The sequence below is a fragment of the Mustela lutreola genome, chromosome 6 (assembly GCF_030435805.1).
Source record: "Mustela lutreola isolate mMusLut2 chromosome 6, mMusLut2.pri, whole genome shotgun sequence".
Classification (NCBI taxonomy): Eukaryota; Metazoa; Chordata; class Mammalia; order Carnivora; family Mustelidae; genus Mustela; species Mustela lutreola.
The window spans coordinates 122,022,004-122,094,092 of NC_081295.1; the positions used below are offsets into that span (position 1 = coordinate 122,022,004).

The 72,089-nt window shown below is 41.5% G+C and overlaps 2 pseudogenes; one reads left to right on the top strand and one right to left on the bottom strand.

Moving 5' to 3' along the window:
• The first annotated feature begins 29,103 nt into the window (after window positions 1-29,103).
• On the top strand, window positions 29,104-29,931 carry LOC131834683 (CREB-regulated transcription coactivator 2-like; annotated as a pseudogene).
• A 20,315-nt stretch (window positions 29,932-50,246) lies between these two features.
• On the bottom strand, window positions 50,247-50,812 carry LOC131834685 (large ribosomal subunit protein eL22-like; annotated as a pseudogene).
• Between the last annotated feature and the right edge of the window lie 21,277 nt (window positions 50,813-72,089).

Here is a 72,089-nt window from a genome sequence, read left to right on the forward strand (position 1 = left end):
TGTCCCCTTCCTCCCTCACCACTCTATAAACATCCCTCCCAAAGCAGTGCACTCAGTCAAAGAGGATGACCTTCCCCGATAGAGGAGAGGATCGGTCTTGGGCCAAGGGTATACGAGTAGCTACGCTCCCCTGCTAGAACCTCCAAACAGGCTCTCTAGGTCCATTTGTAGGAGGACGTAGGGTAGTCAAGCTTCCAAGACCCTAGACACACACAAATGAAGCTCTTCACGTGGCAGTCTGCCTAAAAAAAAAAAAAAAAAAAAAAAAAAAGACAAAAACAAAAGTCAATAAAGTAAGAAACGAATTGAAAAAGGAAATAACAGAAAAAAGAAAAGGGAAAATTTTAAATGAAAGATAAATCATGAAAAAAAAAAACCACGTTAAATTCTCTATATTATTTTCCTCTAGTCCTAGAGTTTTGCAGTCCTGTGTGCTCTGTAAACTTGGTGTTCCCAGTTGTTTCATCTAGTCTTCTGGGGAAGGGGCCTGCTGCACTGAATCTCAGGTGCCTTTGCCTGGGCAGAGTTGCACAGCCCCTTGCCAGGGGGCTGGACTTGGGCTGAGCTGCTACTGATTGATCTATGTGGCTTTTGTTCCCCATAGGTGTTCCACATCTCTCTAGAGGATGAAAACAAATAAGGCCTTGCCCAATCTTGAGTACCGGTGCCGAGAGATGGCAGTCCCCTCTCTTCACTAAACCCTCAGGGATAAGTGGTCTTCACTTTTGTGTGTGCCAAAGTCTAAAGACTCCTGTGGTGTGTGCTTGCACGGATCCTCCCAGCAGAATGCAAAAGCTCCCTGAATTTCTATCCTTTGTAGGGTCCCCACACAGAGAGTGGTCACCCAGTCAGGCACTCCTCCATGCTGTCCTTCCTGAGGAAGTCATATGGCTACAAGTTTTCTGTCCTTTGCAGTACCCCTACACTCTGAGGGGGTTGCCCAATTGTGCACACTCCCGTGCCATCCCTGCTGGAGGAAGTCACAGGGCTGCCACTTATCTCTCCTTTGCAGGATGCATGCAGAAGTGCTGTCACCGGATCATGCTGCAGTTCATGGTTTATGGTGAACCAAGTTGAGGGTCCTCTCCCAGGTTTGCTGCCCCTCGCTGCTTTCTTCTTTCCAATGCTTAGGAACTCTGTCTGCTCATGCACCCCTGTTCTTTCTGTGACCCTGGAGATTCTAAGACGACACTGTCAGACCTAGAATCCTGCTCTGCTTCCGACCAGAGCACCTTTCAGGCATAGATGTCTCTCATTGGAGCAGATTTATAAAGGTTCTAATATTGGGCTCTGGAGCTATATCACTTCCTAGTAGCCAGTTTACAGAGACTCCCCGCCTCCACTGATTATCTTCTGAGATAACCCCTCAGATTCTTCAGACCTCCTCCTTTGTAAAAAGTGGTCACTTATTGGTTTGTAGAATTCCCGCAATTCTTTCCTTACATCTCGGTTTGAATTCATAGGTGTTCAGAATGATTTGATAGTTATCTACCTAAAGTCAGGGGACCAGATAAAACGAGGTCCCCTACTCTTCTGCCATCTTGCCTCCCTCCCCAAAATGTAAATTCTATAATCCATACAAGAAGAGGAGTTGACTTATATCATACTAATGAATTTAACAGATCTTGCTCAATATGTTTGGTGTCAACAGTGGAGGGACTCCATATACTCTAAATCCTTGGGTCACACATTGTGCAACACAGCTTTCCCTTCCCTGTATTTACATAAACTAAGTCACCATCCACTGCACACACATCCACCATCTTAGTGCTCATAAACACAAGTTTCCAATTTCACATCAGGTATTGGCAGTCCAACCAATCCAAATCTCCTTCAGCAACAAATAATGGTTAAGCATCTGACTCTTGATTTCAACCCAGGTCATGATGTTCCAGGCTGTGAGATGGAGGCCTGTAGTGGTTCCATGGTGGGTGTGGAGCCAGCTTAGGATTCTCTCTCTCCCTCTGTCTCTCACTGCCTCCATGTTCCCTCTCTCTCAAAACACCAAACCAAAACAAACAAACAAAAAAACCATCACTGTTTTCAGCAGCTAACTATTATAGACACCCAAAGCACCTTCACACTACTGTATGGATGGATCCTCTAGCACGGGGATTTTCCTCAGCTCTAATGATACAGAAAAGCTCTAGAGATGCAGAGCATCACTACTAGGAGAAAGGTAGTTGCTGGAACTGACACTTCTATAGAGTCACCGATGGATGAGATGTGGAGGGAGCAGCTTCCTGGTGAGACTGGATTCACGTTTGCACCTGGGAAACCAAGGGTACTGAGAAGAGATGAGGGGGATACCTTAAAAGGAAGGCAGGTCAAAGGACTGTAAGCTTGCATTACTGCCATGATGTTGCTATAGACTTACCGGTAAACATCATTCTTTTGACTCTCTGTATGTAATTCTGTGTAAAGCCACAACATTATTTTCCATACATGTCCACTCCCTCACTGCATACTACAACAAAGGACCCTTCTGTTCAAAGACCCAACGGAGTAGTGTGTAAGCATTTTGAGGCATAATTTGAAAACACCATAAAGGCTAACTCATCTCAACAAAGTATTCTGTCTCTCTGAAAATATAAGGACTATTTTCAGCCCCTTACAGGTCTGGCATCTTGCAGTGGGCCCAGGGTGTGTGGACACCAGATCACAGAAGAGTGGCAGCTCTCTTCCTATCCATTCAACACCTCCAAGTTCAAGCTTGGAAAGGAGGAAGACATACATTTCCTTTGTCTCTCATCCACAGTAGAGCAGGTGTCAAAGGTAACAATTCTCCAGGATGGTTAGCATCCTCTTAGAGCACCCAATAACTCATTATTTGCAGTTAAAACTTGGATGTAATAATACCTTGCTTTACAAACTACCCCTCGTCACTTGAAAAAAAGAAGCAAAATTGAAATAAAACAAAAGCACTTATTTGGGGTCTTAGAATTGCAATTCAGGAACATCAATTCAGGTAGTAACCCAAATTGTGTCCCACTAGGGAACAAAAAAATTGAGGGTTTTTACAACAACAGGGAATGCTTATATATGTTTTTAAAAATAGTTATGATTGGTGTTGGTGGTAGAAAACTAATCTCAGCTAGACAGAATTGGTTCTCTGATGGCTAGAGCCATCATTGAGCAAAAGTCCATTATTGCTGCAAGTTGCAGATGTTCCTACAGAGCCCCTGGAATATTCCTGGTTTGGCCTTCTTCAAAAGTTCATTTTTCCACCCAGTGAGGACATGTGTAAGACCCACCTCCTTAATGGCCTTGGGCTCCATTTTTAAACCTCTCAACATAAGTGACCCCATTTCTTTTCACCTCTCACACATTTCAAAGAAGTCATATTTTAAGCATACTTATATTCTTAATATAAAAAAGACCTGGGACGCTTCCAGCTACTAAAATGATATCATACAGCTATCAAGTCATAAGCCATACTTATTTGTTTCTTCCCTAATGGTCCCTTAATGATAAATTTTATTAGCATCAGGTTATTATTTATAATGCAAAAACAGGAATGAACACTGTAGTAACATTTTCTATTTCCTGTATCTTTTTCTGTAAAATGTCTATTTAGAAGTTCAGGGTTACTGTATTATCATTGCTATTTTGAAATCAGCTGGACAAAAATAGAAATTGATGTTCTACCAACACAAGTTCTATAAAAAAAAAAATCAGTCTAGCTTCACAACTGATTCAGTCACATTTTAATTAAATTAACTAATTTGACCTAACCAAAAATGTTAGTAATTTTCTAGCTCAAATTCAATTAGTTTTAGTTACTGGTAGAAAGCCTAGATGCCCAATTTGGCTGTTAAAAAAAAAATGGTAAACAGGTATTCCTAGAGGTCAGTATGCTCAGTGCATGTCATGCTGACTGCACACAACAGGCACGGAGCAGATGTGTGTGGAGGGGATGATGGAAGAGTAGATGAGGAGTGGACAGAACCAACTGAACAGGCAAGGAGGAAGGAAAAGTAGGAGGTGAGAAGGAAGACCCAGGGAGTCCCTGAATCCAAGCTGTACACATAATATGATACAGAGAACAAGTACGGAGACATGCAGATGATGGCCATTTAGGTCCATCTGGTAAAGATAGGAGAGGATTATGCTAAGTGAAGTAAGACAAACAGAGAAAGTCAATTATCATATGATTTCACTTATTTGTGAAGCATACAAAGAATAGCATGGAGGACATTAGGAGAAGGGAAAAATGAAGGGGGAGAAATTGGAGTGGGAGACGAGCCATGAGAGACTATGGATTCCGCGAAACACACTGAGGATTTTAGAGGGGCGGGGGGAGGGGGATGGGTGAGTCTGGTGATGGGTGTTAAGGAGGGCAAGGATTGCATGGAGCACCGGGTGTAGCATCCAAACAATGAATCTTGGAACACTACATCAAAAACTAATGGTGCCCTGTATGGTGACTACCATAACACACTAGGAGAGAAAATGGGAGTTCAGTCAGCCCTTCAGATGCTAAAGCAGGAGAGACAAGCAGTGTGTTCTGCACTGTGTCAGCCAGCAACATTGGGCTGCTAGGACCTCCATGCCTGCTGGGCCCTGGCTGATTCCCAAACCTGCAGAGCCACCAGTGTGGACAAGGCTGACGCCCAGAAAATCTTTCTGGGGTGGCAGCTTTCAGCCAGCACACGTACTGCCAACTTGGACTGGCTCCATGATAAAGTTCTGGGCATTCTGTAATCAAGACTCATGGGTGTCTCCTACTGGAGAATATCTCAAACCGTCCTGCACTGCCCTGCTCTGACAAGGCAGTCCAGAGCCCTCCAGGTGTGTCTTCAGGAGCAAGAATATCCACATTTGTGCAGATTAGCTCTTGGAATGAGGCCGTGGCCAGGAATACCCAAGAGACCACTACTGGAACCCAGCCTCTCCCTACAGATGCCCTGGTTCAGATTCCAGACTCTTTTGAACTGTGTCACCCATGGATGTGTGGTCTGTACTCTGTCAGTTGGCCTTTGGCTCTGGGGCCCCCAGGCCTGTTGGGCTCAGGTTGGGCCCCCAAAATGCACAGCTTCCAAGGTAGACAGAGCCTACCCCCACCCCCCAAATCTTCCTGAGGTGACAATTTTAAACTGAGGACGGTCAGTCCCCATTGGGACTGACTGCCTGATGGTGTCCTGGGCTCACCAGTAATCAAGTTTCTTGTGAAGGATACTCTAGCCAGTTGGCTGGGCTGATGCTGGGATGGCAGGACAGCTTCCTCCATCTCTTCCTTCAGGGGGACCATGCACATTTGTGCAGAGTAGAGCTTGCAATTAGGCACACACTGGGTCCTGCAAGAGCCGAATCCTGTGACCTGGGCTCTGCAGACCCTTGTCTTTCTGCATCCCTGACAGCACCAATCTGAACAACAGCACATGCCCAGCACACATACCTTCAGCACACCATGGGTGTGAGGGCCCTCCAGGCCTGGGGAGTTAGTGCCTGTCCCCAAATGATGGTAGAGTCTAGAGGATAGTGGAAGCCCACCCCCATAAATCATTCTGAAGCAGCAGTTACAAACTGGCGGGTCAGTCCTCATTTGAAAATCTGTTGCCTGTTTTGGATCCAGGGCTTTGGGTCTCTCTTACTGGAGGAGTCACTGGCCAGTGGTCCTTCCCCTTGTTGACTAGAAAGTTCACTATCCTCCATATTTGCCTGCAGGGGTATTGGGCACACTCTTTATTATGTTAAGACTTGGTGCTTGCAAATAAGCATACCAGCTAGCCACCCAGTCCTGAGCTGGCTAGTCATAGCTGAGGTGGGAGATCCTGAACTTCCAGGTTAGAAAAATGTTTCATGAGTTCACACAGGCCCATATTTGTGCCTCACTCACATAGGAATCATGAGTCCTGCCTCCAAAAAATAAAAGTGACCACTCAGTTCCGGCAATGTCCATGGGTACCTTCATCTTCTCCTAGGCCATGGGAGAGAGCCGGAGACCTCGGTTCTAATCCTGGGCTTGCCACAAAGCAGCCATATGACTCTGGTTGGACCCCAGTCTCTGCAAGGCCGTCCCCCTCATTTGTAAGAGGTGGTACTAGACTTAGGGGGTCTCCAAGCTCCATGGTGATGTGTCCCCTCCCTCTCCTCACTAAGTAAAAGGGACATGGCTGAACAGGGGACTTTCTTGCGTGATGTTCCCTCCTTCCTACAACAAGCTGTTTCTACATGTGCATGTTTCATATTAAGTTTTCGGTTCCTGGGAGGGCACAGAAGTCATCATTTTGCTCCAGAGTGAACTGGGGAGAGCACTGGTCCCTGAACAGAAAGTGGTGGGATCTGGCTGCCTCATGTGCAACAGCTCTGAGCAGGGCCATCACCAGCCCTGCTGGTGGGGAACATTTGCCTCTAACTTGGTGGCACCAGTGGCTCCTCAGGACAGCAGTGCCTCCCCTCAGCTCATCCTCCTGACAGGCTCTTCCTGCGCCCTTGGCTCTGCCACAGCCCAGTGCTCAGTGAAGCTCAGGGAGCCCCCGGCAAGGCCGCATAATGGACTCTCACCTTATAGTTTTGTCTCCCGGTGAAGTCAGTAAGGGCTCTGCTGTGCACCCTAATCTTGTGACCCTTGGCTACCAAGAGCCACATGAAAAGTGGAGTCACCAGAGCTGCTTGAAGCAGAAGAATGGGCTTTCTTCCATTTGTGCAGCTCCCAATCTGCTGCATAGATGTGAGCCCATTTCTCCACACCTGCTAGAGGGTCAAGGGACACCAGAGACATTGCCCCATGAGGACGGTTAAAATCAGAAAGCCTTTCCTGCAGTTAAGAGACATCATTGGCCAAGGACAGCTTGGCCAGGCACTGAGCTAAACATGCAGGGTTTGTAGAGGACCTCCTGACACCGCTTCCACATGGCCAGTGGCCTGGGGACTAACACCAACCTTTTCTTTCCTCAGCATCTATCCTCAGCTGGTCAACCCAGGTTGAAAAAGCACACTGCTTCCTACAATTAGGGCACATGGTCCCAACACGGGAGTTCCTTGGCAGTTCTAACGCACATGATGATGGAGAGTGGTGCCCCGAGGGACAGTGGGGCTCAGCCAGTCCTACTGCCAGATCCCCCACCTGCCCTGGGCCAGCTCAGCTGGGCCCCTATCATGCTGGCTGTCAGTCTACACTGCAGCATCTGAGTGCTCTGAAGTCACATGGCTTCCCAGATACCATCTCATGTTTAACCTACCACCTCCTATTTTGATTCTTTTATGATCTACAAAGTGTGGTGATCTCACTCTAAATATGCTATTGCATTTTGTCATCCTCAGTCTTCTCTGGAGAACTGAAACCAGTGGCCAGACCCAGAACATTGAAAGTCTTGTGAATCCAAACTAATGATCACTCTCAAGTGGCACCTGAGAGGCTTAGCCTGTGTCTCATGGCACTGTAGAAAGTGTGTGTATATAAATGCATGACCTGTATTCATTTGTGTTGCTATAGTGATGATGTATTGAAGCCAGCATAACTGGTGGACACGGTCAGTGAGAGGAAGTGAAGCATCTTGGTGGTGGCTATTGAAGCAAATGTGAATAAAGAGAGGCTCTTAGATGTGGGGACCTTAGGATCAGCAGCGGGGATCACAAAAGCTGCTTCCTGGGCCCCGCTCCCAAGCTATTTGTTGACGTGGGGCCCTGGGCTCTGCACTTTTTACAGAAACACCCCAAGTGATACTAATGTAGGTGGGCTACGGACCACAGATTCCTAAATATGCTTATATAACATTGAGTTACTCTTATAAATAAAGTTGTTTTACTTGAAGAAACTTTAACAGGAAAGTGTATAAGTCATTTCATTAATGTTGATGTAGAGATCTTAATATATTCATTAGGAACTGTCCTCAGTTACGTTCCTTTGCCTTCCAGAGTTAAATAAAGCTGCTACTCCACACTTATTTCCTAGAAACAGTTTAAAAATTAAAGCAAATAACAAGAAGAAAAAAGCCCACCACTGTCATCACCATCACCACCACCAGCAAAAAGAATCCATCAACAAACTCATGTCTGAAGTGGAGACATACCCCTCTTTCCCGGTAGATGGGGTAGCCTCAGTGTTTGCTTTCACACTTGGTTAAATATTTCCATGAGTGCCTTTGGCTGTCAATACACAGAAGCTCGCTGGCAGAATCAGCAGAATGCATAAGTCCTCAAACTTGTAACATAGAGAAAGTAGCAAAACGTGAGACTCTCTTGCCCCGTGGCTGTTCTAGCATCCTTGTGATTCTTCCTTCATCTTTATGCTGCCAAGACTGGTGCATTGAGAAGATAATCAGTAATCAATGAAAGCTCAGATATTGCTCCTAAGAATACATAACATTTATGAAAGTAACAGCATGTGATCTCTTAAATCTCAGATCTGCTCTTTATGAACCATTGAAAATAGCTCTGTGCTTTAACAAAACTGTTTTAAAAACAAATGTACGTTTGAGCAAAGGATTTGACAATATTTAATTTTTTGTAAGTTATGTTCTTTCCCTCAATGGTACAGAAACAGAGCCCATTGCTTAAAAAAAAAAAAAAAAAAATCCATCCTTGTGACCGCCAATGTCTTCCAATTTGCATAATTCACATAAGGACTATGATGAGCTCTGTGCAGAGGATGGTGTATACATCGTACAGAAGAGAATGAGAAGGAAAATGATGGCAGAGACCTAATGTAACACTGAAACATGTAAAGCTAGCTCTTGACCTGACTACCTAAGACAGACAAACTACAGAGTTTATCCAGGGTTTATTGTCTCCCACAGATCTTATCACTGTTGAAGTGAGTGAGAGAGATAGGTGTATAGGTTTCTACTGCTGCTATGACAGGTCACCACAAACACAGTGGCTTCAAAGGACACACTTTATTATCTCACAGTTCTATGGGCTAGGAGTCCAACAAGGATCTCCCTGGATGAAAATCAAGGTGTCAACGGGGCTGCCTTCCTTCTGGGGGCTCTAGGGGACTATCTGTTTCATTGACTTTTCTAGCTTTTATAGGTTCCCCGTATTCCTTGGTCATTAGACACTTCCCTCCGTCTTCAGCACTAGAAACAGCAGGTAGAGTTCTTTCACTCTGACCTCCTTTTCTCCCTCTTCCAGTGTGAAGGCCCCCGTGTAATTCCATGGGGTCATCTGGACAATCCAGGGTAATGTCCCCATCTCCAGGTCCTTAACATAAGCACATTGGCAAAGTCCCTTTTACTCTGTGATGTAACATATTCACAGTTCCAGGGATTAGAATGGGGACCTGCTAGGGAGGGGGCATTATTTTTCCCACCACCACAGTATTGAGTCAGGAGTCAACTCGTATTGGAACCAAATACATACAAATAAGTATATGTATATTTACTTCCTAAATACATATTTTTTTTTCCGATGTATATGTTCTAATTTCAACATTTTGTAAAGTAAGACACTACCTCAAGCCATAATAAAGACAAAGGCTAATCAGAATTCTAGAAGTGTTTCATTGATGACCATAAAATTCCCTAAGCACTAGTCTCATTGGAGTAATTGTTTTGCTTTGTTTTCCAGACATGGCTTTTTTCTCTCCAAGTGCTGACGTTACAGAAATTTCACCCAAGGCGCACTGGTAGAGGAAGAGAATGAAAGGTCATTGCAGAGCTGATGCACCTAGGACCCACTCACATTCCGCTGTGAACCCTCAGCTGGGTCTATATAGGGCAGGTGGGATGGATAGATTGTTAGACACAAGATCTAACAATAGTAAATATCTATGCCCCCAATATGGGAACAGCCAACTGCCTAAGCCAACTGTTAATCAAAATAAAGAGACATATTGATAAAAATACATTAATTGTAGGGGATCATCACATGGCACTCTCAGCAATAGACATATCATCTAAGCATAAAATCAACAAAGAAGAGCTTTGAATGACACATTGGACCAGATGGACCTCATAGATATATACAGAACATTCCACCCTAAAACAGCAGAATACTCATTCTTCTCAAGCTCACATGGAACTTTCTCCAGAATAGACCACATACTGGGTGACAAATCAGGGCTTCACTGATACCAAAAGACCGAGATTATTCCTTGCATATTCTCAGACCAAGACGCTTTGAAACTGGAACTCAGCCACAAGAAAAAGTTTGGAAGGATTTCAAACACTTGGAAGCTAAAAACTATCCTGCTCAAGAATGTTTGGGTCAACCAGGAAATCAAATAAAAACTTAAAAAATTCATGGAAACCAATGAGAATGAAGACACATCGGTCCAACATCTATGGGATATAGCAAAGGCAGTCCTAAGGGGGAAATACATAGCCATCCAAGCCTCCCTCAAAAAAATTGAAAAATTCAGAATTCACCAGCTCTCTTTACACCTTAAAGAACGGGAAAATCAACAAAAAATTAAGCCAACCCCATGCACAGAGAGGGGAAATAATCAGGATTAGAGCAGAGATCATGAGTTAGGAAATAGAGGTATAGTAGAACACATCAATGAAACTAGAAGCTGGTTCTTTGAAAGAATTGATAAGATCAATAAACCACTGGACAAACTAATCCAAAAGAAAAGAGAGAGGGCCCAAATTAATAAAATTCTGAATGAAAGGGGAGAGATCATGACTAACACCGGGGAAATAGATACAAACATGAGAAATTATTATCAACAGCTGTATGCCAAAGAGTTATGCAACCTAGAAGAAATGGATGCATTGCTAGAAACCTATTAACTTTCAAGTCTGAAACAGGAAGAAATTGACAACCTGAATAGACCAATGTCTAGCAATGAGATTGAAGCAGTGATCAAAAGCCTCCCAAAAAACAAAAGTCCAGAATCTGATGGATTCCCTGGGGAATTTCAAAGAAGAAATAATACCTATTCTCTTGAAGCTGTTTCAAAAAATAGAAACAGACGGCAAACTTCCAGACTCATTCTGTGAGGCCAGCATCACCTTGACCCCCAAGCCAGGCAAAGACTCTATCAAGAAGGAGAACTTCAGACCCATATCCTTGATGAATATGGATGCCAAGATTCTCAACAAGATCCTAGATAGTTAGGATCCAACAGCACATTAAAAAGATTATCCACCAGGACGAGGTGGAATTTATCCCTGGGATGCAAGTGTCGTTCAACATTCACATATCAATCAATTTGATAGAACAACCAACACGAAAAGAGATGAATCCCATGGTCCTCTCAATTGATGCAGAAAAAGAATTTGACAAAATAACAGCATCCTTCCTGATTAAAGCTCTTCAGGGTATGGTGATAGAGGGAAAATTCCTCAACTTCATAAAATCTGTCTATGAAAAACCCACAGTGAATATCATTCTCAATGGGAAAAAACTGACAGCCTTCCCATTGAGATCAGGAACACAACAAGGATGTCCACTCTCGTCACTACTTTTCCATATAGTACTAGAAGTCCTAGCAACTGCAATCAGACAACAAAAAGAAATAAAAGTTATTCAAATTGGCAAAGAAGAAGTCAAACTCTCTCTCTTTGCAGATGACATGATAACTTTACATGGGAACCCCAAAAGACTCCACCCCCAAACTACTAGAACTCATACAGCAATTCATGAATGTAGAAGGATACAAAATCAGTGCACAGAAATCAGTTGCTTTCTTATATACTAACAATGAAAATATAGAAATGGAATTTAGAGAATTGATTCCATTTACTACAGCACCAAGAACCAAAAGATACCTTGGAATAAACCTAAACAAAGAGGCAAAGGATCTATACTTGAGGAACTATAGAATAGTCATGAAGGAAATTGAAGAAGACACAAAAAGATGGAAAAGCATTTCATGATCATGGATTGGAAAAATAAACATTGTTAACATGTCTATACTTCCCAGAGCAATCTAAACTTTAAATGCCATCCCAATCGAAATTCCAATGCCATTTTTCAAAGTGCTGGAACAAACAATCCAAAAGTTTGTATGGAAGCAGAAAAGACCTTGGGTTGCTGAGGAAATGTTGCAAAAGAAAAACAAAGCTGGGGGCATCACGTCATGGGATTTCAAGCTTTACTACAAAGCTGTGATCACCAAGAGAGCATGGTACTGGCACAAAACCAGACACATAGACTAGTGGAACAGAGTAGACAGCCCAGATATGGATCCGCAACTCTATGGTAAACTAATTCTCGACAAAGCAGGAAGAAATATCCAGTGGAAAAAAGACAGTTTCTTCAATAAATGGTGCTGAGAAAATTGGACAGCTATGTATAGAAGAATGAAACTCGACCATTCTCTTACACCATACACAAAGATAAATTTTAAATGGATAAAAGACCTCAACGTGAAGCAGGAATCTATCAAAACTGTAGAGGAGATCATAAGCAATAACCTCTTTGACACCGGCCACAACAACCTCTTTCAAGACATGTCTCCAAAGGCATGGAAACAGAAGTGAAAATGAACTTTTGGGTCTCCCTCAAGATTAAAAGCTTCTGCAGAGCAAAGGAAACAGTCAACAAAACAAAGAGGCAGCTCACGGAGTGGGAGAAGATATTCGCAAATGACACTCCAGACCAAGGGCTGATATCCAGGGTCCATAAAGAACCCCTCAAGCTCAACCCCTAGAAAAGAGATAGTCATGTCAAAAATTGTGCAGAAGACATGAACAGACACTTCTCCAAAGAAGACATACATGGCTAACAGACACATGAAAAAAAAAAAATTCATCACTAGCCATCAGGGAGATTCAAATCAAAACCACATTCAGATACCATATTACACCAGTTAAAATGGCCAAAATTAACAAGATAGGAAACAACAAGTGTTGGAGAGGGTGTGGAGAAAGGGGAACCCTCTTACACTGTTGGTGGGAATGCAAGTTGGTGCATCCAGGTTGGTAAACAGTGTGGAGATTCTTTAAAAAATTAAAAATAGAGCTGCCCTATGACCATGCAATTGCACTACTGGGTATTTACCCCAAAGATACAGATGTAATGAAAGAAGGGCCATATGTACCTCAATGTTCATAGCAGCCATGGCCACAGTCACCAAACTGTGGAAAGAGAAAAGATGCCCTTCAGTAGATGAATGGTTTAAGAAGATATAGCCCATATATACAATGGAGTATTATGCCTCCATCAGAAAGGACGAATACCCATCCTTTGTATCAACATGGATGGGACTGGAGGAGATTATGCTGAGTGAAATAAGTCAAGCAGGAAAGTCACTTATCATATGGTTCCACTCACTTGTGGAGCATAAGGAATAATATGGAGAACATTAGGAGAAGGAAAGAAAAAGTGAGTTGGGATAAATCAGAGGGGGAGATGAAGCATGAGGGACTGTGGACTCTGAGAATTAAACTGAGGGTATTGGAGGGGAGGGGGTTGGGGAGGTGGGTGGGTGTTAAGGAGGGCACATATTGCATGGAGCACTGGGTGTGGTGCATAAACAATGAATCTTCCCGGGAGCCTGGAAAAAAAAAATAAAAGGCATTTTCTCCAAATTTACAATTTGCAAACCTTACTATCACATGCCTGGAGGTCTTTCTACTCTCATTGATCTGGAGGGTATCCTCTCTGCCTCTAGGACATGAACACTTGTTCCATTCCCCAAGTAGGGAGATTCTCTGCTAGGATTTGCTCAACCTTGTCTTCTAGTCCTCTGTCCACCTGCTCAGGGATCCCACCAATTCTGACATTGGAATATTTCATGGCATTATTTATTCCCCTAATTCTGTTTTCATGGCTTCTAAGGTGTTTGTTCCAGGCCTCCTGATCCCTCTTTCCTAACACTTTGTCTTCTAGGTCACTAATTTGATCTTCTGCCTCATGTACCCTAGCTGTTAGAGTATTTAAATTAGGTTGGATCCCGTTGATAGCATTTTTATGTTCTGTCAGATTAGCTCTCACTTCTGCCCTCAGAGATTCTATGTTGCCACTAATGGTTTTCTCCACCCTAGCCATTGTCTGACTAACTGTTGCCCTGAATTCTATTTCTACCATCTTGCTTATGTCCATATCCAATAGTTCTGTGGCAGAGGTCACAGTCTCTGAATTTTTCCTCTGTTGGGGCTTCCTCGTCCGAGTCATTTTGGTGAGAGATTGTTGAGGGGATGCATAGCTGTAGATATCAACCATGAACCAGGCAAGGTACACCCTGGCAAGTTTCAGAATAATCAGAAATCACCACCAAAAAGAAAGAAAAATAAAAAGAACAACAACAACAAAAAAGAGCAAAGAGAAAAAAAGAAACCCAGACAAATGAGCCCCAAGAATAAGATTTATAACATACAAAAACAAAAATGAACAAAAGACTGATAATAGAAAAAGAAAAAGAATAGGAAAGAAAAACCCTGCAAACTGAACTCCAAGAATAAGATTTATGAAGTACAAAAACAACACACTGAAACATCAACAAAAGTAGAAAACGAGAAGTTGGTTACAAGCTATTGAAGTGGGGGAGGAAGGGTATTTCAGTTCTTCCTGGGTATATCTTGTTAGTTTTGATAGAGATCTCACCATTCCAGAGATATAAGGAAATTGAAACTGGTGTATAGATAGATAGACAGATAGCATTGAATAGGGAAAAAGGATTACCTTGAAGCTTATATATATAGAAAAAAGGAAACAAAAGTATATGTATAAAAAAAGTTTAGTTAAAAAGTTACTATGGAATATGGTGTATTAGACATCTACTTGAAACATCTAGTTGAAATGGTAAGTTGGTAAAAAAAAATAAAACAACATGAATCATGATAAGGAATTTTAAAAAAGTTGTATCTATGAAATACAAAGGCTGTGAGGCAATACTGGCAGCTTACTATATTTTTGCCCATGATGTTGGGGTTTTACAGTTTCACGGGTACCCTGTGGTTGCTGTTGTTCTCTTGTTCTTTCATCTTGTCATCTGCGGAGGGGTCGGCTGCATTGTTTTTTAATTTGGCGCTCCTTGGATTAAATTTAATATGTTGAATTTAATATGCTGAATGTTTTCAATTTGATTCTATGCAAATTTATTAAATCAGAATTGTTTGCATGTTTTTCTGCCTTCATGGAAGACAAAGTTTCTTTTCCTTTTCGTTTCTTTATTTTCTTTCCTATTCTTTTTTTTATAACAAAGTAGACATTCAATTATTTATTTCATCTCCTCCGTACTAGATGTAGGCAATGTTCTTGTATTACTCATTCATCATTATATTCCCAGCATTAGATCAGTGTCTGGCTTATAATCACCACTCAAGTATATCTGTTGATTGAAAGATAAACAGACTTCATAGGCATGGAGGAAAATTTGGTGGTTGTCAGAAGGGAGAAGGTGGGAGGAATGTGTAAAATAGGAGAAGGGGATTAACATTTTAGGATAGAAGCAGATTTTAAACAGGACACAAAAAGCATCAACCATAAAAAAAGATTGATGAGGTGAACAACATTGAAATTAAAAACTTCTGTTCATAAAACAGCACATTAAGACAATGAGAAGGCCAGGCCCAGAGTGGGAGATGATGGTTATAATACATATTACTGGCAAAGGACTCATATCCAGATATATAAAGAATGATCCAAATCAGCGAGAAATAAAGATTGGCAACCCAAACTTTAAAAAATGGCCAAGGGGCTACAAAGTACTAATGAGGGCAGTAGAAAGGACTACTAACAGATGGACAGATGCTCCACCTCCTTTTTAGGGAAACATACTGAAAGCATGAGGAGATGGCCCTGAGCACCACCAGAGTGGTCAAAACTACAAAGCTGACCAGGATGTGAAGTAGCTTTCTGAAGCCTTGATGGGGTGTGAATGGAAGACCATTTCTGAGCACTGTCCACATTTGCTGCACAGCTAAACACTGGCATACCCAGCGATTCCAGAACTAGGCATGCCCCCAGAAAATGCATTTGCATGTGCACCAGAAGACACATACATGAATGCCTGCAATAACATTATTCATAATTGTCTCAAACTGGACACACTCCAAATTCCAAAAACAGTAGGACAAAGAAAGGTGGTATATTCAAACAATGAACTACCATAAAGCAAGCATGACACATAATATTACATAATTCCACTTGTATGAAACTTCAAAATCAAGAAATACTAATCAGGACAGTGATGACTTTGGGGAGAAGGAGTGTACTTCAAAGGTACTTGTTCTAGATGGTGGTCACCAAGGTGTGTATTTATTTTGTGATAATTCAGTGAGTTGTAAAAACTCATGACTTGTATACATTTATATATATATGTGTTATATTTCAATAAAAAGTTTAGAAAAGTTTTAAAAATACTAATTGACTAATGAATGGATTAACAAAAGAATATTAAGAAAGCTTTCTTTCTGATTTAACTGGGACATCAGCTGGACTTTGGCACTGTCCCTTACCATGATTAGTGAGTTTGTTAGTAAATGTGTGACCTGGGTTCGTAAACTGTACTTGCTTGTTGCATTGATGTTTGTCTGTAGTGATTCTTAGTTTGTAAAATATTAACCTTGGGCTGAAATTAGCAGATACATTGTTTGCAAACTACTCCCAGATTTTAAAGCTTATAATAACATTGAAAAGTATGGGTTTTTTTTAAAGATTTTATTTATTTATTTGACAGAGATCACAAGTAGGCAGAGAGGCAGGCAGAGAGAAGAAGGGAAGCAGGCTCCCCAGGCTGAGCAGAGAGCCAGACGCGGGGCTCGATCCCAAGACCCTGGGACCATGACCTGAGCTGAAGGTAAAGGCTTTAACCCACTGAGCCACCCAGGCACCCCGAAAAGTATGGGTTTTTAATGTTTTTTTGAGCTCTCATAATTGAGTTTTGATCACACTCTATAGTAGAGTGGCTAACAAATGGTAAAAAAAAAAAAAAAAAGGACAAAAGAAAGAGGACTCCCATTCTTAAAGCTCATCAGCTCAGATAGAGGAGCAGATGGTTTTTTTTTTTTTTGTCCCCCCACCAACACAGAGTGAAATTAGGGAGTCCACTTCAGTCCAGAGAAGACAGGGAGCGTCCTTGACACAAAAGGAGTTTTGGCACCTGCGTGGGAATATTCCTTCAGGGCCGTGTTCTGAGGTAGACTAACCGATAATTGGCTCCAATGATCATAAACATTAACCAGTAAATGAATGAGGAAGAAGGCCCCATATAGAAGAAGAATAACCTGGGTCTATTAAGAGGAAGAACAGTGAAAGAGTCAGTGTCTCCTTCTTTAGCTTCCTCTGGCAAGCTGTGTTTGTTAGAAGGAGTAGGCTTATTTAGATATCATCATCCAACATGTCAGAAGGGGGACTATTAACCTGGTGAGTGGCCAAATGTATTCTGTCAAGGTCAGGATCCTGATTTAGGGTCATGAAGGCCTGGGAATAGCATGCCTCAGTCCATTTGCCCTTTTTCCTGCAGAAGATATCTAAATGGTAGATCGTATTGAAACTCAGCATCTCAGCATCGTATTTTCCCTCATCTAATAAGGAGTACTGAGGCCATGAACAGTTACAGAGAAAATCGGTCTTGTCTTTCTTAAATCTTGTGACCTGAATTGATGCTAGTGCATTAAAAGACACCCCAAAGGAGAGTCCTTGGGGACTGAAAAAGGAGATACCATGTTCCTACAGAAGCAGAGCAGGCCCATTAGCAAGAAAATCCCCCATACTCCCCTGTGGCGTCCTATGCAGGATATGTCAGAGGATCCCAGTGTCAAACTGACTGGAGGTGTGTCTAGAACAAAACTGCTGTGAACACTTCCAGCCTTGCAGGAGCGATGTAGGAGGGATGCTCTTGCCCCCCACCTCCCCATAGCATTCTAGACTACATACTGGTGCTGGTGAATTGGCTGAAATAATGTGACATGCCATGAAAACCTGCCATTTTTAGCCTATAGAAAACACTAGAAAAGTTTTATGAGGAGAAATTACCCAACATTGTAATTCAAGCTGTGATTAGAGGACACTGATGAAAAATTGTAAAGATAGAAATCCATCATGGTCTAAGTAACATCCCAATGCAGGTAGTCTTTACAGCCAACTTCCCTTGTAAATAGCCCTTTGCTGGGTTCTTATTCAGTTTTGGATGGCTCTCAGTGGAGGTCTTTTGGCCAGAAGTGGCTGGATAAGTGATGTGGAAGAGACCACATTGGACCAATGAGGAGGAAACCTAGAGGAGAGTCTTAAGGTTGGCAGGCATCGTAGTGACTTAGGTGGCTGTCCTGTGCCCCAAAAAGACAGCTTTGTATTAAGATTGGAATAAAGAGAATGCATCAAGTTTCTGGGTCTTATTACCACTTTGTCTAGGGTACTAGCTTCCAGTCAAAATGCCAGCTTTTTTCCCTACCCTGAGAGCAGCCATGGGCTAGAGGGTTGCAGCTTAAGCAATCTACAAGAAAGGGCCATCTGCACCCCAATGTTTATAGTAGCAATGGCCACGGTTGCCAAACAGTGGAAAGAACCAAGATGCCCTTCAACGGACGAATGGATAAGGAAAATGTGGTGCATATACACTGCATATTCATCAGAAAGGATGAATACTCAGCTTTTGTATCAACATGGACGGGACTGGAAGAGATTATTCTGAGTGAAATAAGTCAAGCAGAGAGAGTCAATTATCATATGGTTTCACTTATTTGTGGACCATAACAAATAGCATGGAGGACATGGGGAGTTAGAGAGGAGAAGGGAGTTGGGGGAAATTGGAAGGGGAGGTGATCCATGAGAGACTATGGACTCTGAAAAATAATCTGAGGGTTTTGAAGGGGCGGGGGGTAAGAGGTGGGGGTACCAGGTGATGGGTATTATAGAGGGCATGTATTGCATGGAACACTTGGTGTGGTGCAAAAATAATGAATACTGTTATGCTGAAAATAAATAAAAAAATAATTTTTTAAAGTGTCCTTTTTTTTTTTTTTAATTTTTTTATTTTTATAAACATATATTTTTATCCCCAGGGGTACAGGTCTGTGAATCACCAGGTTTATTAAAGTGTCCTTTTTAAAAAAAAATTTTTTAATTTTTTTTTTCAGTGTAACAGTGTAACAAAAACATTGTTTTTGCATCACACCCAGTGCTCCATGCAATATGTACCCTCCTTAACACCCACCACCTGGCTCCCCCAACCTGACATGAAAGTGTTCTGATAAAGCCTTACTCCTGGGATAGCCCCTGAAATGGAAGCACAGGAAGAGAACTCTGCACTGAGGTTGAAGTCCAGATAAGAAGAAAGGCCCCGTGTTGGACACCAAATGATGTGAGGCTGGTGAGGTACTGGTCAGGATATCATTTTTGAGACTTTTCCATGCAAAAGGTGGTTTTATTATAGCACAGAGACAGGATCCATGGGCAGAACGAGTTGCACAGAGACTGTGAGCTGTGACTGATCTTATACTTTTTAGTTAGTGGGGATAAGGGATAGTGCAAGTCTCAAAAGAATTTGGAAGCAAGGCTTCCAGGATTTTGAGGAGACAGCTGCTGTTAAGATAAAGTTATTTACTACTTTCTAGTAAAACATTAACCCTGAGACCCTTCAGATGTATATAGGTGGCGCAATGTTCCTAAGGTAATTGCAATCATATTTTGGGTGGGGCTGTTTATGGTTCTCACAGGGATGTAAAATTACAAAGAACAAAGCTATAGTGGTCAAACATGAAAGGAAGTCCTTGAGGGAGCTGCAAAAGTGTTGTAATCTGTAAGCCTGTAACCTATGAGCCACAGCAAATTCTAGGCTTTGTTCTGTTTTCTCTCATTAAATATTTACCCAAAGATAATGAAAATATGAATTTGATAAGGCATAAACACCCCCATATTTATTGTAATATTATTTATAATAGCTAAGATACGGAAGCAATCTACCAGTCCATTGACAGATGGACAAGGGGGAGGTAGTATGTATAAACACAATAGAATTGTATGCAGCCAGCTCAAAGGATGAGATTGTGCTATTTGTGAAAACATGGATGGATCTAGAAAGTTTTATACTAAGTGAAAGAAGTCAGACTGGGAAAGCAAAAACTGCGTGATTTTACTCATAAGCAAACAAACGAAAGGCAGAACCAGACCTGTGAACACAGAGCACAAACCCATGCTTGCCAGAGGGGAGATGGAGTGCAGTGTGGGCCAAAGTGGGTGAAGAGAATGGGAGATAGGCTCCCAGATAGATGATAGGTACACCTGCAGAGAGCATAGAATAATGTTTAACTTTTTGAATCAGCGTGTTCTCATCTGAAAAAAAAATTGTCAATTACACTCAGATGGAAATGAGCCATAAAAAATTAAAATGAATTAAGCTTTACTGTATTAGAGATTTTTTAAAAGTGGGTTTTTTACTTCCTACAAATTTTCTACAAACTGCCACATTAGAAATTCATAATAATTATTATTTTTTAAAATTAATTTATTTATTTTTATTTTTAAAAATTTATTATTTATTTATTTTCAGCATAATGGTACTCATTATTTTTGCACCACACCAATGCTCCATGCAATCCGTGCCCTCTATAATACCCACCACCTGGTACCCTGACCTCCCACCCCTCTGCCACTTAAACCCCTCAGATTACTTTTCAGTGTCCATAGTCTCTCATGATTCACCTCCCCTTCCAATTTCCCCCAACTCCCTTCTCCTCTCTAACTCCCCATGTCCTTCATGCTATTTGTTATGCTCCACAAATAAGTGAAACCATATGATAATTGACTCTCTCTGCTTGACTTATTTCATAATTATTTTTAAATTAGCCATTGTTTTAAAGCCTAGGTGTTTCTCTGGAAGTGTTTCAAAAGCACTTGAAGCTATTATATGCTATTATATTATATGCTAACAGCTATTATATGGCTGTTCAAGTAGAAAGTGCAATCTTAATACCCCACTAGATAATTTGTTTTTTTATTATTTTTTTTAATTTTTTATTTTTATAAACATATTTTTTTTTGCTTTTAAAGTTTTTATTCTGTTTAAGGTATTGCTCTTTTATTTTTTTATTTTATATTTTTTTTTATAAACATATATTTTTATCCCCAGGGGTACAGGTCTGTGAATCACCAGGTTTACACACTTCACAGCACTCACCCAAGCACATACCCTCCCCAATGTCCATAATCCCACCCCCTTCTCCCAATCCCCCTCCCCCCAGCAACCCTCAGTTTGTTTTGTGAGATTAAGAGTCACTTATGGTTTGTCACCCTCCCAATCCCATCTTGTTTCATTGATTCTTCTCCTACCCACTTAAGCCCCCATGTTGCATCACCACTTCTTCATATCAGGGAGATCATATGATAGTTGTCTTTCTCTGCTTGACTTATTTCGCTAAGCATGATACGCTCTAGTTCCATCCATGTTGTCGCAAATGGCAAGATTTCATTTCTTTTGATGGCTGCATAGTATTCCATTGTGTATATATAACACATCTTCTTGATCCATTCATCTGTTGATAATTTATTTTGAGCAAGAAAAATCATTCATGGCCAGTGAATAGTGTTTATTAACAAATAGCTGGACCGTGAATCTGATGAAATGGCAGTGTGTGGGTGGGGGGAGTGAAGTTTGTTGTTTGGTGTCTTTCCTGCAATGTGTCCGGGTGTCTTTCCAGGGTCCTTCAGCAAAATCTTCCCTGTGCTTTGTCATTCCTTCTCTTCCTCTTCCAACATGGGATCCACGGGCCAGCATTCAAGGGAGATAAGCTTTCTGGCCCAATCATGCTGGACCATTGTTGAATCCAAGGTTCCCTTCCTTCTCTTCTTTCATCCTGAGTTGTGTGGAGCTGGGGTCTGGGCTGGGCTTGAGGACTGGGGTGTGTGTGGGGGGCAGTGTTGGTGCAGCTCCAGTACTCCTTCTTCTAGAAAGTTCCTGTATAAAGGCTTATTAGATGTTAGGGCTCATGTCTTCCTTCATCTCTGTTGCATGTATGAGAATGAAGTGTCATAAGAACAACTGGTGTAGCCTAGGTCCTGGCACTTACTAGGTACTCAATAAGTTTGTACTCCCCCTCTCTGTTCTTGTATAAAATTCCCCTAATGTCTCTCAGCCCTTAAGAAGTCTCCCTGTTGGGCAGGGAAATTTGGTGGGAGTGGGGATGGAATTGGAGATTAATATTGATCCTTTTTCATTAATTAATCTTCAGTAAGATGGGTTTTCCCAGTACTCCTGACTCTAAGTGGATATTGGCAGAAATGCACATTAGGGGATAACAGCATCAGATGTGCTCAGGTATATCCAGAAGTCCTGGGTTTGCCTGGAGTTTTAATATGTCTGACCAGACATTTGGGCAGAAACTCCCATGCATTGATGGGTCAGTCTTTGTTTCATTAAAACAAATGCATCAGAACATTCAGAACAATTGAGAGTGAACATAGGCTGAGAGAGGCTTTGCTGGGAGCAAGGCCAGGTCATTGGTCCCAAGCAGGAAAACGCTGGGGAACAGCAGGACAGGGTGTGTGGTGGGAGCCACAGTGTCCTTTAGGAGAATGTAATCTGACTCTTATACTTCTCAGTGATTCCCTGGGATCAGGAGAAGAAAAGCATGCAGAAGCTGGCATATCATTCATGGGTAGGGGCCTGAGATGGGTTCTGTGTCCCTGGGCCACAGTGGTGGCCTGTGACTCATGCAGACATGGAGGAGGCCCATGTGCTGAGGTGGGAAGGGTCTCGTCCTATAGGCAGAGCAGGCTGGGAAAGTTTCAAAAGGGCTGGGAGCACTTTCCTGGCATCAGCATTGTGGGGGCCCCATCTCATCAGCAAACTGAGCAGTAGGAAAGGCTGTGCTCCTGCTGGGGACTGTTGCCAGTCCTGAACCCTGCTGTCTGCTCTGAGGTCCAGAGCTGTGGCTGGCCCTGCCTTCTCTCTGGAGGTGTTCTTCAGCTTCCTGCTCTGTGTCCCCCCAACTCTGAGGAAATGGAGGATTGCTTCAGGGACTCTTTGTTCTCCCATCTCCCCTCCCTGCTTCTCCTCTTCCAGCTACATGCTGGGGCTCTGCAGGTGAGTGTGTCCCTAGACCCTCCATGTGTCTCCCTTGGGTGGGTGAGAGCACCAGGGAACTCTGCAGGCGTCTCCATCATGACAGATGGCTATTGGTGGAAGGCCTGGCTCTACAAAGATTCTCGAGAACTTCAAACTGCTAGTATCTAAATTTTAAGAAGATTCCTAAATGTAAACAAGGACCAGGAACCATGTCACTTGTCTAATGAGGAGTTTCTGTCTTAGAAAATGAAAAAGGTGAATTTCACCATGAAAAGTGTGAAATTAAATTTGCCTCAATTTCTTGTTTCCTGGCTTTGTTGGTATCTAAGCAGTTATTCTCTAATTAATTCAATGCACCCAAAGCTATTTACAGGGTATGGAGTCTGTGTTAGGTAGTAGTCTATGTACAAAGCTGACAGAATCCCTATCTTCACAGAGTTTACATTCTGTCAAGAGACAGCAAACAATGCCATATAATTTATATCTGTTAGAGGAGTGGAGAGCATGGGACAAAGAAGTAGAGCAGGTGGGGCAGTTGTGTAGACAGGAGTTGTTGTGCGGTGCTCTACAAGGTGACTAGTGTAGGCAGTGAGATGGGAAGAAGATGTGGAGGAGGTTGGTTACCAGCCTGTGAGGATCCCAAGGAAAGAGTGTCTCTGCAGGGATGAAAAGCCAGAGCAAACTTGGCAGAGTGCTTGGATGATCAAGGAGCAGAGGAGGCAAGTATTGGCTGGGGAAACTGAATGAGAAGGAGAGAAGCAAGAGTTGAGAGAGAGCTCTGTGAGATCTTCCTCTTGGGATTTCAGACCATGTCGGGAACTGGGGAGACATTGCAGGGCTTTGAGCCAAGTAAGGACATCGTTTTACTATTGTTTTACTTACAGGTTAAAAGGGTCACACACATGGGGTTGGGGAGAGGATAGTGCCAGGGAGACTAGTCACTGTCATACCCCAGGTGAGACAGATAACTGTGACAATTGAGTAGCACATGGAATTCAGCAGAGGAGAAATACATGTACAGAAATAATAAACTTAGGAGCAAGTGTGGGGAAGTTGCTGGGCGTGGACCCATGAGCAGAGAGTTCCCATCTAGACCACAGTAGTGCTCTTTGGTGCGTTTTCAGTCCTGTCCTAAGAGGAGGCCTGTTGGAGCTGTGGTTTTCAGAGTGTGGTCCCTGGAACATCACTATCAGCATCCCCACCACCTCCTTAGAAATGCACATTCTTGGACCCACTCCAGACCTACTGAACCAGGAGCTCTGGGGGTGGAGCCCAGCAGTCTGTGTTTCACAGGCCTTCCTGGTGATTGTGATGCTTGTGGAAGGTTAGAACTACTGAATTAGAGAGTCCTTCATAGAAGGACCTGGAGCCAGGAGCAAAGGCTGCTGAGGGAGTCTCTTTGACACCATTTCTGGGTCTCAAAATTGTTGTAAGATGATCTTGCTCTGATTCAGAATGGTCAGGTCAGGGCCTACTGCCTGACAATTACATCCTCCAGCCTGGGACTCCCAAATGACAGTGTGTTCCCTGCCCTTGGCCTGTCTCACTCCTATGTCTGTGTCCACAATGGAATTCATGGCCTCACTGGTGAAGACCTTCCTCACCTGGGAGGAGGCCATCCTGCACATCCATAATGTCCAGGCTTTCGTCAACAGGCTGTATGCTTGCTTCTTCCAACAAGGAAGCTTCTGTGAATCTGTCTGTTAAGAGATGAATGTGACAGATTTGTGGTTGACCTATATTAAGTCCTTCAGTATTAGAGTTAGGAGCAGCCTCAGAGCCAAGTAAATCAGCCCCTTATTTTTCAGATGAAGGAAAGGAAGTCTTTCACTTATTCAGTTATTCAGTATGATTATATAGAACCTCTACTAAATACCAGGTTCCCTTTTAGATACCTGGACACATCAATAAACCTAAGGAAGTTCCCTGTACTGCAGCATTTATATTCTAGAGGCAAAAAATAGATAGATAAATGGGGGTTAGAGGATGTTAGATGTTAGTGAGTAGGCATTTTGAAGAGAGGATATCTGAGGGCAAGTTTTCCAAGAGGAGGAACACGCATGTGAAGCACTTGAGGAAGGAGGGTGGCTTGTGAGTCTGGGCACACAGGGAGTTCACATATTTGGTGAGAGGAGGATGGGGAGGTGGGGAGAAGTGACAATCCTGGTATAAAGAGGTGTTCCTGGTCCATGGGCACAGAGAAGAGATTTATCATTTAAAGCTCATGAGGAGGACACACTTGAGCAGCTACCTGAGTGAAGCACATAGTGTTCCAAAGAGTAATGCAGGTTGATGGACTGGACCATCAGGGAGGGGCACAGAGAGCATGGTTACTGTGGTTATGACAGTTAACCCAATAGTCCAGAGACTGGAATGTGTGTGCTCTGTGGGGCACAGGTATGGAATTTGGGCTGGAAGTGGACAGGGATTTTGTTGGACGGGGGTGGAGGCAGATGTCAGCATAAAGAAGTCTTTGTGTGCTGTGAAATGGAGTTTGGATGCAGACCTAAGGAAAATTTAAACAGAACTTTGCAGGGATTTGCTTTAACGGCATGAAGGATGGAGAATGGAGGCATGGATGTAGTTACACAGAGGAAGTTTGGCTGTCTGACTCCATGTAGGGGCAGCTGGGTGGAAGAGGAGGCATCTGGCTTCAGAGAGGTTTGGAAAGTAGACTCTGCTCAGGGTGTATATTTGGGGACAGAATTTAGAGGTGGGATAGAAGACTACAGGGAGTTCCAGGATTTCTCTTTGGCTATTTGTTTAATACTAGTAGAAGTATTGATAATGATGTGTTTTTTGCCAATTGTTGTCGTGTTTCTGGGTAACACACAGCCACAGAAATCTTAGTGGCATATAGCCATTTTTTTTTTTTAGTTATTTAGGGAGTTTAGCTCATCTAGGTTGTATTTCTCTACTCTTAACTGGGCTTCCTTACCCATCTTTGTTCATTTCAGAAAAATATCACTAAACACTCATCTCCCAAACCAGAAATCTTCTCCACAGAGACAGTATGAAAAGAAATAATTTTTATTATTTCTATTTTTTTATTTTTTAGGATTAACTACAATGTGATGTGCCTCACTGAGATTCTTTCAAGAGCTGCAGAGACAAATTAATCTCACCCTTTTCCATGACCATGCAGTCACAACTCATTAGTTCTCTGGATAGACAGTTACTGGCTCTGAAGTCAGCAGACTTGACAACACCGTTTGTCACAAGCAGTTCATGCTATGTTTACTTAGCTATCAGGGTGGTCCTTATGTTAGCTAATTGGCTTTATCTGGAAGGAAACAAAATTCTCCCATCTTCATGACAGGAAGTATTTTACATGTGAATCCTCGTGCTCACTAATTTTAGGTTCCTACCCTGGCACAGAAAGGGGGAGAGAAGGGTGCTGTTTTCCTTGGTGTCAACAGTTCAAAGAGAGGGTTCCAAGGTCTTTGAGAAAGACATTCCAGGATCACAAAGCTAGCAAAAGTCCTATCTAGTTTTTACATTTTAAAAAGGATAGGAAGCACCCAGAGTCACAAGTTTCCTCAAGTAAATGCTGCAAGAAAAGGATGGGAAGGGACTCTCTTTCCTTATTTTCAATAGACAGTGAGTTCTGACCTTTAATTTTTATTTGTCCTGACAATGGATCTTGGCTGGGGTTGCTCACATGGGTGTTGTCCAGTTGGCTGGTGGCTGGTCTAGAACAGCTTTAGCTGAAAGGCTGTGTTAGCTTGAGTATGTGCACCCTGTGGAAGAGGGCAAGGCAATGACATAAGCAGTTTCCAACCTCTGATAGAGTCACATTTCCTGAACTCTCAGTAGCTGAGTCAAGTCACAGGTTGGAACCCAGAAGCAGAGTGTGAAGGCATTAACAATATGTGGCAGAGGACACACTGGATGTAAAGAAGGATGAAGGATCATCGTCCTATCACAGATGGGTCCAAACATGAATTAGTTCAGGATTTGAGTTGGATGTATCTGTGAGGAATGGCAGAGCTAACCTCCAGGGATGTGAATATTTGGGAAGGAGCTCAGAGAGTATGTAGGGTTGTCAATGGTGGAAATGATGACAAAGTGGCAGTCTGTGTGCAAGCAGATGCCCTAGAGAGTGTGTGAGGTGAGAAGAGCAGAGAAGGATGGGTCCTGGGACCAAAATCTTCCTTCTGTCACTCTGGGCGTTGGACCACTACCCTCATGGTTAGGGAGAAGAGCCCACACTCTGTGCCTACAGCAGTCTCTGTGCTTTTTCCTTCTGTTCCCTGAGGCAGGGCTACTGTTTTGCTCCCTGTGGAGACCACTCCTCAAAGAGACCCCAGAATGCAATGCTATCCCAGAGAAGACTCTACTGGGATTCCTGGATTCTCCAGTTTCTCTCTTGTAGGTATGGGTTCTACCCCTCAAGTGTTCATCCAAGCACAGGGGAGGATGGGGCCCAAGTGCTGTGCATGGCCTTGGGGTGGTTCCTGAAGCCTCAGGTGTAGTGGAGAGCTCTCAGTGGGAGGAAGTTCCTGGTATTCTCTGAGATATATGCACAAGACAGTGGGAGGCTGTTTAGTGTGGAGGCTGCTCTACGGTGAGGAATAGCTCTTCAGGTAATGTGATCTGCCGCATCTTCAACCTCTTCCTGGGCTAGGGGGAGGCAAGGGCTCTTTCATTTCAAGTCAGTGCTCTTTCTGGGAGGGAGTGCTCTTTGTGGGTGTGCTTGCCTGGTCTGTTCTAGTCTGTGTCCCTGACAGGGCCTCTGGCTGGGCACAGAGGCCTTCTTTCCTAGGGCCTCTCCTTGGAAGCTAGCTTTCACAGTAAGCCTGAAACTGATGATGCTCTTAACCCCTGGGGCTGCCTACCACACCAAGAGAGAACATACCTCAAAGTGGCAGGAGATGCCGGAACAGGAGAAACTGCACAAGGATAAGAAAAAGGACTGGAATACAAAGGAAAATGTGTTGAATGCCAGAGGTAAGGCAGGGTATGGGCCAAGGCCTGTGAATGTGGAAGCTGGTATGGAGGCAAAGTGGACAGGAAGGCACTTGGCCTGGGCAGGTGGCCAAGTAGTTTCAGAGAGGACAGTTGGAACTATGGAAGCTCAAGGGGTCTGGAGTTAGATCTTTGTATAGAATATAGAGAGATCTTTTGGTGGGTTTTCCAGGTGTAGTCCTTGCTGTTCTTAGTGACAGGAATTCATGACCAATTTTCACTTTCTTTCAGATGATCTGCAAGCAGATCTTGGTAAGTTCTGTTCTTACTCCAGAACTTTCTGCATTGCCTTTGTAGGAGATGTTCTGGTTCTCAACTCACTGTTTCCTGTGTTGCCTTTCAGACTGGAAGAAATCTGTTTACCTGGCTGGCGAGTGACTTTCCAGATATCCTTGTGTCTTCCATCTTAATTAAGCCAAGAGGTATCCCCTCTCCTTGTGTCATGCAGAGGCATGTGGGCCCTTTCCTGGGGGCAGAAATGGAAGCTGGTGGGAGGCAGACCCCACTCTGTGAGCTTTCCCTGATCTGTGCCACTATTCCTAACCAGTGCTTGGGAATCAGGGGGTGATGATGGTCACTGGAGTCTGTTGTGCATCTTGGCTTTATTCTAATGCTGACCTACCCACCACATTGCTTGCTTTTTAGCAATCAATATAACTAGTTCTGTTAGCACCTGGAACCCAAAAGCCAGCCACTTTGAAATTTTATTTAAGAAGTTATAGAAGTAAATGGGGTTCATTAAACAAAGGAGTGGTCCTGACCACATAATACAAACTGGGGAGAGTGTGTTTTCTCCAGTTCCTGGAAGTTGTAGTCACGAAGTGGTGGGTAGAGGACTGGAAAGACAATGTGTGAGAATGTGGTGGGATGAACTGTCGATGCCCCAAAACAGCGATGTGTTATCTGAGAAAGTTTGGCCACCTTTACCCCAGAGCTCGCCTTATATCCCTGTCCTGAAGTCATCCTCCCTTTTGAATTCTTTCTTAAATACCTGGGCCTGAGCTTGGGCTATGATAATCCATGACTTTATTCCCTGATCAGCGACTCATCCTGGAACACTTTGCCAGTAATCCTGACCTCTAGGCTTCTTTGACCAGTCCCCAGCCACAGGTCCAGGCTCCTACAACTACTGATCACTGTCTGACTCCTCCCTCTCATTCATTGTATTGGCTGTCTCCTCCATCAATTCTTCCTCTCCTTCTTCATCTCCTATTTTGGGTTCCTCCCTTTATCTGGGTTCTACAACTGGGACCTCTCCCCACCATCATGTTTCCCTCAGTCCCCTCGGGTTGCTCATGGACCCACATGATACCCTAAAGTCCCAACAGTAGCTTCCCAAACAGTTGTTGCCAACAATGTCACCTACATTGTCCTCTTTCACTCAGGATGCTCCCTGGATACCTGCAAAGTACCCACTGACCAATGGCTGCCTCTATACTCATGCAGCCCCTGAGTATGGTTCTGCCTGCCCAAGTCACCCACCCTGAGGCTTCTACCTTAGCTAGGGCTGTCTTCTGAAGCTTACTCAATGCAGCTCTCTAGTCAGCAGCCCCTGGGCAGGCCATGACACTATGGTGCATTACGCATACAGCTCCATGAGTATAAGGAACAATCTTACCACTGGCCAATGAGTGACTTCAGCCTGGGGACTGTTTTCATATAGAATGCTCTTTGATGACTGCTGATCTGACTCAAACTCTTCCTGGCATGCACAACTTGGTCCCAGCAGCTGGAGCAATTCGGCAGGGAGAGCCCAGCAACTAGCCTTGTGCAGGATCTCCCATGTTTTCGGAAGGGCCCGGATTTTTATGGGCTGAGGGAGTAGTAAATGGCCTCCAGGATTCCCATGCTCTCAACCACCAGAACTTGTTCCACTCTTCCAGGACCCAACATGATCCTCCCAGGAGAGTCCTCTCTAGGTTTCTCTAAGGAGATTGTGGCAGAGTTGGCTAGAGTGCCTGAAATGAGGTGTCCACAGCCTGGCTGTGGCTTATTTGGGGTTGGAGGAGGAGCTGGGCATGGAACAACTGGGCATGGATGGGCTCCACATGCTAAGCTAAACTTGTGCCCTGCTCTCTGATCCTGCTGTGCAGAATTCATTCTGCAGTGAGTAGCTGCAGTGAGGGATTTCTCAGCATCATTCTTCTTGGACCTTGGCCCATCACTCTCCCTGTTCTCCCTTTCCTCTAGACAGTAGAGACTCCATTCTGCCTCAAGATTCTCCTTCTAACATGAGAAAACGCAAGGGGTTTGTCCAGGTGGCCCCTAAATTCCACACAAGGGGTGGTTCTGGGGAGCTGAAGGGAGGGCCTAATCGCTTGTAACTTGTAATTCAAGATTTGCTTCAGTAACAAACATACAAACATAAAACCTCATAGTCAAATGGCTTCAGTAGTGAATTCTAACAAACATTTATATCTATTTATTTTTATTTTTAAAAGAACAATAATTCTATTTCTTATATAAAATCAGTTAATATGCAGGTAGTGTATTATTAGTTTCATAGGTAGAGTTTAGTCACTCATCAGTTGCAAGTGACACCCAGTGCTCATTACATCAAGTGTCCTCCTTAATGCCCAACACCCACTTGCCCCATATCCCCACACACCTTGCATCCAGCAACACTATTTGTTTCTTATAGTTAAGAGTCCCTTATGGTTTGGCTCCCTCTCTGATTTTGTCTTATTTTGTTTTTCCTCCCTTTCCCTACGTTCATCTGTTTTCATTCTTAAATTACACATAAGATTGAAATCCTATGTTATTTGTTTTTCTCTGACTTACTTCACTTAGCATAAACCCACAAGTTCCATCCACATCATTGCAAATAGCAAGATTTCATTCTTCTCATGGCTGAGTAATATTCTATTCTTTTATCTATAACCACCTCTTCTTTGTCCATTCATCTGCTGATGGACATCAGGGCTCTTTCCATAGTTTGGGTATTGTGGACATCAATGCTATAAACATTGGGGTTCATGGCCCTTTCAAATCACAATGCTTGCATCCTTTGAAGAAATACCTAGTAGTACAACTTCTGGGTCATAGGGTAGCTATATTTTTAACTTTTTGTGGAACCTCTATGCTCTTCTCCAGAGTGGCTGTACTAATTTGCATTACCACCAACAGTGTAAGAGGTTTCCCCTTTCTCTGCAACCTCACCAACATCTTTTTTTAAATTTTTAAAAAATTTCTTTTCAGATCCTTTACCCCTTTGGTTAGGTTTATCCCCAGGTATCTTATGGTTCTTGGTGCTATAGTAAATGGAATTGATTCTCTAATTTCACTTTCTGTATTTTCATTGTTAGTGTATAACAACAGAACACTCATGAAAGAAATTGAAGAAGACACAAAAAGATGGAAGACCATTCCATGCTCTTGGATCGGAAGAATAAACAATGTTAAAATGTCTATACTGCCTAGAGCAATCTATACTTTTAATGCTATTCTGATCAAAATTCCACCGGTATTCTTCAAAGAGCTGGAGCAAATAACCCTAAAATTTGTATGGAATCAGAAGAGACCCCGAATTGCTAAGGAAATGTTGAAAAATTAATATAAAATGGGGGGCATCACATTACCTGATTTCAAGCTTTACTACAAAGCTATGATCACCAAGACAGCATGGTACTGGCATAAAAACAGACCCATAGACCAGTGGAACAGAGTAGAGAGCCCAGATATGGACCCTCAACTCTATGGTCAAATAATCTTCGACAAAAGAGGAAAAAATATACAGTGGAAAAAAGACAGTCTCTTCAATAAATGGTGCTGGGAAAACTGGGCAGCTATATGTAGAAGAATGAAACTCAGCCCTTCTATTACACCGTACACAAAGATAAAGTCAAAATGGATAAAAGAACTCAATGTGAGACAGGAACCCATCAGAATCCTAGAGGAGAACATAGGCAGTAATCTCTTCGATATCAGCCACAGCAACTTCTTTCAAGATATGTCTCCAAAGGCAAAGGAAACAAAAGTGAAGATGAACTTTTGGGACTTCATCAACATCAAAAGCTTCTGCACAGCAAAGGAAACAGTCAAGAAAACAAAGAGGCAACCCACGGAATGGGAGAAGATATTTGCAAATGACAGTACAGACAAAATATTGATATCCAGGATCTATAATGAACTCCTCAAACTCAACACACACAAAACAGACAATCATATCAAAAAATGGGCAGAAGATATTTACAGACACTTCTCCAATAAAGACATACAAATGGCTATCGACACATGAAAAAAGGTTCATCATCACTAGCCATCAGGGAGATTCAAATTAAAACCACACTGAGATATCACCTTACACCAGTTAGAATGGCCAAAATTAGCAAGATAGGAAACAACATGTGTTGCAGAGGACGTGAAGAAAGGGGAACCCTCTTACACTGTTGGCGGGAATGCAAGTTGGTGCAGCCTCTTTGGAGAACAGTGTGGAGATTCCTCAAGAAATTAAAAATAGAACTTCCCTATGACCCTGCAATTGCACTCCTGGGTATTTACCCCAAAGATACAGATGCCCTGAAAAGAAGGGCCATCTGTACCCCAATGTTTATAGCAGCAATGGCCACGGTCGCCAAAGTATGGAAAGAACCAAGATGCCCTTCAACAGATGGATAAGGAAGATGTGGTCCATATACACTATGGAGTATTATGCCTCCATCAGAAAGGACGAATACCCAACTTTTGTATCAACATAGATGGGACTGGAAGAGAACAACTCTCTCTGCTTGATTTATTTCACTCAGCATAATCTCTTCCAGTCCCATCCATGTTGATACAAAAGTTGGGTACTCATCCTTTCTGATGGAGGCATAATACTCCATTGTGTATATGGACCACATTTTCCTTATCCATTCGTCCATTGAAGGGCACATTGGTTCTTTCCACTGTTTGGCGATCGTGACCATTGCTGTTAACATTGGGGTACAGATGGCCCTTCTTTTCACTCCATCTGTATCTTTGGGGTAAATATCCAGGAGTGCAATTGCAGGGTCATAGGGAAGTTCTATTTTTAATTACTTGAGGAATCTCCAGACTGTTTTCCAAAGAGGCTGCACCAACTTGCATTCCCACCAACAGTGTAAGAGGGTTCCCCTTTCTTCATGTCCTCTGCAACACATGTTGTTTCCTATCTTGCTAATTTTGGCCATTCTAACTGGTGTAAGGTGATATCTCAGTGTGGTTTTAATTTGAATCTCCCTGATGGCTAGTGATGATGAAGCTTTTTCCATGATTCTGATAGCCATTTGTATGTCTTCATTGGAGAAATGTCTGTTCATATCTTTTGCCCATTTTTTTGATATGATTGTCTGTTTTGTGTGTGTTGAGTTTGAGGAGTTCATTATAGATCCTGGATATCAATCTTTTGTCTGTACTGTCATTTGCAAATGTCTTCTCCCATTTTCTGGGTTGCCTCTTTGTTTTCTTGACTGTTTCCTTTGTTGTGTAAAAGGTTTTGATCTTGAGGAAGTCCCAAAAGTTCATCTTCGCTTTTGTTTCCTTTGCCTTTGGAGACATATCTTGAAAGAAGTTGCTGTGGCTGATATCGAAGAGATTAGTGGTATGTCCTCCTCTAGGATTCTGATGGATTCTTGTCTCACATTGAGTTCTTTTATCCATTTTGACTTTATCTTTGTGTACGGTGTAATAGAATGGTTGATTTTCATTCTTCTACATATATCTGTCCAGTTTTCCCTCATTGTGGCTTTGATTTGCATTTCCCCAATGCCAAGGGATGTGGAGCAATTTTTCACATGTCTGTTGGCCATTTGTATGTCTTTTTTGGAGAAATGTCTGACGATGTCTTTTGCCCACTTCTAGACTGGATTTTTTTTTGTTTTTAGGGTGTTGAGTTTGATAGTTTTTGATGGATTTTGGATACTAGCCTTATATCTGATAAGACATTTGCAAATATCTTCTCCCATTTGCAAATATGTTCACACATTCTGTACACTGTCTTTTAGTTTTCTCAACCTTTTCTTTTGCTGTGCAAAAACTTTTTGTCTTGAGGAAGTCTCAATAGTTTATTTTTGCTTTTGTTTCCCTTGCCTTTGAAGATGTGTCTAGCAAGTTGTTGCTATGGCTGAGGTTAGAGAGGATCCTGCCTGTGCTCTCCTCTGGGATTTTTATGGAATACTGTCTTACATTTAGCACTTTCATCCATTTTGAGTTTATTTTTGTGTATGGTGTGAGAAAATGGTCCAGTTTCATTCTCCAGATGTGGCTGTTCAATTTTTCCTGCATGATTTATTGAAGAGACTATCTTTTTTCCATTGGATATTCCTTCCTGCTTTGTCAAAAGATTAGTTTGCCATAGAGTTGAGGGTCCATTTCTGTGTTCTCTATTCTGTTCCAATGTTCTATGCTGTCTGGATGATGACATCTTTGCAATACAGCTTGAAGTATGGAGTTCTGATGGATGCCACCAGCTTTGGTTTTCTCTTTCAGCATTCCTTTGGCTATTCGGTTTTTTTCTGGTTCCATACAAATTTTAGGATTATTTGTTCCAGTGCTGTGAAAAATATTGGTGGTATTTTTGATAAGGATTACATGGAATGTGTAGAGTTCTTTGGGTAGGAGAGACATAATATTTGTTCTGTGATGCCTGGGTGGCTCAGTCAATTAAGCATCTGCCTTTGTCTCAGATCATGATACCAGAGTCCTGGGATTGAATTCTGCATCAGGCTCCTTCCTCAGTTGGGCGCCTGCTTCTCCCTCTGCTTGCCACTCCCCCTCCTTTTGTAATCTCTCTCTCTTTCTGATAATTAAGCAAATAAAATTTTTTAAATAGATTTAAAAAAAAAGACAAAGTAAAAACCAATATTTGCTCTTCCAATCCATAAACATGGAATGTTTTTCCATTTCTTGGTCTCAGTCTCAATTACTTTCATGAGAGTTCTATCATTTTTAGAGCACAGATTATTTACTGCTTTGGTTAGGCTATTTCTTAGGTAACTTATGATTTTGGGGGTTTGGTGCAATTGTAAATGAATTGATTCCTTGATTTTTTTATTTTATTTTATTTTATTTTTTTTAAAGATTTTTTTTTTTTATTTGACAGAGAGAGATCACAAGTAGGCAGAGAGGCAGGCAGAGAGAGAGAGAGGAGGAAGCAGGCTCCCTGCTGAGCAGAGAGCCCGATGCGGGACTCGATCCCAGGACCCTGAGATCATGACCTGAGCCGAAGGCAGTGGCTTTACCCACTGAGCCACCCAGGCGCCCCTCCTTGATTTTTTTTTTATTTCTCATTGTTAGTGTGTAGAAATGCAACTGACTTCTGTGCCATGATTTTATATCCTGCCATTTTGCTGATTTGCTGTATGAGTTGTCATTATTTTGGTGTGGAGTTCTTTGGGTTTTCCACACAGAGGATAATGTCATTAGTGAAGAATGAGAATTTGACTTCTTTGACAATTTGGATGCCTTTTATTTACTTCTTATTTTTTAACTTTAAAACTTAAAAAAAAAAAAGTATAGCGTTATTTATTTATTTAATTATTTATATTTACTATTTTATGTTTTTGTTGTCAGATTGCTGAGGCTAGGATTTCCAGTACTATGTTGAAAGACAGTGGTGAGAGTGGACATCCTTGTCATATTCTGGACCTCAAGGGAAAAGCTCTCAGTTTTTACCCATTGAGAATGATATATGCTGTGGATTTTTCATAGATAGCATTTATGATATTGAGGTATGTCCCCAATATCCCACCACTGTGGAGAATTTAAATCAAGAAAAGATGCTGTATTTTGTCAAATGTTTTTTCTGCATCTATTGAGAAAAATCATACGTTTTTTTGCCCTTTCTTTTATTAATGTAGTGTATTACATTGATTAATGAGCAGATGTTGGACGGCTCTTGTAACCCAAGAGTAAATCCCACTTGGTCGTGGTGAATAGTCCTTTTAATGTACTGTTGGATGCTGATGGCTCGTATCTTGGTGAGAATCTTTCCATCATGTTCATCAGGGATATTTGTCTTTAATTTTCCTTTTTGGTGGAGTCTTTGTCTGGTTTTAGGGTCAAGGTAATGATGACCTCCTAAGAATGTTTTGGAAAATTTCCTTCCATTTCTACTTTTTTAAAACAGTTTCAGAAGAATAAGTATTTTATTTTATTTTATTTTATTTGACAGAGAGAAATAACAACTAGGCAGAGATGCAGGCAGAGAGAGAGGAGGAAGCAGGCTCCCTGCGGAGCAGACAGCCCAATGCGGGGCTTGAAGGCAGAGGCCCTAACCCACTAAGCCACACAGGTGCCCCAGAATAAGTATTTTTTATTAATTATTTACTTTTATTTATTTTTATTGCTATTTTTATTTTAATGTTATTTTAAATAATTTTTTTTTAAATTTTACATATACTGTATTATTAACGTCAGGGGTACAGGTCTGTGAATCAGGAGGTTTACACACTTCACAGCACTCACCATAACATATACCCTACCCAATGTCTATAAATCCACTACCCTCTCCCTACCTCCCTTACTCCTGGCAACCCTCAGGTTGTTTTGTGAGATTAAGGGTCTTTTCTGGTTTGTCTCCCTCCTGTTCCCATCTTTTTTCATTTATTCTTTTCCTACCCCAAAACCCCCCACTTGCATCTCCACTTCCTCATATCAGGGAGATCATATGATAGTTGTATATCTCTGATTGACTTATTTTGCTAAGCATAATACCCTCTAGTTCCATCCATGTCATCAAAAATGGCAAGATTTCATTTCTTTTGATGGCTGCCCAGTAATCCCATATATATATATACCACTTCTTCTTTATACATTCATCTGTTGATGGACATCTAGGTTCTTTCCATAGTTTGGCTATTGTGGACATTGCTGCTATAAACATTTGGGTACACATGCACCTTTGGATCACTACGTTTGTGTCTTTAGGGTAAATATCCAGTAGTGCAATTGATGGGTCACAAGGTAGCTCTAGTTTCAACTTTTTGAGGATCCTCCATGCTGTTTTCCAGAGTGGTTGCACCAGCTTGCATTCCGACAAACAATGTAGGAGGGTTCGCCTTTCCCTGCATCCTCACCAGCATCTGTCATATCCTGACTTCTTACTTTTAGCCATTCTGACTGGTGTGAGGTGGTATCTATTCTTTTTTTTTAATTTAATTTTTCATTTTTTATAAACATATATGTTTATCCCCAGGGGAACAGGTCTGTGAATCGCCAGGTTTACACACTTCACAGCACTCACCAAAGCACATACCCTCCCCAATGTCCATAATCCCACTCCCTTCTCCCAAACCCCTCCCCCCAACAACCCTCAGTTTGTTTTGTGAGATTAAGAGTCACTTATGGTTTGTCTCCCTCCCAATCCCATCTTCTTTCATTGATTCTTCTCCTACCCACTTAAGCCCCCATGTTGCATCACCACTTCCTCATATCAGGGAGATCATATGATAGATGTCTTTCTCTGCTTGACTTATTCACTAAGCATGATATGCTCTAGTTCCATCCATGCTGTCACAAATGGCAAGATTTCATTTCTTTTGACGGCTGCATAGTATTCCATTGTGTATATATACCACATCTTCTTGATCCATTCATCTGTTGATGGACATCTAGGTTCTTTCCATAGTTTGGCTATTGTGGACATTGCTGCTATAAACATTCAGGTGCACATGCCCCTTTGGATCACTACGTTTGTATCTTTAGGGTAAATACCCAATAGTGCAATTGCTGGGTCATAGGGCAGTTCTATTTTCAACATTTTGAGGAACCTCCATGCTGTTTTCCAGAGTGGATGCACCAGCTTGCATTCCCATAAACAGTGTGGGAGGGTTCCGCTTTCTCCACATCCCCGCCAGCATCTGTCATTTCCTGACTTGTTGATTTTAGCCATTCTGACTGGTGTGAGGTGATATCTCATTGTGGTTTTGATTTGTATTTCTCTGTTTCCGAGTGATATGGAGCACTTTTTCATGTGTCTGTTGGCCATCTGGATGTCTTCTTTGCAGAAATGTCTGTTCATGTCCTCTGCCCATTTCTTGATTGGATTATTTGTTCTTTGGGTGTTGAGTTTGCTAAGTTCTTTATAGATTCTGGACACTAGTCCTTTATCTGATATGTCGTTTGCAAATATCTTCTCCCATTCTGTCAGTTGTCTTTTGATTTTGTTAACTGTTTCCTTTGCTGTGCAAAAGCTTTTGATCTTGATGAAATCCCAATAGTTCATTGTTGCCCTTGCTTCCCTTGCCTTTGGCGTTGTTCCTAGGAAGATGTTGCTGCGGCTGAGGTCGAAGAGGTTGCTGACTGTGTTCTCCTCAAGGATTTTAATGGATTCCTTTCGCACATTGAGGTCCTTCATCCATTTTGAGTCTATTTTTGTGTGTGGTGTAAGGAAATGGTCCAATTTCATTTTTCTGCATGTGGCTGTCCAATATTCCCAGCACCATTTATTGAAGAGCCTGTCTTTTTTCCGTTGGACATTCTTTCCTGCTTTGTCAAAGACTAGTTGACTGTAGAGTTGAGGGTCTATTTCTGGGCTCTCTATTCTGTTCCATTGATCTATGTGTCTGTTTTTGTGCCAGTACCATGCTGTCTTGATGATGACAGCTTTGTAATAGAGCTTAAAGTCCGGAATTGTGATGCCACCAACATTGGCTTTCTTTTTCAATATCCCTTTGGCTATTCGAGGTCTTTTCTGGTTCCATATAAATTTTAAATTGTTTGTTCCATTTCTTTGAGAAAGATGGATGGTACTTTGATAGCAATTGCATTAAATGTGTAGATTATTTAGGTAGCAGAGACATTTTCACAATATTTATTCTTCCAATCCAGGAGCATGGAACATTTTTCCATTTCTTTGTGTCTTCCTCAATTTCTTTCATGAGTACTTTATAGTTTTCTGAGTATAGATTCTGTGCCTCTTTGGTTAGGTTTATTTCTAGGTATCTTATGGTTTTGGGTCCAGTTGTAAATGGGATTGACTCCTTAATTTCTCTTTCTTCTGACTTGCTGTTGGTGTAGAGGAATGCAACTGATTTCTGTGCATTGATTTTATATCCTGACACTTTACTGAATTCCTGTATAAGTTCTAGCAGTTTTGGAGTGGAGTCTTTTGGGTTTTCCACATATAGTATCATATCATCTGCGAAGAGTGATAATTTGACTTCTTCTTTGCTGATTTGGATGCCTTTAATTTCCTTTTGTTGTCTGATTGCTGAGGCTAGGACCTCTAGTACTATGTTGAATAGCAGTGGTGATAATGGACATCCCTGCCGTGTTCCAGACCTTAGCGGAAAAGCTTTCAGTTTTTCTCCATTGAGAATGATATTTGGTGGGTTTTTCATAGATGGCTTTGATGATATTGAGGTATGTGCCCTCTATCCCTACACTTTGAAGAGTTTTGATCAGGAAGGGATGCTGTACTTTGTCAAATGCTTTTTCAGCATCTATTGAGAGTATCATATGGTTCTTGTTCTTTCTTTTACTGATGTGTTGTATCACATTGACTGATTTGCGGATGTTGAACCAACTTTGCAGCCCTGGAATAAATCCCACTTGGTCGTGGTAAATAATCCTTTTAATGTACTGTTGAATCCTATTGGCTAGTATTTCGCTGAGTATTTTCGCATCTGTGTTCATCAAGGATATTGGTCTATAGCTCTCTTTTTTGATGGGATCCTTGTCTGGTTTTGGGATCAAGGTGATGCTGGCCTCATAAAATGAGTTTGGAAGTTTTCCTTCCATTTCGATTTTTTGGAACAGTTTCAGGAGAATAGGAATTAGTTCTTCTTGAAATGTTTGGTAGAATTCCCCCGGGAAGCCATCTGGCCCTGGGCTTTTGTTTGTTTGGAGATTTTTAATGACTGTTTCAATCTCCTTACTGGTTATGGGTCTGTTCAGGCTTTCTACTTCTTCCTGGTTCAGTTGTGGTAGTTTATATGTTTCTAGGACTCATCCATTTCTTCCAGATTGTCAAATTTGTTGGCGTAGAGTTGCTCATAGTATGTTCTTATAATAGTTAGTATTTCTTTGGTGTTAGTTGTGATCTCTCCTCTTTCCTTCATTTTATTTATTTGGGTCCTTTCTCTTTTCTTTTTGATAAGTCTGGCCAGGGGTTTATCAATTTTATTAATTCTTTCAAAGAACCAAATCCTAGTTTTGTTGATTTGTTCTATTGTTTTTTTGGTTTCTATTTCATTGATTTCTGCTCTGATCTTTATGATTTCTCTTCTCCTGCTGGGCTTATGGTTTCTTTCTTGTTCTTTCTCCAGCTCCTTTAGGTGTAGGGTTAGGTTGTGTACCTGAGACCTTTCTTGTTTCTTGAGAAAGGCTTGTACCGCTATATATTTTCCTCTCAGGACTCCCTTTGTTGTGTCCCACAGATTTTGAACTGTTGTGTTTTCATTATCATTTGTTTCCATGAATTTTTTCAAATCTTCTTTAATTTCCTGGTTGACCCATTCATTTTTAGAAGGATGCTGTTTAGTCTCCATGTATTTGAGTTCTTTCCAAATTTCCTTTTATGATTGAGTTCTAGCTTCAGAGCATTGTGGTCTGAAAATATGCAGGGAATGATCCCAATCTTTTGATACTGGTTGAGACCTGATTTAGGACCGAGGATGTGATCTATTCTGGAGAATGTCCCATGTGCACTAGAGAAGAATGTATATTCTGTAGCTTTGTGATGGAATGTTCTGAATATATCTGTGATGTCCATCTGGTCCAGTGTGTCCTTTAAGGTCTTTATTTCCTTGTTGATCTTTTGTTTAGATGACCTGTCCATGTCAGTGAGGGGAGTGTTAAAGTCCCCTACTATTATTGTATTATTTTCATGTATTTCTTTGATTTTGTTATTAATTGGTTCATATAGTTGGCTGCTCACCTGTTAGGGGCATAGATATTTAAAATTGTTAGGTCTTCTTGTTTGACAGACCCTTTGAGTATGAAATAGTGTCCTTCCTCATCTCTTATTATAGTCTTTGGAATAAAATCTAATTGATCTGATATAAGGTTTGCCACCCCAGCTTTATTCTGATGTCCATTAGCATGGTACATTGTTTTCCACCCCCTCACTTTAAATCTAGAGGTGTCTTTGAGTCTAAAATGAGTTTCTTGTTAGGCAACATATGATGGGTTTTGTTTTTTTAATCCATTCTGATACCCTGTGTCTTTTGATTGGGGCATTTAGCCCATTAACATTCAGAGTAACTATTGAGAGATAGTTAGTACCATTGTATTGCCTATAAGGTGACTGTTACTGTATATTGTTTCTGTTTCTTTCTGATCTACTATGTTTAGGGTCTCTCTTTGCTTAGAGGAAGACTTTCAATATTTCCCGTGGAGCTGGTGTGGTGTTTGCAAATTCTTTGAGTTTTTGTTTGTCCTGGAAGCTTTTTATCTCTCCTTCTATTTTCAATGATAGCCTAGCTGGATATAGTATTCTTGGCTGAATGTTTTTCTCGTTTAGTGGTGTAGAGTTGCTCATAGTATGTTCTTATAATTGTTTGTATTTCTTTGGTGGTTGTGATCTCTCCTCTTTCATTCATGATTTTATTTATTTTGGTCCTTTATCTTTTCTTTTTGATAAGTCTGGCCAGGGGTTTGTCAATCTTATTAATTCTTATTAATATCATGCCAGTTCTTTCTGGCCTGCCAGGTCTCTGTGGATAGGTCTGCTGCCAATCTAATGTTTTTACCCTTGTATGTTACAGACTTCTTTTACCAGGCTGTTTCAGGATTTTCTCTTTGTCGCTAAGACTTGTAAATTTTACTATCAGGTGACAAGGTGCGGACCTATTTTTATTGATTTTGAGGGGCGTTCTTAGCATCTCCTGGATTTTGATGTTTGTTCCCTTTGCCATATTAGGGAAATTCTCTCCAATAATTTTCTCCAATATACCTTCTGCTCTCCTCTCTCTCTTTCTTCTTCTTCTGGAATCCCAATTATTTTGTGTCATCTTATGGTGTCACTTATCTTTCAAATTCTCTCCTCGTGGTCCAGTATTTGTTTGTCCCTCTTTTGCTCAGCTTCTTTATTCTCTGTCATTTGGTCTTCTATATCACTAATTCTTTCTTCCACCTCATTTATCCTAGCAGTAAGAGCCTCCATTTTTGATTGCACCTCATTAATAGCTATTTTGATTTCAACGTGGTTAGATTTTAGTTCCTTTATTTCTCCAGAAAGGACTTTTATCTCTCTGGAGAGGGTTTCTCTAATATCTTCTATGCCTTTTTCGAGCCCGGCTAGAACCTTGAGAATCGTCATTCTGAACTCTAGATCTGTTATATTAGCAATGTCTGTATTGATCAGGTCCCCAGCCTTCGGTACTGGCTCTTGTTCTTTTTTCTGTGGTGAGTTTTTCCACTTTGTCATTTTGTCCAGATAAAATTTGCTTTCTCCTCCTCTGGAATTCCACTGTTCTCCTTGGTGAGTGAAGTGGGTCTTAGCTGGGTTTCTTGTTGATCTCCTGGGGGAGGGGCCTGTTGTAGTGATTCTCAAGTGCCTTTGTGCCAGGTGGAATTGCACTGCCCTAACCAGGGGCTGGGCTAAGTAATCCACTCGGATTTGCATTCGGGAGCTTTTGTTCCCTAAGCACTTTCCGGAGAGTTCCAGAGGACGGGAATGAAGATGGCAGCCTCACGATCTCTGGCCCAGAGGTGCTGAGAGCTCTGGGTCCTGCTCCTCAGTGCGCCCTCAGAGAAAAGCGCTCAACCGCCGCCATCTCCCTGGTCTCTGGTTGAGCTTGTAAGAAATCACTCAATTGGTCTCACTTGGAGAAAGGCGCCTGGTCATTTCCGTCTCTGTGGCCTCTGGCTGTGCTCCAAGCTCACCCAGCCTGCAACCAGTTCATGATAACCCCCGAGCTGAGAGTACACTCCTTGGCTTCGTCGCTGTAGGCAGCTTCCCCGCTCTAATACCTGCAAGCTTTGCGACACTCAGACACTCTCGGTCCTTCTGTGACCCCATGGGACATGGGGTTATGCTGACCCTGCGTGGGCTTCCCCCCGGCTTAGCCTCTGAAGCAATGTCCCTCCATGGAGCAGACTTTTAAAAGTCCTGATTTTGTGCTCCATAGCTCTGCCACTTGCTGGGAGCCGGCCCCTCCTTCCGCAGTCTATCTTCCCATCACTTTGGATTTACTTCACAGGTCCTACCTTTTAGAAAGTGATTGATTTTCTGTTTCTATAATTGTTGCTCTTCTTCTCTTCGATTTCCCATTGGATTTGTAGGTGTTCACAATGGATAGATAAGGTATCTAGCTGATCTCCTGCTTCCTGATGTCGTCTCAGCCTGCTACTTCTCTGCCATCTTGACTTCTCCCTGGTAAACCAATTTTTAATCCCTCTTTATCTTAGGAAAGTTGACAAAGATATCAATATACACCCAGGAAGAACCAGAACAAACTTCCACGCCCACACTGAGAATTTATAACCACTCTCTCATCTTTTTTTTCTGCCAGTGTTTTTTGTTTGTTTGTTTGTTTGTTTGTTTGTTTTTTTAGTGTTTCTGTATTTTTGTGTTTGTCCTGATAATATATAAATCTTATACTTGGGGTTATTTTTGATGAGGTGCTTCCTTTATTTGCCTCTCTCTCTGTATATATTTTTTCTCTGTCATATACTTTTATAAGTCTTTTTGTTTGTCTGTTTTTGTTTGTATACTTCATAAATCTTACCTTGGGGCCCATTTGGGCTGAACCTTCACTTTTATCTCACTTTTCATTCCTGTCTCTCTCTCTTTCTTTTTCTTTTCTTTTTTCTCTCATTTGGGTAGGGATCCCTGATTGCTCAGAGCGTTCCAGGGTGCACCTTGACTGCACCACAGTCGATACATCCACCTACATATGTTCAGTCATCTCTCACCAAAATGACTAGGAGGAGGAATGCCCAACGGAAGAAAAATACAGAGGATGGGCCTTCTGCAACAGAGCTAATGGCTATCAACATAGACAATATGTCAGAAAGAGAATTCAGGCTAACAATTATCCAGGCAATAGCTAGCTTGGACAAAGCTATGGATGACCAAATGTAGTTGATTAGAGATGAACTGAAAGCAACCAGGGATGATGTTCACAATGTTAGGGCAGAGCTGAAAGCTATCAGGGATGAGGTTCACAATGCTCTCAATGAATTCCAATCTAATCTAAATTCTCTCAAAGCTAGGGTAACTGAGACAGAAGATAGAATTAGTGATCTGGAGGATAAACAGATAGAGAGAAAGGACCAGGAAGAAGCCTGGAACAAACACCTTAGAAACCACAAAAACAGAATCAGGGAAATAAATGATGCCATGAAATGTTCCAATGTCAGAATTATTGGAATCCCTAAAGGGTAAGGAGAAAGAAAGAAGTCTTGAAGATATAGTGGAACAAGTCCTTCATGAAAATTTTCCCAATCTCATGAATGGAACCAGTGTTCATGTACTAGAGGCTGAACGATCTCCACCCAAGATTATAGATTCCAAAAAAACATCAAGACACCTGATAGTCAAATTGAGGAATCATAATTGTAGATACAATCTCTTGAAAGCCGCTAGGATTAAGAGGCTCCTTACTTACAGAGGAAAGCCTATCAGAATAACATCAGACCTGTCCACAGAGACCTGGCAAGCCAGAAAGGGCTGGCAAGATATATTCAGGGCACTAAATGAGAAGAACATACAGCCAAGAATGCTTTATCCAGCAAGACTGACATTCAGAATGGATGGAGGGATAAAGAGTTTCCAAGACCGGCAAGGCTTAGAAGACTATGCAACCACCAAGGTGACACTGCAGGAAATATTAAGGGGAGTTCTATAAAAGAGGAAAAATCCTAATAGCATTGAACAGAAATACAAAGACAATCTGAAGAAAGAAAGACTTCAAAGGTAACACAATGTCAATAACAATGTATCTGTCAATAATCACTCTCAGATGTAGAGACACATACAGACTAAAAGTTAAGGATGGAAAACTAACACCATGCAATTGGAAGAAAAAAAAACAACACACACACACACACACACACACACACACAAAACAAAAACAACAACAACAAAAAAATACAAAGCAACCTGGAGTAAGAATACTTAAATCAAACAAAACAAACCAAAATAGAGTTTACAAAATAGAGTAAACAAAGATGGAGTATACAAAATAGAGTAAACAAAATAGAGTTTAAAACAAAGACAGTAACAAGAGACAACAAAAGACATTATTTAATACAAAGGGATCAATCCTACAAGAGTATATAACAATTCTAAACATCTGCCCACCCAACACTGAAGCACCTAAATACATAAAGCAAATATTAGTGGACATAAGAAGAAAAAGCACTGTGACACAGAAACAGGAGGGGATTTTAACTCCCTCTACAGCAACTGGTAGATCATCAAGGCATAAAATCCATAAAGATATGGTGTATTTGAATGACAAATTAGACCAAGTCGACATAACAGATGTATAGAGATGACCAGCCCACAAAAAAAAAAAAAAAAAAAAAAAAGATACACATTCTTTTCAAGTACACATGCTACATTGTCTAGAACATATCACTTGTTAGGGAACAAAATAAGCCTTAATTAATTTAAAAAGATTGAAAATGGGGCACTTGAGTGCCTCAGTCTTGATTTCAGCACAAGACTTGATTTCGGCACAAGACATTATCTCAGGATCACTAGATTAAGCCCCCTTTCAGCACTGCACTGGGCATGGAGTTAGCATAGGATTCTCTGTCTCCCTCTCTGTCTGCTCTGCCCCACAACCCTCCCTGCTTATGCACTCTGTCTCTAAAATAAAATAAAATGACTGAACGTATATCATACAAGGTTTTCTTTTTGACTCTAAAGGTACAGAACTAGAATTTAATCGCAAGGAAAAAAAAAACAAAACTGGAAAGCAAAGAAACATGTGGAGACAAAACAACATGATACAAAATAACTAGAGTGTCAAGAAAGAAATCAAAGAAGAGAAAAAAAATACACGGAAACAACTGAAAATTAAAACACAATACTAAAAGTCTTTGAAACAGTGAAAGCTGTTCTAGTTGGAAAATATTGATGGGTCTAGTCTACTTCAAGAAACAAGAAATAGCTCTAATAAACAATCCAACTGTTCCCATAAAGGAACTCAAAAAAGAAGTACACATGAAGCTCAAGGTGAGTAGAAGAAGGCTCAATGAAACCAAGAACTGGTTGTCTGAGGAGATACACAAATACTGAAAAAGCTGTTAGCCAGACTCTTCAACAAGAGAAAGGACCGAAATAAATAAAGTCAGAAATGAGAAAGGAGAAGGAACAATTGAAAACCCAGAATGCAAGGGATTATAAAAGAACACTATGATAAGCTATCTGCCAACAGTTGGACAACCTAGAAGAAAAGGATATATTCCTAGATACAATCCTCCAAAATAGAATCAGGAAGAAATAAAAATTTGAACGGTCTTACTACAATTGAAATGGAAATAGTAATTAAAAAAAAAATACTACTAAACAACTAGGGTCCAGGAAAGGAGGCTTCATGTATGAGTTCTACCAAACATTTACAGAATTATCAAAAATTCTCCTTCAAATTATTCCAAACAACAGAAGAGGAAGGAAACTCCAATAAATTTGATGAGGGCAAAATTAACCTGATATTGAATATAGGGAAAAACAACATAAAAAAAGAACACACAGGCCAATATCCCTAATGGACATAGAGGCAGAATCTTCAAGAAAATATTAGTTAACTACATTTAGCATTACATTAAAAGGACCATTCACCATTATGAAGTGAAATTTAGGGGATGGGGATGCAAGGATAGTTCAATATTTGCAAGTCAATCAATGTGATAAATTTCATCTACAAAATGAAGGAAAACATTGTATGATCATGTCAATAGATGTAGAAAAAACTCATTTAGCAAAATTCAACATCCTTTTATTCTTTTAAAAAATATTTATTAATTTTTAAGAGAGAGATAATGTGCACAAGCAGGCAGAGTGGCAGGCAGAGGCAGGGATAGAAGCAGGCTCCCCACTGAGCAAGAAGCTGATGTAGGATTCGATTCCAGGACCCTGAGATCATGACCTGAGCTGAAGGCAGCTGTTTAACTGAGTGAGCCACTCAGACATCCCCATGATTCTTTTTAAAAAGATTTTATTTATTTATTAGAGAGAGGGAGAGAGAAACAGAAAGTACAAGCAGGGAGAGTGGGAGAGGGAGAAGCAGACTCCCCACTGATCAGGGAGTCCTATGCGATGGCTTGATACCAGGAGTCTGGGATCAATCTTGAGCCAAAGGCAGATGTTTAACCAACTCAGAATCCATTTTGATAAAAATCCATTTATTTTTGGATAAATGGATTATCCAGCTGCCCCTCAAAATCCATTTTGATAAAAACCCTCAACAAAAGGGGTTTAGATTGTTCCTCTGTGTAAAAAAGGTCATCTATGAGAAACCCACGAATAATATCTTAATGGAGAAAAATTGAGAGGTTTTCCTTTCAGATCAGGAGTAAGACATGGGTGATCACTCTCTCCACTTTTATTAAACAGAACACTGAAAGTCTTGGTTATAGCAATCAGACAAGAAAAAGAAATTAGAGGCATACATATTGGTAATGAAGAACCTAAACTGTCACTCTTTGTAGATGAAAGGATAGTGTACATAGGAAACTTTAACAGCTCCACCAAAAACTCCTAGAAATAAGAAATGAATTCAGTCAAGTTGCAGCATCCAAAATTAATACCTACAGTTCATTAATGTTTCTGTTACACCATTAACAAGCAGCAGAAAGAGAAATTAAGAAAAAAATCTATTTACAATTGTACATAAAAGACTTAACCAAAGAAGTGAAAGAACTGTACTCATATTGATGAAAGAAAAATAAAATGACAGAAACCAATGGAAAGGGATACATGCTTGTGATTTGGAAGCATTAATATTGTTAAAATGTCCATACCTACTGCCCAAAGCAGTCTACAGATTCAAGGCAATCCTTATAAAAATATCCATAGCATTTTTCTCAAAACTGGAACAAACAATACTAAATTTTTTATGGAACCACAAAAGACCCTGGTAGCCAAAGCATTATTTAAAAAGAACAAAGCTGGAGGTATCATAATTTCAGATCTCAAGACATTCTACGAGGTTGTAGTAATGAGAACAGTACAAGATTGTACTGTACAATACTGTATAATATTGTACAATACTGAAATACGAAAAGAAATAAAACATTTTTTTAAAAAGTATAATATTTTGAAAAACATAGACACATAGGTTAATGGAAGAGAATAGAGAGCACAGAAATAAACTCACAAATCTTTGGTATGTGAACCTATACAAAGAAAGCCAGAACATACAATGGGGAAAAGACAGTCTCTTCCCAAAAAAGATGCTTGGAAAAGTGGGCAGCTGCATATCATTGAATGACACTGGATCACTTTGTGGCACAGTATACAAGAATAAAGTCAGAGTGGATTAAAGACTGATTTCAGTGAGACCTGAAACAATAAAACTCCTAGAAGGAAATGCAGAAGGGTGCCTGCATGGTTCACTCAGTTGAGAGTCTGCCTTTGGCTCAGGTCATGATCTCATGGTCCTGGATCAAGCCCAGCTTTTGGATCTTTGCTTAGAAATGAGTGTGCTTCTCCCTCTCCCTCAGCGCCTCCTCCTCCACTTGTGCTCTGTCTCTGCTCTCTCATTCTCTCCAGTAAATAAATGAAAAAGAAAACAGAGAATAATTTCTCTGACATCAACCATAGAAATATTTTTTTCTAGATATATCTCCTCAGACAAAGGATAGGGTAAGAAATACAAAGTATTGGGAATACATGAAAATAAAATGCTTTTGCATAGCGAAGGAAACCATCTTCTTTGGGAGAAGATATTTGGAAATGATCTCTCCCATAAGGTGTTAATATCCATAATGTATAAAGAGCCCATACAAGTCAACCCCCTAAAACCCCCAGGCAACCCAATTAACCAATGCACAGAGAACCTAAACAGATATTTACCAAAGAAGACATACAGATCACCAGTAGTTACATGAAAAGATGCTCAACATTACTCATCATCAGGGAAATACAAATCAAAACCATAGGAGATGATCATCTCACACCTGTCAGAATGGCAAAAACCAATACAAGAAATAAGAAGTATTGGTGAGGATGAGGAGAAATGGAACCATTATATATATATATATATATATATATATATATATATATATATATATATATATATATTTCTTTAGTGGTGGTTGGCAATAGTGTTAAGTATCTAAGAAATTTGGAAGCAAGACTTCCAGGACCTTGAGGGACTTTCTACTATTAAGATAAGATTATTTACTACTGTCACAGGGAAGCAACACTAAGAAGAACAAAGCTATAGCGGTAAAGCATGAAAGGAAGTCCTTGAGGGAGCTGTAGGAGTGTTACCATCTATAAGCCTGGAGACTACAGGCTGCAGCAAAGTCGAGCCTTTGTTCTGTTTTCTCTCATCAGGTATTTACCCAAAGGAAATGAATACACTAATTTGGAAAAGATGTGTGCATCCCTATTGGTACTGCAGCATTATTTATCATATCCAAGATATGGAAGCAACTTAGGAGTCCACTGACAGATGAATGGATAAGGAGGAGGAGGTCTATAACCAATGGAATATTATCTATGCCGCCAAGAAAAATGATGAAATCTTGCTGTTTGTGACAACATGGATAAACCTAGAAGGTACTACACTAAGTGAAAGAAGCAAGACTGGGGAAGACAAATACCATGTGATTTTACTCATATGTGAAATCTAAAACACCAAACAAATGAATAAACAACAAACAAAAGCAGAATCAGATCTATAAACACAGAGAACATGCCCACGTGTTTTGCTTTCAGTCAGTTAGGAGTCTCCATGGTTGTGTAACTGATTCTCTGAGAAAAGCACCAGATGAAACTCACACTATTAAAAGTAAAATGGTCGGGGCGCCTGGAAGGCTCAGTGCCTTCGGCTCAGGTCATGATCCCAGGGTCCTGGGAACAAGCCCCGCATTGGGCTCTCTGCTCAGAGAGGAGCCTTCTTCCCCTCCCCCCCCACCCCCTTCTGCCTCTCTGCGTACTTATGATCTCTCTCTGTTAAATAAATAAATAAAATCTTTAAAAAAAAATGGTGACAAACTACAGAGCGCACAGCTGCACACCCTTATCCATCTGCTCAAGGTCAAATCACTAGCAATTCTGGCTAGAAGAACTCTACTAATATTTTGGTATTATTACCACAATAACTACAATTTACAAGAAGGAAAAAAAAAAACAAGTAATTACAAATAAGAGAATGGCAGCCTAAGTAAAGTTCTCTTTTTGTCTGTCTTTCTGTCTTTCTTTCTCTCTTTCTTTTTTCTCTTGAGTAAAGTTCTATTGTTACAATGTTCAATTGTCTGGTCAACCCTCACTGCAGAGACAGAAGGAAAAACACCATTTTGGTTCCCAAGTTTCACACAAGAACTCTTATGAAATATTCCAGAAAAATGAGTTTTAATCATCCCCTTCCTCCACTTCCTCACCCTGGTTAATCTTTGAAGTAACACAATTAGCAACTCTCTTTGCTGTTAGCAACTATGTGCACACAATCACGTAGATTATTATTCTTCAAATACTTCTTGGTGAGATATTTCAAATATCTTTTTGGAAAAAGACACCTCAGGAGCTACAGTGATCTTGCTCTTTCTCCTTTCAATGGTTACAACCCCTCCACCAAGACTCCCAGCTTTTCCATTCACTGATTGTCTCTTGAAGAAAATGCTTACAATTGACAGCATCCAGGATTCCATCTTCTACTGCGTGGGTGCACTCAAGGGTAAACTTCAGAACTTGCTTCTTTCCCCTTTTCCCCCTTCACTACAAGCTTTTCCAAGGATACAATGGCATCAGCAGAGGCAGAAAGGAAGTTCCCTTCTGTCTGAGCTTTTACCCACCTCCAGCCTTGCTGGCAGCCCCTCCCCTCACCTGCCTCCCCCACTCCCTCCTCCTGTATCTGCACCACCATGGGTGTACCTTGTACAGCCAGCTCCTATACCATCCCGGGTGCTTCCACAACCCATCGGCTCCTGCTTCTCCTGCCCTCACAATCAGGGAACAAACAGCACCCTCTTGGACTTAAACCACCCACTTCAGATTTCCCTATAGGTACCCCAGGTTGAAAAGAAATGACAATGGGGAACAAATTGATTGACTTTTAAGTGGAAATAGGTGCAACATATTCTGTATTAAAGTTAATTTGAGTTTGTTGGTTTAATTAAGATAAGCATGTTTATCTCAATTAGTTCCCAACATTAAATATAACACTTTTATTCTACAAAGGTTTGCTGAGGATCAAATAGGCTCATGTTATCTCTTTCCATTTTTAACAAAAAATGGTTTCAAATGATGATTAAATTTGTCTGTCTCAAAGTTTTTATGGGTAATTGCTAAAATAGCTTTCACAGTCTTTGGTAACCTGAAATTTTACAGTTTTACTTGGATGACAACTCAGATTGAATTCATTGGATATCTAAGTCTTTTCCAAATAAGAAAAAATACTGAATCATTAATTCCTAAAGTAAGGTTTACTTGCTTTTGGCTTCCTATTATGAGGGAACAGAAGGCTGGCTGAGGACAAAGCAAAAGCTGACACCCAGCAACCTTCTCCCACCCCCACTCCTGGGGGTGGGACTTTCTTTAGGAATCTCCCTACTATCTTAATGTTAATACCTTGTTAGAGGGAAAAATGACCTTGACAATGGCAAGGCCTCAAGCTTATGAAAGTTTTATTGAAACCTCCCTTTTAGCTTATGAAAGTTCTTTAGCATATGAAAGTTCTATTGAAATCTCCCTTTTCCTTCCCCACACTCATGGTACAGAACCTGCCACTCCTCACAACCCTGGAGCAGCAACTCTTACTGCCCATGGGTTGAGTCCCTGTGCTTTATTTAATAAACCACCATTTTGTACCAAAGATGTCTCAAGAATTCTTTCTTGGTCATGGGCTTTGGACCTTACCCCACTGAACCTTACCTATATCTAAACTTAATCATTATTGCAAAGAAGCTGAGTATAAGGACCTATTTAGCCAGAGTGCTTCCATCAGTTAAACAATAACCTTGTTATTTAACCCCTAAAATGTCCCTGTTCCCCTTCCCCTAGGGGACTTACTTAAAAACAAGTTCCAGAAACCAGCCCCAGGTAGCAAAGCCCAAATACAAGGGTGGGTCAGGCTAGGTGGAGACATCTGATCAGTGGGGGATGCATACTGTCTCCCTAGTTACCAAGAAGTATGGGCCATGCCCTTTGGGCTCCTTTTGATCGCCAATTCTGACCAAGGTGATAGGCTGGCTCAAATATCTACTAGGATAAATTGTAATTCAACTGGTCACTTATGTGTGACCTAACATGACTGTGCAGCTTTCTCTGTGTGTTACAATTTCATTGGCCATTTGTGTGTGGCCAGGCCCAACCACATGGCTTTTGCCCTTAAAAGCTAGTCTGTGAAGCAGAGAGGGGTGGCCCTCTCTGTAAGAGGCGTGGACCCAAATGTTTGGTTTGATTCTTGATGCTTGGCATGAAATAAAGCTTTGCATGACCTTCACTTTGTATCAGTCTCACTCCTTTAATCACAGACCCATTATTGGGGGGCCCAACATTGGGGACCGAACACTGAGGATACTTGGATCTATTAGTAAACATACTTGATGCTTTATCAAAAGATTGTACCACAGAAAAACACATTTTTACAAAATAGTAAATGTATCCATAAATTTCAGATCTAAAGAATTCCAGTGTAACACAGAGTTCACAACTGGTTACTACTTAGTTTTCATTAGACACTAAGGTTTCTAAGTGTTAAAATTCTGCCAAATGTAATTGAGACTGATGGAGATAATGAAAGCAACTTTGCAGGGGGAAAAATGTGTTTTTGATGAGAAAGATATAAGGCATGGGAATTCATTTTGTTGGGGTGGGGGATGTAATTTTGTCCTAAAATAAGACTGGTAGTCTAGAGAGAAAGGCTTAGGCCAAATCTGAAGGAGACAATACAAAAAAAGCTACAGAAGGATTGTGAAAGGAAATCGTTGGAAAGAATTTTATGTGTGGACAGGACAAATGTTGAAATAAATAAATTCTAAAGGTACACTGGCACATGATTAAAATTCTGCTTTACTCTGTGAGAAAAAGACACCATATTCTTGGATTGTTGCACTTGATAAGAGATTGTAAACAAAGTTGTTTTATTTTACTTGCCCAGAAAATCAAATTTTGTTTTGTCTTTATGGGGTCTTGGGTTACCTAAGAGAGTTAAAACTTCTCAATATTAAAAGAGCTAAATTTTTCGAACAACTATGTAACCCTACCTAATTGTCTTTGGAATCACTCATTATCACCTTGGGGAGATAAATAATTCAGGTTTAAGTTTTATAATGATGCATAATCCTATTTAGACATGTGCTTTAAAGCTTTCTGAGAGTTTTAACAAACTTTCCACAGAAATTGTAAATGAAGTCTTTTATTTTACTAATTAGACTTATTTGATATCTTAAATTACATGGGAAGCACTGTCAAGCAACTGATGATAAGCCTTAGGTTATATTGTAGGGGTAAATGCTATGACTATTTTAGAAACTGTATGAAATTCTGAAAGTTTTCTTATATCCTGGTATAAAGTAATCACTGGATGTTCTGATTATGAAAATGTTCTGTAGCAGAAAGAACTGGGTTTCCTTATCAACTACATTATACTGAACTCTCCTGTTATCACCAACTCTCATCAGATCTTTAACCATGTCCATTTTTGAGTCTTTTGTCAGTTACAGTTATTATCCTGATGCTCTTACAAAATGTGTTTTGTCTTCAAGAAGACCCATGAAATGGTCTTTTGGCAAATACAGGTATCTGATATCTTTAAGATCATAAAACTAAAACAAATGAAAATTTCCAGAGCTAATGGGGAAAGAAGCCACATTCAAAGAGATTAATAATTAGTAATATGGGACTAAATAAATTGAGAAAAATTGACATATTTTTTTATGAGTCTTATTTGAAACATTGCTGGTTCTCTAATGTTAGCTCTTCCAGATTAAGGAAACTTCCTCATAGGGGATCCATGATATACAGAAATATGATGAAATGTTCTTTTGTTCTTTTAGGAACAACTTGGTGAAGCACTTTTGTTTTTCTCCCTACCTGAACCTTCTGAAATTCAGAAACTCTATTGAGTATACTTTCTTCCAATGCAAATTATAATTTTTTGCCATAAGTTCCATAATAATCTGTTCTCCTTGTACCAGGTCACCATTGGAAACATTTTGCCAAGGCTTTGACTAGAATGTCCTATTTGAGAGAGACATGCATAGATTCATATATGACCAGACAGCTTTAAGAACTAAGGTTGACTTTATGGAGTCAACAAATCCCCTTGGAAATGCAGTCTGGCACCCCACTCACAGAGCTCCCAGCAGCCTCACTAGGTGAGTAAAGAATGTTCCTTCCTGGCAGATGCAGGAACCTCAGAATATTTGGGAGGCCTCGAGAAGTGGAATTTCCCAAATCTACAGATATTGCAGGCATGCCAGAGGACAAGTATGTAGCATGGTTTCTGGCCTCAAGAGGCTATTAAAATTGTTCAATCTAGGGATGCCTGGGTTTCTCGGTCAGTTAAGTGGCTGTATTTGGCTCAGGTCATGATCCCAGGGTTCTGGGATCGAGTCCTATATCGGGCTCCTACTCAGAGCCTGCTTCAATTCTCCCTTTGCCTTCTCTTCCTGCTGCTCCCTGTGCTGTGCTCTATTTCTCTCTCTTTCTCTCTCTCTGAAAAATAAATAAATAATGTCTTTAAAAAAAAACTTTCAAAAATTGTTCATTCTAGAGATTCCTTATAAAAAGCTCCAACAATGGAAATTTTAAAAAGATCTATGTGGTCAATCACTATTCTTGTTGAGCTTATTATATAAATAAATAGACCAAGTTTGTTAAAACTGGACTTGCTTTAAAAAATAATTAATCTTGATTTGGCTATCTTTCATAAAATGAGGGTGATCATAGAGAAAAGTATGATTTAATAAAACATTTTTGAACATATTGGATTTTAATACCATTTATTATGAACTAGACTAGATACTGAATGTTTCCTGAAATATCTGGCTATGGTTCTCCAAACTAAGGTTTCCAATCTTTTCACATTCTCTCAGCTTGAAGCCAATCAAAACTAAAACTGGGAGGAGGGGCAAGATGGAGGAGGAGTAGGAGACCTAATTCAACAGGCCTCCTGAAGTGAGCTAGGTACTACCAGAATACTCTGAGCACCCATGACATCAGCCTGAGATGTAAGATTATACACTTCTGGATCTCTATGGGGACAGAGGATTATCAGTGGAGAGGCACAGAGCTGTTGGGAACACAAGGACTGGTATCAGAGGATAAGCAGTAGGGGGACGGAGTCACCAGAAATGAGCCATTGGAAAATAATACCCCAATGCGAAAGTGTTCTGTGGTTGGGGACCAGAAATAGCTTAGAGAGCAGTGGCAGTGAGAAGGGAAGGGACTGATAACAGCACTCAAACAGAACAAAGGGGCTTAAGGGACAATTGCTCATACAAGATAGCCATAGGTGCAAAGCTAAGCCTACGATCCAGGAAGGCCACAGCATGGGCTTGAGTTGGCAGTACCTGGGTCTGTGGCTACCACAGCCACCTCTGCTGCCTCCACTGCCACTGGGGCTGAGCACATCCAGGGTGAGTTCCAATCAGCAGTCCCAGGAACCACAGCTGCCAGGCCCAGGCTTTCTCAGACCAGTATCACTCACAGTTTTGGTGGCACAGGGGTACAAAGACAACCAGGGGCCTCAGGCAACCACTGGTGCAGACACCTCTGAATAGGTGCAAAAAGCCACCAAAGAACAAAAACCCCCAGAGAACAAAGCCTGAAAAACCAGTTTCCACAGACCCCAGCCACTGGATAAATGGCAGGGCAACTCAGCCCAAGTTTGATTGACTGAAAAACAATGCAGCAGACCCCTCCTCCAGATGACAAGATGAAAGAACAAGAGAACAGCAGCAACCACAGGGTCCCCATGAAACTGTAAAAGCCCAACATCATGGGCAAAAATATAGTAAACTCCAAGTATTGCCACACAGCCTGTGTATTTCATAGATACAACTTTTCTTCTTTAATTCCTTATCATCATTCTTGATGTTTTATTTTTTTTTACCTACTTACCATTTCAACTAGATGTCTAATACACCATATTCCATAGTAACTTTTTAACTAAACTTTTTTTATACATATACTTTTGTTTCCTTTTTTCTATATATATAAGCTTCAAGGTAATCCTTTTTCCCTATTCAATGCTATCTGTCTATCTATCTATACACCAGTTTCAATTTCCTTATATCTCTGGAATGGTGAGATCTCTATCAAAACTAACAAGATATACCCAGGAAGAACTGAAATACCCTTCCTCCCCCACTTCAATAGCTTGTAACCAACTTCTCGTTTTCTACTTTTGTTGATGTTTCAGTGTGTTGTTTTTGTACTTCATAAATCTTATTCTTGGAGTTCAGTTTGCAGGGTTTTTCTTTCCTATTCTTTTTCTTTTTCTATTATCAGTCTTTTGTTCATTTTTGTTTTTGTATGTTATAAATCTTATTCTTGGGGCTCATTTGTCTGGGTTTCTTTTTTTCTCTTTGCTCTTTTTTGTTGTTGTTGTTCTTTTTATTTTTCTTTCTTTTTGGTGGTGATTTCTGATTATTCTGAAACTTGCCAGGGTGTACCTTGCCTGGTTCATGGTTGATATCTACAGCTATGCATCCCCTCAACAATCTCTCACCAAAATGACTCGGACGAGGAAGCCCCAACAGAGGAAAAATTCAGAGACTGTGACCTCTGCCACAGAACTATTGGATATGGACATAAGCAAGATGGTAGAAATAGAATTCAGGGCAACAGTTAGTCAGACAATGGCTAGGGTGGAGAAAACCATTAGTGGCAACATAGAATCTCTGAGGGCAGAAGTGAGAGCTAATCTGACAGAACATAAAAATGCTATCAACGGGATCCAACCTAATTTAAATACTCTAACAGCTAGGGTACATGAGGCAGAAGATCAAATTAGTGACCTAGAAGACAAAGTGTTAGGAAAGAGGGATCAGGAGGCCTGGAACAAACACCTTAGAAGCCATGAAAACAGAATTAGGGGAATAAATAATGCCATGAAATATTCCAATGTCAGAATTGGTGGGATCCCTGAGCAGGTGGACAGAGGACTAGAAGACAAGGTTGAGCAAATCCTAGCAGAGAATCTCCCTACTTGGGGAATGGAACAAGTGTTCATGTCCTAGAGGCAGAGAGGATACCCTCCAGATCAATGAGAGTAGAAAGACCTCCAGGCATGTGATAGTAAGGTTTGCAAATTGTAAATTTGGAGAAAATGCCTTTTATTTTTTTTTTTTCCAGGCTCCCGGGAAGATTCATTGTTTATGCACCACACCCAGTGCTCCATGCAATATGTGCCCTCCTTAACACCCATCCACCTCCCCAACCCCCTCCCCTCCAATACCCTCAGTTTAATTCTCAGAGTCCACAGTCCCTCATGCTTCATCTCCCCCTCTGATTTATCCCAACTCACTTTTTCTTTCCTTCTCCTAATGTTCTCCATATTATTCCTTATGCTCCACAAGTGAGTGGAACCATATGATAAGTGACTTTCCTGCTTGACTTATTTCACTCAGCATAATCTCCTCCAGTCCCATCCATGTTGATACAAAGGATGGGTATTCGTCCTTTCTGATGGAGGCATAATACTCCATTGTATATATGGGCTATATCTTCTTAAACCATTCATCTACTGAAGGGCATCTTTTCTCTTTCCACAGTTTGGTGACTGTGGCCATGGCTGCTATGAACATTGAGGTACATATGGCCCTTCTTTCATTACATCTGTATCTTTGGGGTAAATACCCAGTAGTGCAATTGCATGGTCATAGGGCAGCTCTATTTTTAATTTTTTAAAGAATCTCCACACTGTTTACCAACCTGGATGCACCAACTTGCATTCCCACCAACAGTGTAAGAGGGTTCCCCTTTCTCCACACCCTCTCCAACACTTGTTGTTTCCTATCTTGTTAATTTTGGCCATTTTAACTGGTGTAATATGGTATCTGAATGTGGTTTTGATTTGAATCTCCCTGATGGCTAGTGATGAATTTTTTTTTTTTCATGTGTCTGTTAGCCATGTATGTCTTCTTTGGAGAAGTGTCTGTTCATGTCTTCTGCACAATTTTTGACATGACTATCTCTTTTCTAGGGGTTGAGCTTGAGGGGTTCTTTATGGACCCTGGATATCAGCCCTTGGTCTGGAGTGTCATTTGCGAATATCTTCTCCCACTCCGTGAGCTGCCTCTTTGTTTTGTTGACTGTTTCCTTTGCTCTGCAGAAGCTTTTAATCTTGAGGGAGACCCAAAAGTTCATTTTCACTTCTGTTTCCATGCCTTTGGAGACATGTCTTGAAAGAGGTTGTTGTGGCCGGTGTCAAAGAGGTTATTGCTTATGATCTCCTCTACAGTTTTGATAGATTCCTGCTTCACGTTGAGGTCTTTTATCCATTTAAAATTTATCTTTGTGTATGGTGTAAGAGAATGGTCGAGTTTCATTCTTCTATACATAGCTGTCCAATTTTCTCAGCACCATTTATTGAAGAAACTGTCTTTTTTCCACTGGATATTTCTTCCTGCTTTGTCGAGAATTAGTTTACCATAGAGTTGCGGATCCATATCTGGGCTGTCTACTCTGTTCCACTAGTCTATGTGTCTGGTTTTGTGCCAGTACCATGCTCTCTTGGTGATCACAGCTTTGTAGTAAAGCTTGAAATCCCATGACGTGATGCCCCCAGCTTTGTTTTTCTTTTGCAACATTTCCTCAGCAACCCAAGGTCTTTTCTGCTTCCATACAAACTTTTGGATTGTTTGTTCCAGCACTTTGAAAAATGGCATTGGAATTTCGATTGGGATGGCATTTAAAGTTTAGATTGCTCTGGGAAGTATAGACATGTTAACAATGTTTATTTTTCCAATCCATGATCATGAAATGCTTTTCCATCTTTTTGTGTCTTCTTCAATTTCCTTCATGACTATTCTATAGTTCCTCAAGTATAGATCCTTTGCCTCTTTGTTTAGGTTTATTCCAAGGTATCTTTTGGTTCTTGGTGCTGTAGTAAATGGAATCAATTCTCTAAATTCCATTTCTATATTTTCATTGTTAGTATATAAGAAAGCAACTGATTTCTGTGCACTGATTTTGTATCCTTCTACATTCATGAATTGCTGTATGAGTTCTAGTAGTTTGGGGGTGGAGTCTTTTGGGGTTCCCATGTAAAGTTATCATGTCATCTGCAAAGAGAGAGAGTTTGACTTCTTCTTTGCCAATTTGAATAACTTTTATTTCTTTTTGTTGTCTGATTGCAGTTGCTAGGACTTCTAGTACTATATGGAAAAGTAGTGACGAGAGTGGACATCCTTGTTGTGTTCCTGATCTCAATGGGAAGGCTGTCAGTTTTTTCCCATTGAGAATGATATTCACTGTGGGTTTTTCATAGACAGATTTTATGAAGTTGAGGAATTTTCCCTCTATCACCATACCCTGAAGAGCTTTAATCAGGAAGGATGCTGTTATTTTGTCAAATTCTTTTTCTGCATCAATTGAGAGGACCATGGGATTCATCTCTTTTCGTGTTGGTTGTTCTATCAAATTGATTGATATGTGAATGTTGAACGACACTTGCATCCCAGGGATAAATTCCACCTCGTCCTGGTGGATAATCTTTTTAATGTGCTGTTGGATCCTAACTATCTAGGATCTTGTTGAGAATCTTGGCATCCATATTCATCAAGGATATGGGTCTGAAGTTCTCCTTCTTGATAGAGTCTTTGCCTGGCTTGGGGGTCAAGGTGATGCTGGCCTCACAGAATGAGTCTGGAAGTTTGCCGTCTGTTTCTATTTTTTGAAACAGCTTCAAGAGAATAGGTATTATTTCTTCTTTGAAATTCCCCAGGGAATCCATCAGATTCTGGACTTTTGTTTTTTGGGAGGCTTTTGATCACTGCTTCAATCTCATTGCTAGACATTGGTCTATTCAGGTTGTCAATTTCTTCCTGTTTCAGACTTGAAAGTTAATAGGTTTCTAGCAATGCATCCATTTCTTCTAGGTTGCATAACTCTTTGGCATACAGCTGTTGATAATAATTTCTCATGTTTGTATCTATTTCCCCGGTGTTAGTCATGATCTCTCCCCTTTCATTCAGAATTTTATTAATTTGGGCCCTCTCTCTTTTCTTTTGGATTAGTTTGTCCAGTGGTTTATTGATCTTATCAATTCTTTCAAAGAACCAGCTTCTAGTTTCATTGATGTGTTCTACTATACCTCTATTTCCTAACTCATGATCTCTGCTCTAATCCTGATTATTTCCCCTCTCTGTGCATGGGGTTGGCTTAATTTTTTGTTGATTTTCCCGTTCTTTAAGGTGTAAAGAGAGCTGGTGAATTCTGAATTTTTCAATTTTTTTGAGGGAGGCTTGGATGGCTATGTATTTCCCCCTTAGGACTGCCTTTGCTATATCCCATAGATGTTGGACCGATGTGTCTTCATTCTCATTGGTTTCCATGAATTTTTTAAGTTTTTATTTGATTTCCTGGTTGACCCAAACATTCTTGAGCAGGATAGTTTTTAGCTTCCAAGTGTTTGAAATCCTTCCAAACTTTTTCTTGTGGCTGAGTTCCAGTTTCAAAGCGTCTTGGTCTGAGAATATGCAAGGAATAATCTCGGTCTTTTGGTATCAGTGAAGCCCTGATTTGTCACCCAGTATGTGGTCTATTCTGGAGAAAGTTCCATGTGAGCTTGAGAAGAATGAGTATTCTGCTGTTTTAGGGTGGAATGTTCTGTATATATCTATGAGGTCCATCTGGTCCAATGTGTCATTCAAAGCTCTTCTTTGTTGATTTTATGCTTAGATGATATGTCTATTGCTGAGAGTGCCATGTGATGATCCCCTACAATTAATGTATTTTTATCAATATGTCTCTTTATTTTGATTAACAGTTGGCTTAGGCAGTTGGCTGTTCCCATATTGGGGGCATAGATATTTACTATTGTTAGATCTTGTGTCTAACAATCTATCCATCCCACCTGCCCTATATAGACCCAGCTGAGGGTTCACAGCGGAATGTGAGTGGGTCCTAGGTGCATCAGCTCTGCAATGACCTTTCATTCTCTTCCTCTACCAGTGCGCCTTGGGTGAAATTTCTGTAACGTCAGCACTTGGAGAGAAAAAAGCCATGTCTGGAAAACAAAGCAAAACAATTACTCCAATGAGACTAGTGCTTAGGGAATTTTATGGTCATCAATGAAACACTTCTAGAATTCTGATTAGCCTTTGTCTTTATTATGGCTTGAGGTAGTGTCTTACTTTACAAAATGTTGAAATTAGAACATATACATCGGAAAAAAAAATATGTATTTAGGAAGTAAATATACATATACTTATTTGTATGTATTTGGTTCCAATACGAGTTGACTCCTGACTCAATACTGTGGTGGTGGGAAAAATAATGCCCCCTCCCTAGCAGGTCCCCATTCTAATCCCTGGAACTGTGAATATGTTACATCACAGAGTAAAAGGGACTTTGCCAATGTGCTTATGTTAAGGACCTGGAGATGGGGACATTACCCTGGATTGTCCAGATGACCCCATGGAATTACACGGGGGCCTTCACACTGGAAGAGGGAGAAAAGGAGGTCAGAGTGAAAGAACTCTACCTGCTGTTTCTAGTGCTGAAGACGGAGGGAAGTGTCTAATGACCAAGGAATACGGGGAACCTATAAAAGCTAGAAAAGTCAATGAAACAGATAGTCCCCTAGAGCCCCCAGAAGGAAGGCAGCCCCGTTGACACCTTGATTTTCATCCAGGGAGATCCTTGTTGGACTCCTAGCCCATAGAACTGTGAGATAATAAAGTGTGTCCTTTGAAGCCACTGTGTTTGTGGTGACCTGTCATAGCAGCAGTAGAAACCTATACACCTATCTCTCTCACTCACTTCAACAGTGATAAGATCTGTGGGAGACAATAAACCCTGGATAAACTCTGTAGTTTGTCTGTCTTAGGTAGTCAGGTCAAGAGCTAGCTTTACATGTTTCAGTGTTACATTAGGTCTCTGCCATCATTTTCCTTCTCATTCTCTTCTGTACGATGTATACACCATCCTCTGCACAGAGCTCATCATAGTCCTTATGTGAATTATGCAAATTGGAAGACATTGGCGGTCACAAGGATGGATTTTTTTTTTTTTTTAAGCAATGGGCTCTGTTTCTGTACCATTGAGGGAAAGAACATAACTTACAAAAAATTAAATATTGGCAAATCCTTTGCTCAAACGTACATTTGTTTTTAAAACAGTTTTGTTAAAGCACAGAGCTATTTTCAATGGTTCATAAAGAGCAGATCTGAGATTTAAGAGATCACATGCTGTTACTTTCATAAATGTTATGTATTCTTAGGAGCAATATCTGAGCTTTCATTGATTACTGATTATCTTCTCAATGCACCAGTCTTGGCAGCATAAAGATGAAGGAAGAATCACAAGGATGCTAGAACAGCCACGGGGCAAGAGAGTCTCACGTTTTGCTACTTTCTCTATGTTACAAGTTTGAGGACTTATGCATTCTGCTGATTCTGCCAGCGAGCTTCTGTGTATTGACAGCCAAAGGCACTCATGGAAATATTTAACCAAGTGTGAAAGCAAACACTGAGGCTACCCCATCTACCGGGAAAGAGGGGTATGTCTCCACTTCAGACATGAGTTTGTTGATGGATTCTTTTTGCTGGTGGTGGTGATGGTGATGACAGTGGTGGGCTTTTTTCTTCTTGTTATTTGCTTTAATTTTTAAACTGTTTCTAGGAAATAAGTGTGGAGTAGCAGCTTTATTTAACTCTGGAAGGCAAAGGAACGTAACTGAGGACAGTTCCTAATGAATATATTAAGATCTCTACATCAACATTAATGAAATGACTTATACACTTTCCTGTTAAAGTTTCTTCAAGTAAAACAACTTTATTTATAAGAGTAACTCAATGTTATATAAGCATATTTAGGAATCTGTGGTCCGTAGCCCACCTACATTAGTATCACTTGGGGTGTTTCTGTAAAAAGTGCAGAGCCCAGGGCCCCACGTCAACAAATAGCTTGGGAGTGGGGCCCAGGAAGCAGCTTCTGTGATCCCCGCTGCTGATCCTAAGGTCCCCACATCTAAGAGCCTCTCTTTATTCACATTTGCTTCAATAGCCACCACCAAGATGCTTCACTTCCTCTCACTGACCGTGTCCACCAGTTATGCTGGCTTCAATACATCATCACTATAGCAACACAAATGAATACAGGTCATGCATTTATATACACACACTTTCTACAGTGCCATGAGACACAGGCTAAGCCTCTCAGGTGCCACTTGAGAGTGATCATTAGTTTGGATTCACAAGACTTTCAATGTTCTGGGTCTGGCCACTGGTTTCAGTTCTCCAGAGAAGACTGAGGATGACAAAATGCAATAGCATATTTAGAGTGAGATCACCACACTTTGTAGATCATAAAAGAATCAAAATGGGAGGTGGTAGGTTAAACATGAGATGGTATCTGGGAAGCCATGTGACTTCAGAGCACTCAGATGCTGCAGTGTAGACTGACAGCCAGCATGATAGGGGCCCAGCTGAGCTGGCCCACGGCAGGTGGGGGATCTGGCAGTAGGACTGGCTGAGCCCCACTGTCCCTCGGGGCACCACTCTCCATCATCATGTGCGTTAGAACTGCCAAGGAACTCCCGTGTTGGGACCATGTGCCCTAATTGTAGGAAGCAGTGTGCTTTTTCAACCTGGGTTGACCAGCTGAGGATAGATGCTGAGGAAAGAAAAGGTTGGTGTTAGTCCCCAGGCCACTGGCCATGTGGAAGCGGTGTCAGGAGGTCCTCTACAAACCCTGCATGTTTAGCTCAGTGCCTGGCCAAGCTGTCCTTGGCCAATGATGTCTCTTAACTGCAGGAAAGGCTTTCTGATTTTAACCGTCCTCATGGGGCAATGTCTCTGGTGTCCCTTGACCCTCTAGCAGGTGTGGAGAAATGGGCTCACATCTATGCAGCAGATTGGGAGCTGCACAAATGGAAGAAAGCCCATTCTTCTGCTTCAAGCAGCTCTGGTGACTCCACTTTTCATGTGGCTCTTGGTAGCCAAGGGTCACAAGATTAGGGTGCACAGCAGAGCCCTTACTGACTTCACCGGGAGACAAAACTATAAGGTGAGAGTCCATTATGCGGCCTTGCCGGGGGCTCCCTGAGCTTCACTGAGCACTGGGCTGTGGCAGAGCCAAGGGCGCAGGAAGAGCCTGTCAGGAGGATGAGCTGAGGGGAGGCACTGCTGTCCTGAGGAGCCACTGGTGCCACCAAGTTAGAGGCAAATGTTCCCCACCAGCAGGGCTGGTGATGGCCCTGCTCAGAGCTGTTGCACATGAGGCAGCCAGATCCCACCACTCTCTGTTCAGGGACCAGTGCTCTCCCCAGTTCACTCTGGAGCAAAATGATGACTTCTGTGCCCTCCCAGGAACCGAAAACTTAATATGAAACATGCACATGTAGAAACAGCTTGTTGTAGGAAGGAGGGAACATCACGCAAGAAAGTCCCCTGTTCAGCCATGTCCCTTTTACTTAGTGAGGAGAGGGAGGGGACACATCACCATGGAGCTTGGAGACCCCCTAAGTCTAGTACCACCTCTTACAAATGAGGGGGACGGCCTTGCAGAGACTGGGGTCCAACCAGAGTCATATGGCTGCTTTGTGGCAAGCCCAGGATTAGAACCGAGGTCTCCGGCTCTCTCCCATGGCCTAGGAGAAGATGAAGGTACCCATGGACATTGCCGGAACTGAGTGATCACTTTTATTTTTTGGAGGCAGGACTCATGATTCCTATGTGAGTGAGGCACAAATATGGGCCTGTGTGAACTCATGAAACATTTTTCTAACCTGGAAGTTCAGGATCTCCCACCTCAGCTATGACTAGCCAGCTCAGGACTGGGTGGCTAGCTGGTATGCTTATTTGCAAGCACCAAGTCTTAACATAATAAAGAGTGTGCCCAATACCCCTGCAGGCAAATATGGAGGATAGTGAACTTTCTAGTCAACAAGGGGAAGGACCACTGGCCAGTGACTCCTCCAGTAAGAGAGACCCAAAGCCCTGGATCCAAAACAGGCAACAGATTTTCAAATGAGGACTGACCCGCCAGTTTGTAACTGCTGCTTCAGAATGATTTATGGGGGTGGGCTTCCACTATCCTCTAGACTCTACCATCATTTGGGGACAGGCACTAACTCCCCAGGCCTGGAGGGCCCTCACACCCATGGTGTGCTGAAGGTATGTGTGCTGGGCATGTGCTGTTGTTCAGATTGGTGCTGTCAGGGATGCAGAAAGACAAGGGTCTGCAGAGCCCAGGTCACAGGATTCGGCTCTTGCAGGACCCAGTGTGTGCCTAATTGCAAGCTCTACTCTGCACAAATGTGCATGGTCCCCCTGAAGGAAGAGATGGAGGAAGCTGTCCTGCCATCCCAGCATCAGCCCAGCCAACTGGCTAGAGTATCCTTCACAAGAAACTTGATTACTGGTGAGCCCAGGACACCATCAGGCAGTCAGTCCCAATGGGGACTGACCGTCCTCAGTTTAAAATTGTCACCTCAGGAAGATTTGGGGGGTGGGGGTAGGCTCTGTCTACCTTGGAAGCTGTGCATTTTGGGGGCCCAACCTGAGCCCAACAGGCCTGGGGGCCCCAGAGCCAAAGGCCAACTGACAGAGTACAGACCACACATCCATGGGTGACACAGTTCAAAAGAGTCTGGAATCTGAACCAGGGCATCTGTAGGGAGAGGCTGGGTTCCAGTAGTGGTCTCTTGGGTATTCCTGGCCACGGCCTCATTCCAAGAGCTAATCTGCACAAATGTGGATATTCTTGCTCCTGAAGACACACCTGGAGGGCTCTGGACTGCCTTGTCAGAGCAGGGCAGTGCAGGACGGTTTGAGATATTCTCCAGTAGGAGACACCCATGAGTCTTGATTACAGAATGCCCAGAACTTTATCATGGAGCCAGTCCAAGTTGGCAGTACGTGTGCTGGCTGAAAGCTGCCACCCCAGAAAGATTTTCTGGGCGTCAGCCTTGTCCACACTGGTGGCTCTGCAGGTTTGGGAATCAGCCAGGGCCCAGCAGGCATGGAGGTCCTAGCAGCCCAATGTTGCTGGCTGACACAGTGCAGAACACACTGCTTGTCTCTCCTGCTTTAGCATCTGAAGGGCTGACTGAACTCCCATTTTCTCTCCTAGTGTGTTATGGTAGTCACCATACAGGGCACCATTAGTTTTTGATGTAGTGTTCCAAGATTCATTGTTTGGATGCTACACCCGGTGCTCCATGCAATCCTTGCCCTCCTTAACACCCATCACCAGACTCACCCATCCCCCTCCCCCCGCCCCTCTAAAATCCTCAGTGTGTTTCGCGGAATCCATAGTCTCTCATGGCTCGTCTCCCACTCCAATTTCTCCCCCTTCATTTTTCCCTTCTCCTAATGTCCTCCATGCTATTCTTTGTATGCTTCACAAATAAGTGAAATCATATGATAATTGACTTTCTCTGTTTGTCTTACTTCACTTAGCATAATCCTCTCCTATCTTTACCAGATGGACCTAAATGGCCATCATCTGCATGTCTCCGTACTTGTTCTCTGTATCATATTATGTGTACAGCTTGGATTCAGGGACTCCCTGGGTCTTCCTTCTCACCTCCTACTTTTCCTTCCTCCTTGCCTGTTCAGTTGGTTCTGTCCACTCCTCATCTACTCTTCCATCATCCCCTCCACACACATCTGCTCCGTGCCTGTTGTGTGCAGTCAGCATGACATGCACTGAGCATACTGACCTCTAGGAATACCTGTTTACCATTTTTTTTTTAACAGCCAAATTGGGCATCTAGGCTTTCTACCAGTAACTAAAACTAATTGAATTTGAGCTAGAAAATTACTAACATTTTTGGTTAGGTCAAATTAGTTAATTTAATTAAAATGTGACTGAATCAGTTGTGAAGCTAGACTGATTTTTTTTTTATAGAACTTGTGTTGGTAGAACATCAATTTCTATTTTTGTCCAGCTGATTTCAAAATAGCAATGATAATACAGTAACCCTGAACTTCTAAATAGACATTTTACAGAAAAAGATACAGGAAATAGAAAATGTTACTACAGTGTTCATTCCTGTTTTTGCATTATAAATAATAACCTGATGCTAATAAAATTTATCATTAAGGGACCATTAGGGAAGAAACAAATAAGTATGGCTTATGACTTGATAGCTGTATGATATCATTTTAGTAGCTGGAAGCGTCCCAGGTCTTTTTTATATTAAGAATATAAGTATGCTTAAAATATGACTTCTTTGAAATGTGTGAGAGGTGAAAAGAAATGGGGTCACTTATGTTGAGAGGTTTAAAAATGGAGCCCAAGGCCATTAAGGAGGTGGGTCTTACACATGTCCTCACTGGGTGGAAAAATGAACTTTTGAAGAAGGCCAAACCAGGAATATTCCAGGGGCTCTGTAGGAACATCTGCAACTTGCAGCAATAATGGACTTTTGCTCAATGATGGCTCTAGCCATCAGAGAACCAATTCTGTCTAGCTGAGATTAGTTTTCTACCACCAACACCAATCATAACTATTTTTAAAAACATATATAAGCATTCCCTGTTGTTGTAAAAACCCTCAATTTTTTTGTTCCCTAGTGGGACACAATTTGGGTTACTACCTGAATTGATGTTCCTGAATTGCAATTCTAAGACCCCAAATAAGTGCTTTTGTTTTATTTCAATTTTGCTTCTTTTTTTCAAGTGACGAGGGGTAGTTTGTAAAGCAAGGTATTATTACATCCAAGTTTTAACTGCAAATAATGAGTTATTGGGTGCTCTAAGAGGATGCTAACCATCCTGGAGAATTGTTACCTTTGACACCTGCTCTACTGTGGATGAGAGACAAAGGAAATGTATGTCTTCCTCCTTTCCAAGCTTGAACTTGGAGGTGTTGAATGGATAGGAAGAGAGCTGCCACTCTTCTGTGATCTGGTGTCCACACACCCTGGGCCCACTGCAAGATGCCAGACCTGTAAGGGGCTGAAAATAGTCCTTATATTTTCAGAGAGACAGAATACTTTGTTGAGATGAGTTAGCCTTTATGGTGTTTTCAAATTATGCCTCAAAATGCTTACACACTACTCCGTTGGGTCTTTGAACAGAAGGGTCCTTTGTTGTAGTATGCAGTGAGGGAGTGGACATGTATGGAAAATAATGTTGTGGCTTTACACAGAATTACATACAGAGAGTCAAAAGAATGATGTTTACCGGTAAGTCTATAGCAACATCATGGCAGTAATGCAGGCTTACAGTCCTTTGACCTGCCTTCCTTTTAAGGTATCCCCCTCATCTCTTCTCAGTACCCTTGGTTTCCCAGGTGCAAACGTGAATCCAGTCTCACCAGGAAGCTGCTCCCTCCACATCTCATCCATCGGTGACTCTATAGAAGTGTCAGTTCCAGCAACTACCTTTCTCCTAGTAGTGATGCTCTGCATCTCTAGAGCTTTTCTGTATCATTAGAGCTGAGGAAAATCCCCGTGCTAGAGGATCCATCCATACAGTAGTGTGAAGGTGCTTTGGGTGTCTATAATAGTTAGCTGCTGAAAACAGTGATGGTTTTTTTGTTTGTTTGTTTTGGTTTGGTGTTTTGAGAGAGAGGGAACATGGAGGCAGTGAGAGACAGAGGGAGAGAGAGAATCCTAAGCTGGCTCCACACCCACCATGGAACCACTACAGGCCTCCATCTCACAGCCTGGAACATCATGACCTGGGTTGAAATCAAGAGTCAGATGCTTAACCATTATTTGTTGCTGAAGGAGATTTGGATTGGTTGGACTGCCAATACCTGATGTGAAATTGGAAACTTGTGTTTATGAGCACTAAGATGGTGGATGTGTGTGCAGTGGATGGTGACTTAGTTTATGTAAATACAGGGAAGGGAAAGCTGTGTTGCACAATGTGTGACCCAAGGATTTAGAGTATATGGAGTCCCTCCACTGTTGACACCAAACATATTGAGCAAGATCTGTTAAATTCATTAGTATGATATAAGTCAACTCCTCTTCTTGTATGGATTATAGAATTTACATTTTGGGGAGGGAGGCAAGATGGCAGAAGAGTAGGGGACCTCGTTTTATCTGGTCCCCTGACTTTAGGTAGATAACTATCAAATCATTCTGAACACCTATGAATTCAAACCGAGATGTAAGGAAAGAATTGCGGGAATTCTACAAACCAATAAGTGACCACTTTTTACAAAGGAGGAGGTCTGAAGAATCTGAGGGGTTATCTCAGAAGATAATCAGTGGAGGCGGGGAGTCTCTGTAAACTGGCTACTAGGAAGTGATATAGCTCCAGAGCCCAATATTAGAACCTTTATAAATCTGCTCCAATGAGAGACATCTATGCCTGAAAGGTGCTCTGGTTGGAAGCAGAGCAGGATTCTAGGTCTGACAGTGTCGTCTTAGAATCTCCAGGGTCACAGAAAGAACAGGGGTGCATGAGCAGACAGAGTTCCTAAGCATTGGAAAGAAGAAAGCAGCGAGGGGCAGCAAACCTGGGAGAGGACCCTCAACTTGGTTCACCATAAACCATGAACTGCAGCATGATCCGGTGACAGCACTTCTGCATGCATCCTGCAAAGGAGAGATAAGTGGCAGCCCTGTGACTTCCTCCAGCAGGGATGGCACGGGAGTGTGCACAATTGGGCAACCCCCTCAGAGTGTAGGGGTACTGCAAAGGACAGAAAACTTGTAGCCATATGACTTCCTCAGGAAGGACAGCATGGAGGAGTGCCTGACTGGGTGACCACTCTCTGTGTGGGGACCCTACAAAGGATAGAAATTCAGGGAGCTTTTGCATTCTGCTGGGAGGATCCGTGCAAGCACACACCACAGGAGTCTTTAGACTTTGGCACACACAAAAGTGAAGACCACTTATCCCTGAGGGTTTAGTGAAGAGAGGGGACTGCCATCTCTCGGCACCGGTACTCAAGATTGGGCAAGGCCTTATTTGTTTTCATCCTCTAGAGAGATGTGGAACACCTATGGGGAACAAAAGCCACATAGATCAATCAGTAGCAGCTCAGCCCAAGTCCAGCCCCCTGGCAAGGGGCTGTGCAACTCTGCCCAGGCAAAGGCACCTGAGATTCAGTGCAGCAGGCCCCTTCCCCAGAAGACTAGATGAAACAACTGGGAACACCAAGTTTACAGAGCACACAGGACTGCAAAACTCTAGGACTAGAGGAAAATAATATAGAGAATTTAACGTGGTTTTTTTTTTTCATGATTTATCTTTCATTTAAAATTTTCCCTTTTCTTTTTTCTGTTATTTCCTTTTTCAATTCGTTTCTTACTTTATTGACTTTTGTTTTTGTCTTTTTTTTTTTTTTTTTTTTTTTTTTTTTTAGGCAGACTGCCACGTGAAGAGCTTCATTTGTGTGTGTCTAGGGTCTTGGAAGCTTGACTACCCTACGTCCTCCTACAAATGGACCTAGAGAGCCTGTTTGGAGGTTCTAGCAGGGGAGCGTAGCTACTCGTATACCCTTGGCCCAAGACCGATCCTCTCCTCTATCGGGGAAGGTCATCCTCTTTGACTGAGTGCACTGCTTTGGGAGGGATGTTTATAGAGTGGTGAGGGAGGAAGGGGACACCCGCCTAGCCAGTCAGATCGGCTGAATCAACCCTGGCGAACAATGGGGTGACAGATGCTGTAGTCAGATCGCCCTCACATCTTTAAGTCTTTTTTTAATGAACATATAATGTATTATTTGTTTCAGGGGTACAGGCCTGTGATTCATCAGTCTTAACACAATTCACATCACTCACCATAGCACACACCCTCCCCAATGTCCATCACCCAGTCATCTTATCCCTCCCAGCGTCCACCACTCCAGGAACCCTCAGTTTTTTCCTGAGATTAAAAGTCTTTTATGTTTTGTCTCCCTCACTGGTTTCATCCTATTTCATTTCACTTCTTCCTCTCATCCCCCATGATCCTCTGCCTTGTTTCTTAAAATCCATGCATCAGCGTGATAATACGATAGTTGTCTTTCTCTGATTGACTTATATCTCTTAGCATAATACCACCTAGTTCCAGCCATGTTGTTGCAAATGGCACGATTATTTTTTTTTTTTTTGGCTGCGTAATATTCTAGTGAGTGTGTGTGTGTGCGTGCATGCTTGTGTGTAGATATAGAAAGATGATACATAGATATAGATATATGTGATATAGATATGGATATATCAATCACATCTTCTTTATCCATTCTTCTGTTGATGGACATCTAGACCCTTTCCTAGTTTGGTATTGTGGACACTGCTGCTATAACCATCCGGGTGCACATGCCCCTTCGGATAACTACGTTGGTATCTTTGGGGTAAATACCCAGTAGTGCGATTGCTGGGTCAGAGGGAAACTCTTATTTTCTACTTTTTGAGGATCCTCCATACTGTTTGCCAGAGCGGCTGCAACAGGTTGCATTCCCACAAACAGTGTAGGAGGGTTCCCCTTTTTCTACATCCTCACCAACATCTGTTGATTCCTAAATTGTTAATTTTAGCCATTTTTGACTGGTATGAAGTGGTTTCTCATTGTGGTTTCGAATTGTATTTCCTTGATGCCAGTGGATGTTGAGCATTTCTTCGTATGTTTGTTGGCCATTTCGATGTCTTCTTTGTACTTCCTTCACCTCCTTGGTTAGGTTTTTTGCAAGGTATATTATGGTTTTTGGTGCTATTGTAAATGGAATTAATTCCTTAAATTCTCTTTCTACAGTTACATTGTTAGTGCATAGGAAAGCAACTGATTTCTCTGCATTGATTTTGTATCCTGTCATATTACTGATTTGCTATATGAGTGCTAGTAATTTGGGAGCAGAGTCCTTTGGGTTTTCCATATAAAGTATCATGTCATCTGTGAAGAGAGAAAGTTTGACTTCTTCTTTGCCCATTTCAATATTTTTATTTCTTTTTGTTGTCTGATTGCTGAGGCTAGGACTTCTGGTACTATGTTGAACAACAGTGGGGATAGTGGGTATCCTTCTTGGGTTCCTGATCTTTTTTTTTTTTTTTAATTTTTTATTTTTTTATAAACATATATTTTTATCCCCAGGGGTACAGGTCTGTGAATCACCAGGTTTACACACTTCACAGCACTC